This window comes from Cyprinodon tularosa, unplaced genomic scaffold (genome assembly GCF_016077235.1).
Source record: "Cyprinodon tularosa strain WSP-4 unplaced genomic scaffold, ASM1607723v1 ctg591, whole genome shotgun sequence".
NCBI lineage: Eukaryota > Metazoa > Chordata > Actinopteri > Cyprinodontiformes > Cyprinodontidae > Cyprinodon > Cyprinodon tularosa.
In genome coordinates this window covers 253,753-325,530 of record NW_024039331.1, presented here as the reverse complement: position 1 = coordinate 325,530, position 71,778 = coordinate 253,753, and the positions used below count along the sequence as shown (strand labels likewise).

At 39.4% G+C, this 71,778-nt stretch overlaps 4 protein-coding genes and 1 long non-coding RNA gene across 6 annotated transcripts in view; 4 read left to right on the top strand and 1 right to left on the bottom strand.

The window, feature by feature from the left end:
- Positions 1 to 21,450, bottom strand: part of enah (ENAH actin regulator) — a 145,363-nt gene extending 123,913 nt beyond the window's left edge. The window contains exon 1 of the mRNA XM_038306795.1: positions 21,051 to 21,450. Coding sequence (XP_038162723.1) covers positions 21,051 to 21,055 — 5 coding nt within the window. The 5' untranslated portion in view covers positions 21,056 to 21,450. The remainder of the gene's footprint in view (positions 1 to 21,050) is intronic.
- A 14,832-nt stretch (positions 21,451 to 36,282) lies between these two features.
- Positions 36,283 to 41,668, top strand: srp9 (signal recognition particle 9). Its single transcript, XM_038306786.1, has 3 exons — positions 36,283 to 36,467; positions 36,602 to 36,670; positions 41,042 to 41,668. Exons 1-3 carry the CDS (start codon positions 36,396 to 36,398, stop codon positions 41,159 to 41,161), a joined length of 261 nt encoding a protein of 86 aa, XP_038162714.1. The 5' UTR covers positions 36,283 to 36,395; the 3' UTR covers positions 41,162 to 41,668.
- Positions 41,669 to 43,104: 1,436 nt separating this feature from the next.
- ephx1 (epoxide hydrolase 1, microsomal (xenobiotic)) lies at positions 43,105 to 55,117 on the top strand. 2 transcript variants are annotated; one of them, XM_038306788.1, is made up of 9 exons: positions 43,105 to 43,264; positions 47,140 to 47,329; positions 47,411 to 47,591; positions 47,670 to 47,888; positions 51,532 to 51,661; positions 51,749 to 51,963; positions 52,109 to 52,217; positions 54,129 to 54,251; positions 54,348 to 54,567. In XM_038306788.1, exons 2-9 carry the CDS (start codon positions 47,147 to 47,149, stop codon positions 54,565 to 54,567), a joined length of 1,380 nt encoding a protein of 459 aa, XP_038162716.1. In that variant the 5' UTR covers positions 43,105 to 43,264; positions 47,140 to 47,146. The 2 variants fall into 2 exon arrangements, with proteins under 2 accessions (XP_038162716.1, XP_038162717.1); XM_038306789.1 differs by lacking the exon at positions 43,105 to 43,264 and having other exon boundaries at positions 47,147 to 47,329; positions 54,348 to 55,117.
- A 1,218-nt stretch (positions 55,118 to 56,335) lies between these two features.
- Positions 56,336 to 58,168, top strand: LOC119797637. The gene is made up of 2 exons (XR_005282607.1): positions 56,336 to 57,828; positions 57,901 to 58,168. It is a non-coding gene; the product is annotated as an uncharacterized LOC119797637 (long non-coding RNA).
- Positions 58,169 to 61,498: 3,330 nt separating this feature from the next.
- LOC119797643 (transcription factor 24-like) lies at positions 61,499 to 68,014 on the top strand. The gene is made up of 4 exons (XM_038306802.1): positions 61,499 to 62,273; positions 64,061 to 64,201; positions 64,274 to 64,438; positions 67,314 to 68,014. The coding sequence occupies exons 1-4, from the start codon at positions 62,019 to 62,021 to the stop codon at positions 67,428 to 67,430; spliced, it is 678 nt and encodes a 225-aa protein (XP_038162730.1). The 5' UTR covers positions 61,499 to 62,018; the 3' UTR covers positions 67,431 to 68,014.
- Positions 68,015 to 71,778: the final 3,764 nt, after the last annotated feature.

Here is a 71,778-nt window from a genome sequence, read left to right as displayed (position 1 = left end):
GCATTTATTCAGAGAATCCCTTAGTGTCATCCTGCAGGCTCTTCAAATGCATTTAGTGCTTTCAATAAATGTAGTTGTTCACCATCCTCAGCATAACTATGTTGATGATTGACCCAATAACACTCTTCAGGGTAATAATACTTAAAGGTTTCCTACTACAGGTGCTGGTCATAAAATTAGAATATCATGAAAAAGTAGATTGATTTCAGTAATTCCATTTAAAAAGTGAAACTTGTATATTATATTCATACATTACATACAAACTCATATATTTCAGATGTTTATTTTGTTTAATTTTGATGATTACAAATGACAACAAATGAAAATCTCAAATTCATCATATCAGAAAATTAGAATATTGTGAAAAGGTTCAAAATTGATGGCCCCTGGTGCCACACTCTAATCAGCTAATTAACTCAAACCACCTGCAAAAGCCTTTAAATGGTCTTTCAGTCTAGTTCTATAGGCTACACAATCATGGGGAAGACTGCTGACTTGACAGTTGTCCAAAAGACGACCATCGACACCTTGCACAAGGAGGGCAAGACACAAAAGGTCATCGCTAAAGAGGCTGGCTGTTCACAGAGCTCAGTGTCCAAGCACATTAATAGAGAGGCGAAGGGAAGGAAAAGATGTGGTGGAAAAAAGTGTACAAGCAAGAGAGATAACCGCACCCTGGAGAGGATTGTGAAACAAAACCCATTCAAAAATGTGGGGGAGATTCACAAAGAGTGGACTGCAGCTGGAGTGAGTGCTTCAAGAACCACCACACACAGACGTATGAAAGACATGGGTTTCTGCTGTCGCATTCCTTGTGTCAAGCCACTCTTGAACCACAGACAGCGTCAGAAGCGTCTTGCCTGGGCTAAAGAGAAACAGGACTGGACTGCTGGTGAGTGGTCCAAAGTCATGTTCTCTGATGAAAGTAAATTTTGCATTTCCTTTGGAAATCAAGGTCCCAGAGTCTGGAGGAAAAGAAGAGAGGCACTTCATCCACGTTGCTTGAAGTCCAGTGTAAAGTTTCCACAGTCAGTGATGGTTTGGGGTGCCATGTCATCTGCTGGTGTTGGTCCATTGTGTTTTCTGAGGTCCAGGGTCAACGCAGCCACATACCAGGAAGTTTTAGAGCACTTCATGCTTCCTGCAGCTGACCAACTTTTTGGAGATGCAGATTTCATTTTCCAACAGGACTTGGCACCTGCACACAGTGCCAAAGCTACCAGTACCTGGTTGAAGGACCATGGTATCCCTGTTCTTAATTGGCCAGCAAACTCTCCTGACCTTAACCCCATAGAAAATCTATGGGGTATTGTGAAGAAGAAGATGCAATACACCAGACCCAACAATTCAGAAGAGCTAAAAGCCACTATTAGAGCAACCTGGGCTATCATAACACCTGAGCAGTGCCACAGACTGATCGACTCCATGCCACGCCGCATTGCTGCAGTAATACAGGCCAAAGGAGGCCCAACTAAATACTGAGTGCTGTACATGCTCATACTTTTCATGTTCATACTTTTCAGTTGGCCAACATTTCTATAAATCCTTTGTTTTTATTGGTCTTCAGTAATATTCTAATTTTCTGATATGATGAATTTGAGATTTTCATTTGTTGTCATTTGTAATCATCAAAATTAAACAAAATAAACATCTGAAATATATGAGTTTGTATGTAATGTATGAATATAATATACAAGTTTCACTTTTTAAATGGAATTACTGAAATCAATCTACTTTTTCATGATATTCTAATTTTATGACCAGCACCTGTAGAGCTGCAGAACATATTGGAAATGTATCATTCTCTCTATATCGTTAGGCAATATGCATTTCACAAAGACCTTCCAGGACTGTAGTAAACGCTAGCTCTTTACTAAATGTTAGCCAATAACCACACATCTATGCTCTTTACCCCCATATCTATCCTATGGACCTTGCCTCATGCATTACAAAAACTTTTAGAAGGTCAGGAATAAAATCAGTAAACTAACTTCTGTCTTTTTGCTTAATTCGTTAGTAAATAAAGTCTCTCTGTGTATATTTCTAGTAACACAGCAAGATTGTTGACGAAGGTTTAAAGAGACATTAGGTAAGTTTTTACCTAAATTAGATCTTTATAATGGCCTTTTTATTTGACTCTTTACGACTAAAACATTGATGAGCAGACTGACACCTCACTATTTAAGCACCGATGTAACTATAAGCCTGTTGCATGTGGACCTAGCAAACAAAGCATTATAACTAGGGATGCTCGATGTTACCTTTTTTGCCGATATTCGATATGCCAATATTCCAAATGCTGAATTTTAGATTCCGATATAAGCCGATACCCATATAAACTAGTTTCACATCATGCCACATGTCACAAAATTTAAGCACAACCTACATTTACTGTGATGCCCCACTACACACTGTATATTCCACAAATAATTACAATTGTAGAGGATAAAAACAGCATTTCAACTTCAGGAAAATACAAAATTTGACATTTTCAACACTGTCTCAAACAACATTTTGGAATATGCTCTTCCTGAGATTAACCTGACAATGAATATTCAAACAATTGATAAATCTCTTTTCTTCACAAATAGAAAAAAAAGTTTACCTCATCAATACAGCTGTATTGCACAGAATTGAATGTAAATATAAATTAAGTCCTGTGTAGGATCGCTGTTGAAGGATCGCTGTTGAAGTCTTGGTTCCCCCACGCATGACAAGGACCTCACATTCGTCGCAAATCGCAAACTTCAAGTCATCATTTGAAACTTTAAAAAACTTCCACACTGCAGACATTTTTCGTTACAAACAGTTTAGCTTCACTGCTGCTACAAAGTTTGCCTTCTGGCGCGGTTTAATGACGTCATCGGGAGCATCGCGTGTTGGCAAGAGCGCTCGCTTCAACATATTTCACAAAATCTAGGCATTATATTATCGGCTTTTAATTATCGGAGGCAAACCCGATAGGGATATGGACAGATATCACATAATTATGCTAATATCGGCCGATAATATCAGCCGGTTGATATTATCGGACTTAGTTATAACTAGGGTGGATACTTGGAAGCGAGCGGCAACCAGCTTAACTCTGACCACAATGGGAACTCCAGGTAATGTGACAAATAGTAAAGAAAAGAAACAAACTTCTCAAGTACAAGCGAGTAAGCTATGAGAACAAGCAGAAGAGTCCTGCAGTTAGATGCTTTGGCCTCAGGTGGCAGTATCAATAGAAAACTATGTGATGCCTCTAACATTGCAGAGGAACATAATTATTAAGTCAAAACAAAGAAGGCTAACCAATCAGGAACTCCAAGAGTTCACTTACACATTCATCAACTTGGCATAAACATCTGAAAGGCTCCTGCTTCAGTGAACACCAACATTCATACTGTATTTCCTGAGCTGTTTCAGTCTTATGGCTCTTGGAATAAAATATTGTTTTGCATTTTTTCACACGGGATCTTGGACTTCTTTATTTCCACACATTGCAAAGTGATCTTAACAGGCTTGGCCTTAATAGGCTAATTCCTTGTTTAATATTTGCACACAAGCGCAGCAAACCAAGCAAAAACAGCATAAAAACAAATATACGCCAGTAGGAAATGGCAATATTTCAGAAAAAACTTTGTACATAACCATCAAGAGCTTCTGGCATTTAAATTAAAAATGACCTAACTATGCACCTTTAAGTATCTGCGTAAATTGGCGCCATCTGGCTTTCTGGTAGTTCTATAGTACTGCCAGCAGATGGCGTCGCATCCGTTTATGTCAACTCGATGCATACTGTGGTGGAATTCTATTTAGGCTAAAAAAAGGGACTAAACTCTACAAGGACAGAGGGCTGGTGTTTCTAACCTTATTTTATCAGGATTTTTTTTTTTTTGCAGTCATATAATGCAGCTATGCACCTTTAAGGAATAAAAGAATGATCTTGATGGAGCGAGAGGTGGTCCTTCAATGGTAGTATCAACTTATTTTGAATTCTCAATTGGTGCATGATTGATGAGATTATAAAGGCAGCAACCAGAAGCAAAGTAACAGCAATGCAGTAGGTTAAAACTGGGATCCAATTAAAAACTAGGTTATGTAAGGGGTGGGTAAAGAGGCAGGGTGTAGCAGACCTCCCAACATGTCTGTAAAGCTGTTCTGTATCAACATTAACGGACTAAAGGTGAACCTAAGGAGGCTGCTTTGTGTTCCATGTTTTGAGTACATAATGAGACATGCGGGTTTGTGGGGCTGTTTATAGGAAAATAAAACCGTTTCAGTGAAGCAACTGTAAAGTAACTCTACAACTCTCTCCTTCACTGTAAATAGATAAATTACTAGCACTTGAATTCTTGTAAAGAGTAACATGTTTCCCTGTAATTATTGCCATTTGTTGGTCTAAATAATTATACTAACTGCATTAAAATTACAACTTCATATGTTTGGAGTGTAAGCAATGATTCAGATAATTATATAATCTATATTTACTATAGTGTAGGGAGAAAATCCTACCCTTACAGCTGGAATTATAGTTCACTTAGTTCCCTAAAGTTGTTTAATTGCAATCATTTAAAAAAAAAGAAATTCCTGCATATAGTCAGAGTAAAATCAAAAACTTCCCATCTTAGAGAGGCAGCTGTATGGGAAAGGAGTGTAGGTGTACAAGCAGATGTAGAGCGGTAACCTCAACATCTTTGCACCAAACCAATTTTTTTTTTAGCTGATGTAGCCCCACCTCATGCTAGCATGTATACAGCTAGGAGTACCAGAACGAGAAGAAAAGGCATGCTTCATTTATATATTTCTTAACCATAGTGGTGGGCTAACGGTTGGGTGGATGAGGAGACACGCATATCTAAAACAAAACTATAATTAATTCAATGTTAATGAAATGTCACAGAGATGCAACATAAGTAAACCTTTCTTTATAAAATGTATGAATTTTTAGAAATTGCATGAATCCATACAGCATACATTTGAAAAAAAACAGTCATCCAGGTATTTATTTACCTGGGAATTATTTTAAAGAAACAGTTTCAGAGAATTCAAAACTATATTTATATCCTGCTTTGTAGTCCAGGGCCGAATCATCGGCAGCTTTGCATGTTATACAATAGCTGTGCAGATAAAATGATGCACTTCAGATTCTATGAAAGGTTGTTGACTGACTGATGCTTGTCTGCTGTTTGTGCAAACGGATGTACCCAATTTAAACGCCTTGATCAAAATAGTGTACAAATTTATAACACTTCATGAGGACTAAAAAAAAAAAAAAAATTGTTGTTTTAATTATGCTTCGAAAGAGCCGCTTCAGATACACCTCTTGTTACTGGAATCATTGGAAAATGTAGCGACATGGATTACAGTATTTAGAGATCCTTTTTTCAAACAGGTTTTTTTATGGTCTGGTTTTATACGGACCAAACAAAGGGCCAACTGTAATTCATCATTTGACCCTCTCCAGCGGCTCTCAATAGTGGCTAAAATGTATATAAAGAGCTAAATAATGTACTATGATAAATACCAGTATTAACAGCTTAAGTGTTTTTTATAAGAAGGAAAAAAATTAGATAAAAAGAACTAGAAATATGTCTTATGGGACATTTTTCTTTGTATTAGCTTGGAAATTATGTGTTTTAATAATTTTTTTAAAAGCTAAACAAATACATGAATTGTTGATTGTTTAAGACGGCAACTAATTTCCTATAAATTTCCTATATATGCTCTTTGGATGTGAAAAAGTTGCAGACCGCTGATATATGCAGTAAGCTTTATATTGTCTTAACAGTTTATTTATTCTGGGGGCTTTCGTTTTGCTGCAGCATTGAAGCAACATCAACTACACGTGAAAGATTCAGACAGATGGTTCTAATCATGAATGAGTTTTTAATAAATGGAAATAATACGTGTTCCAAACATCCTACTTTAAAACATCCCTCAAAATGATGTACATTACAGTGTCATTTTGCATACACTTTAATACTGTGAAATCCTTTCTGTAACTAGCTGAAATGTGAAAAGTTCAAAGGTTAGGAATTCGTTTTATGCCTGCCGTTTATCATCATCTGAATCTGAGTTGCCACAGATTCCTCCAGATCGAGCAGCAGAGCTCCAACCTCTCCAACAGCCCAGAGGAAACTTTAAACAACTGTGTCTGTATCGTCATGACAGCACAAATCCTTCTCTCAGCAGAAAAACGAATCCGCTTCGGCCATGTGACCTACAGCTGTGAACGCTGCGCTGTGGATGTGTCCGATGACCTAACAGGAGGTTCAGGGAGTCAGTAGCCTAAAGAGAGCCACTGTAATCCCTTTAAACCATCCAGTCATATTCTACAGCTAACTTCTTGTCAGAGAGAATACTAAACCATGACTGGAGACGGACATTTCATCTCTTTTCAGCTGGATTGTCCGATGAGAAAAAGGACATCCGTCACTGCTTCAGGATTGTTATTGATTTTTGACGTCTCAGACACGTTTCCAGCTATTTTTCTCAGTCAGAGGAGAGGCTCTCAGTCATCTTTGATTAGTTTAACAGCCTCGTTACTGAGGCCCTGAGGTGATGTCGTTCTAAACCTAACCCGATTTAAGCTGGTCAGTATTTTGTCCTCCCACATCGAAGGCTGTTTGGATACAGATAGCCGTGAAAGTCTGTTTCCCAGCAGAAGCTGGAAATCAACCGTTCAGTTGATCTGCTGTCACTGACGGCTGCTGTTCAAGCGAATGAAAGGAGAATGTTGCAGTAACCTGACCCAGGTGTCTTCACAGAGTCCTATAGTTTTTCTAGAGGCCTGTCTCACAGCAGCTCTGAAGAACCCTCTGACTGAAGATGCACTGCAGCTGTAATACAGTTTCCTGCAGTGGATGCTCAGTGTTGTCCTTTAGGTTTTTCATTCTATGAGCCTTCTTTGCACAATCCTCCCCAAACCAGCCATCACTTATCAGATTATTAAGCTTTATTTGGACTAAAGATAACTTTGGAAAAGCCATTTTATGCTCGGTTTTGACCTGAACACCTGCAGAAGTTTTGAGAGCAGACATATGTGAGCAATGAAAAGCTCTTTAGTCCCACAGGACTGTGAGGTATGACTAACCCTTTCTACCAGTTCATCTGTAACAACAGAGAGAGGAGAGCTGAAACACCTCACCGTCCCATTTGCTTCCCTCCTCCAACCTCATATCTGTCGCTCATCGGTTCTCACTGACCAGCACAGCTGAAACTGCGTAAACAAAACCTCAGCGGAGGGCGAATGGGAGCGAGGGGGTTAGCAGGACACAGCACAAAAATGCACATTCATGAGCCGTCGCTGCTGATCAGGGCAGCTTGGCTTCCTGCTGGCAGATCTCACAGCTGAGCGCACTGTGGGCATGCAGCTGGTCAGAGCACACAGACACACACAGACTCAAAGGGTCCCAATCACTCAGGTGTCCAGCAGGGACACGCATTCTGTGGCAGGATGTGACGCCCTCATGTAGAGCTGAACACACACAGCAGTCAAAACAGAGGAATTGTTTACGCTCGTTTCTTTCTCTTTGGAAAGCTGTTCATTAGGACACCACTGGGAACAAGTGTCTGCATGGGGCGAGTGGCGAGCAAATGTCTCTGGAAAACCCGGTGTGAGATCTAAGTGTGATGTCAGAGCAAAGCAGACAGAGGCGGCCTGCAGTAGCTGCGACCGTGTTAGACCAAAGGAGAGGAAACAACTGGATCTTTCAGAGACACAACTAAAGCAAGCTAGATAAAAGATTCTATAACCAAAGAGAACTGCTTAGTTTATCATTTAAACCTGAAGAAATTAGAAATGTAAAGAAATAAACAATCACAATTGTTCATTAAGGTCTATTACATCCAGATTTTTTGCCAATGAGAATGGAGCCAAATACGGATTATTAGCTGAAGGAGAGGATGGGATGATAGGAAAGTGGAGGATATAAGGAAAAAATTAGTAATAAGATAGAAGACATAGAAGCAGCTAGGAAAGTAGATCTAGAAGTATTTAGTGAGTTAATGACTTTCATGAAGTTTAACTTGTTCTAACAGCACAGTCTCACCCAGAACTGATTGTTGAGTAACTATACAAATAGAAAGCTATCGCATAGCTAGCAATCACTTCATTAAAAAAATAAGTGGCGAACAGTCTGACAGTATGGTCGTTTCTCAATATGTGCACTTGTGCATTCCCATGTGCTTGTGTAATCGTGAATTGGAACAATACTAGGGCTGAGGCTGATGACGTTTCACAAGAACAAGAAGACAGAACGGGCAAAGTCCCCGGATGTTGTTCTGGCCCCTTCATGCATGCATCAGAGCAGACTTGTCCGTTCATGAGATTGACAGCTGTCCCAGCATGCACTGCGGCAGCAGCAGCTTTCAGGGTAGCGCTCACAGAGTTCAGAGTATGAAGTTAAAAGTTCTCCTTTCTGTTGCTGCTGTTCAATAAAAGTACGTTTTAAGATCATTTGAGGAGAAAACATTATACTTTAAAGCGTCACCATGTGGAACATTTACTGATCAAGTGCATAATTTAAAAAAAAGTTTGGACGTTGAGAGGACCGTGGCAACCAGCGCTCAGAGGCCAACATCAGCCAGGGCTAACGTTAGCCCGTCTGCAGCAGCCCTCTCTCAGCATAGCAAAGGGCTATGAAGGGCCGCTGGCTCTGATGGCGATTTTTCTGTTTTATTTGGCAAAATGTTCAATTGATTTGTATTTATTAGACTGTGCTCATTATTATTCCCCCAATAAATGAAAAAAGTCAGAATTTATTAATATCTAGAGACCATTAATAACAGGAGGTAAAATGCAGCTCCAGACGAGCAGAGCGTGTGGTGATATCATCAGTACGCTTCTGTTCCAATTGACCCATATTTATGCTGTGTGCTCCCATTCTCCCAGAGTCCATGCTGTCCTGTGTTCTTCTCTAGAACATAGTTGGTGAGGACACGAGTCGGTACTCCCGCTCTTGTGAATTGAGAAACGGCCTATGTCAGAGTGACATACCCAGTCTTACCAACATTTAAACTAGCATAAGTAGGCAAATCTAATTCATTACACCCAAAACACACAACACACAAAAATCCCACAGAGATCTGCAAATGGCCCTGGCACTGCACTTGGGCACCACTAGTCTAAACATTGAGGTTCAGTTAATATCGCTGTGATTAAAAGAGTGCAAAGGCACATATGGGCAGAGCAAAGCATAAATATATCCACACACACCTTAATGCTTTGAATGTATGGAGGTTTAACTCAAAGCTGTCATTTCCTGATAGTGTCCAATAGACAGGACTTAATGGGCATTGCCACCACTCTGGTTGTGGTTTCACATAATTCCCAGTCTGTGCTGAGCAGCTGACGTCAGTGGCAGCAGTTTACCAAACCCACAGAGTGGCGAGCACAGCGCCCTCAGGTTAAACACACAACTGGCCTGTCAATCCAACAGGCTGCTGAAAATATTCAACACTCTGCTCTCAACTGTAACAAGGATTGCTGAAGGATCCCAAAGAACAAGAACGATATATAGCAGCATGGAGCAATGCTGGGCGGATAATGAAACAAACATTAAGTAAAATTACTGTTGGCAAATCATGGGGAAAAACAAAAAACATATGATTGGGTTGGTCGGTGTCTAAAGTTGTTAAATGCTTATAAAATTCACAGATCATACAATCAGTGTTTATTGCCTGCAGTCCAAAAAAAGCTAAGAAACAGGATTTCGAAGCAGCATTTATCTAAAGCCTGTATTCTCACAGAAAAAAGGGATATTTTCCTCGGCTGAGAGTTTCCTTTGGAAACTAATTGTTTATATTTTCAAATGTTCACCTGGTGTGAAATGTTCAACTTTCAGTGCAACTGCTTTTGATCAGTGATTGATGGGCTTTGTTGCTCAACAAGAGCATAAATGGAGAAATGTGACAGTCTTTTAGGCGTCATATGGAATGAGTCTAGAACAGAGGTGTCCTCCAGCCGTTTGATTCAGGTTTGTTAGATCAGAGAAATATCTAAAAGTTGGAGAAAAAAGAATCTCGAGGACTTGAGGTCAACACCTCAGGTCTAAAATGTCTATTTAGGCATCATCTAAAGTTGGATGGGCTGCCTGTTTCTGTGATTCTATGAGCAATCAGCCCATGTTCTGCTTTTATACTCTGACTCACAGGTTTCACGCCGAGTCTGATGAAAAAGAACACAGTGGTTTTTGATCCAGCTCTGATCCATTTACATTACTTTGGCCTTAAAGGCAAAAAGTTTCTCTGAACTCAAAACAACGAAAACCTTTCTATCCTGTTGCACCAGCATAAGGTAGCAGACCACACTGGAAATCTGCATCTAGAATGGTTTACAGAAACCACAAGAGTGTTGACCCTCTTCTTTACACCTCCGTCTTGCTGACAATGAGAGTTGCCTCAAACAACCAAGTTCATCAGATTCATCAGGTTGTTGCCAGGTAGAACAGCACAGCTGGTCTAAAGATAAGCTTCTCTCAGGCAAAACAGGATAGATCTCTTCTGGTAAAATTGTCATTTATCATGAATCATTTCAGGTGTGGCACTCAAGACGATCAAAGCAGGTTCATATACCAGCATGTGTGCATTCTCTGTGCCCCCTTAATCACTGTCATATTGTAGACATTGTGAAATGTTGTAACTTTGAGGGTGGAACGCACCAACAAAAGGAAATTTGTGATTGGTTACTTTTCAGAAAATCTCATGTCTTTAGACTGTGCTTGTGGTTAGCATCCTCTGGCAAATTGCTGTTTTCTTTAAGAGCGGTATTCTGACTTGCTATGCGTCAGCCGTCTCTATATGTGCGTCCATTAACATTTGTGTTTGTGCATTTTAAAGTAGGGCATTTTTAGAGCTTGATGGAAACACTGACATTTGAAGCAACTTGCTGAAATTCTCAAAAAGTTTTTCAATTGCCTGAGGTGGCTTTTAACTCTTTAAAAAAGGCGTTAATAAGCAATAACACACTTTCAAATCAGTTCTAAGGTAGCAAATATTCACCTCACATGATTGATCAGCCATTTCTGCTGCCTTCGTCCTGAACGCAGCATTATGCCCCACTTACACTACCCCACTGATACGTGTTAATATCGGTCCGAGCTTGGTTCTTCCAACCATTTACACATCACACTAGTACAGTTCCTCGCCTCCTATTAGCGATCCACAATACTACACCTCTCAAGGCGGGAATTACGCAAACAAAACTGGTGGCACCCATGACATTCACAACTTATGTGCCTGGATAGCATCCTTTGCCCAAATTCGCTCTTTTGAAGCTATTTGTTGTTAATGGCCTGAGAAGAAGTTTGTGTTGTGAACAGGGACAGTGATTGTAAATTGCAAAGCCAACTGTAAAAAGGAGATGAGTTGGTCTGCTCATGCGCTCTTTTTTTATCTGAGAACCGACCCTCAGCTAAACCATGCCGAACCCTACTGATGAGCAAGTACCAGTTTAGCGCGGTTCGGTTGTGTCTGGCGCGGTCCAGTTCACTTGTGCTCCATTTACACCCAGTTACCTCGGTGACCATGCTCGGACCAATCTTGGGACGGTTTCAAAAGGCTAGTATAAACGGGGCTTTAGAATCAAATTTGTCTCTCAACTTCTCTGGAGGCATGAACAATCACCAATACTTGCTGACATGATAGAGTCAGTACAACTTGCCTCAATACAACACATTCATTAAAACCTAATTTATCAAAGATCTGTGGTCCATGCTAGCTTGCCAACTTTTCTTACTGTTTGCTATAGCTAAGCATAACATCAATGTATGACAACACTACGCTTTGCATGGCCTCTTAATTTTTACGATGTGCACCTTTGATGTACAAGAAGCCAAGTACAGTACAAGTACAGCTTTGTGGCACGGTGTGGAAACAATAATCTGATCATGAATGGAAACAAAACAATGAGATGATTGTAGATTTCAGAAGAAACAGGAACTAGTTGAATCCTGTTAATATCATAGAAGAGGTGGAGGTGGTTGAGAAGTATAAATACCTTGATGTTCACCTGGACAACAAATTAGACTGGAGACAACTGGGAAACCGTCTACAAGAAGGAACAGAGCAGATTGTACTTCCTAAGGAAGCTTATGTCCTTCAGTGTTTGCAGCAAGAAGCTACATATCTTCTATCAGTCTGTTGTGGAGAGGGTGATTTCTTCTTCCATCCTCTGCTGGGGTAACACTATTAGAGCTTATAACTTTACTTATAAAGTGAAGAAAATCAACAACAGTGAGCACAGTAATGATTTTAATGACCTGTGGAAACCCTGGTCAGAGAGTTATTTAAGTGAATTAACTAAAATGAGTGTTAAATAAGGCTGATTAATCTTTAATTATTGAAAAAATTATCACTAATTTAGTAATCAATGGGAGTAGACAGAATAATACATGGCATTAGCTGAAAAGGCAACCTACTCAGAGATGCCAAAAGGAGAAAAAAAGAGCAAACATTTGCATTTAGGTGGAAAACTATTTTTATCCATGAATAAACTCTGCCCAGAAACCCTTACATGTCATAATTAGCTTTAACTGGTTTAAATTCTGTATGAAATCCTCTTTTGCTGTGAGATTATTAACAGATAACCCCCCCCCCCCCCCCAAAAAAATTGAATACAAATAATTTGATTAAATAATTAGGAAAAAAACATTAATTAACGCCTTAGTGTTTAATTACGCATATTTCTGACTTCATTCGGAAAAATATATATATATATGTCACCAGTTAAGGGGTTTACCAACTTTAACCTGTCAGACCATTTAATATAGGTAAAACCCTTTATATCTCTGCTCTTCAGAATGGCCAATAACAAATGATCAAAAATTATTTTTTATTGTTTATTCAAGATTTTGTCTCTGGGGAAAATGCTGCTCCATTTTATCCCTTTTTTTTTTTTTTTTTTTGCAAATATAAAAATAATGATTTTGAGCGGCAGGAAAGAAACAAAGTGTGTTTTTTCATGTGGGTGTAAGCTTGTGTGTGAAAAGCTGAAGCAAAGTGTCATGAGGAACATCCCTGCTAACCCATCAGACTCAAAGATTTATTACGCAATAAATGGAAACCTTCACTAAATATTTAACCGCTAAGCAAACAGGGTTTTTTTCCCAGACAGAAGAGGTAGAAGTCAAAGGAAATTGGTGCAACAAATGCTCACTGATAAAGATCCCAAAAGTCAGCCAACTAATGCTCCCCATTTGATGTGATTACAGAGCGGCTCCATCATGTAATTTGTATTCTGTATAGCGAGGAAGGTTAAGGAGCTGTGACTCAGTTCGCTAATGCTGACAAATGGATGCTGGAAAGAGGAGGAAGGGTAATTAGAGGGAAAGAGAGAAGAGATAACGAAATGACTTTCTTTGGACAAGGAAAAGTGAGCGGCAATTTGTTGGTCAAATGAGGGACAAGAAACAAGACTGGTGGGTGAAGAACTAAAATAATACAAGAAGCTCAGAACAGATGATGATTATGATGATGATGATGGCTGGCAATAAGCCCACCCCTTTTTTATTTAAAGTTTTATAAAAATCTGATTAATATGATTTAGTATCCAACAGGAACAAAAGTCCATTGGAGGAAGATGAAGTAAAATTTCACTGTTGGAAATTACAAGATGTTTTGTAAGATTCAGTCAACTAACATCTTAAAACATTTTCTTTGGAAATAAAATGAACAGAACTGTCAGCTCAGACCTTAAAGACGATATATGGCCAAGGTAAAGCTTCAAAGGTAGATCCATTAGCAATGGTGTGCAGCAGATACATCAACCATTAGTCTTGAACTGGCTGAAAAGCTGCAGTTTTGGTTTCATTTTAAAGCTCATAGCTGCTAACATGCTTACATCTCCTCTGCTTGAGGGTTTAGACCTGAATTCTGCTACCTCACAACTCAGGGCTGGTTCTGCCCTATGTTATGAAATTGATATTTTAACAGGGGTTATACCAGAATGAGTAACTAATGCTTTTTTAATGCTCTTAGGAATAAGTTTAACAGCATCAAAAAGTACTATATATATATATATATATATCTATGTATATGTATATATATATCGTTTTGCAGCTAATTTTGTTGAAATTAGCATTTTCTTATTCATGCGATTTGTCTCCGCCTCAAGCTTCTTTTCCGAACATACAGCTTTAAGATCAACCAGAAGCAGTTCCATGCAAATAAATTTTATAAACGTATTTTTAAAATTTAAATATTTAGTTAAATATTTAAATGCCACGATAATCACATTTAAAGAATTTTAATGCCAATTAAGGTCTTAATTTAAAAAGATTATTTAATTACTTTTAATGATTTTTAATGACCCACAGAAACCCTGTTTAATAAAGTCTATGATCTCTGCCTGACATAATCGGGTTTAAGCAGTTTTATGTGTATTTCGTCCAATATTACTAAAATATCATTTCAAAGGAGTTTTGTAAACATGGAAAAGTAACCGTCATAAGTTTGAACATCTGTTGTGGGCATTGTTGTAAGTCTTTATTAATGCTTTTATTTTGTTTAAATTGATATCAAAATTCCATCAATCACTGGAAATTAGAAGATATATCAAAATATTTGCCTTCATCCATATCATCCAGCCCTACATTCATGTGTTCACCTTAAATATCATCAGCAGTTGTTCTGGAAGCTGTTCTACAGCAGAAGCAACAGATTTCCTCAGAATAAAATAAAAACTACGAGTTATCCATAATGCTGAAAGTTTTTTTATGAGTGTCAGCTTCTGGTGTACTTAAATATTTAGAATAACCATTTAAGGAGATGAACCCCTAACTGATGGGTTCTAGAAGAGCAGAGTACTACTGCAGACCAAAACCATCCAGCAACCGGAGCTGGTTAGCACCTCAATCGTTATCCATATATCTTGGAAAATTAGAAAAATCCCAACAGACCAGAGTTTGCATCCATCAATAGAAGCAGTGATTTTCTGGTTAGAAGGCCTCATCTAAAAGCTCTACTAAACAGAACTGAGGCATAGGACAAAATACAGCATTTTTAGAGGAAAATGGCCTCTTGAAATGTAAAAAAAAAGCTTGCTGGTTGAAAGATGGCAGAAGTAGGCTTCTAATGGAGTTAACTGGTGGGGGGAAAACAATAGGTACAGATGAAAAGAAGGAGAACATGATGAGTCATTAAAAGGCAGAACAAAAGAAAAAAGGAGATCAGAACTTCATGTTTTAGACTCTATTCAGTAACAGAAACAACCTGGAGGAAATCACAGTGACCAATAAACAAAGACTTTGTCTGCTGACAACTTCCAACATTGAATGGAAACTAGGACCAGTTTTTCTATTTTATCTATAAAGCACTCTTCATATTAAGCAGCTTAAAGCTTTGCACAGAATCAAATCAAACAGACTGCCCCCCCTGAAAAAAACTGCTGGTGAAATAAAAGTGAAAAAACAGGTCAGGAAACAACTAAAAACATTAATATAGAAATATTTACTGTGTTGCAGTACTTTGGGGAAGTTTTTGTAGCAGCACATGATGAGGGAACAATATTCCAGATCTGCTCCCCTGTAAACTGCAGGTTTGCTTTCTTACATAAAGAATTGTAATAATGACAAGTTTAACAGAGGAAAAGGCTGCTAATAAAGCTGAGCTAAACATGTACTTAACATTGTTACCGAAACTTTATATGACCACATAAATGCTGATTAACCTACATCAATCAATACTTATGAAAACACTTTAAAATGTGAACAAATATAATTCAGAGGGAAACAGATACATCAGCCGGACTCGTTCGATGCAGCAACTGAGATTTTTTTCTGTTTCTTTCGTTATGGAAAGTAAAAAGGAAAAAAAAAAGGTTGGTTTTGCCTCCGAGTGCTCACACTTCAGGGGAAGCTCATACCGCGCTCACAGAAAGGCCCATCCACTGAAGCTTACGTCATACCCGCAAATGAAAACACAACACAAAGGCAAGGAGGCGGTATTCAGACTGATGGAGGAAAAGAGCTAAATGAGAGGATTCATACAAGCGTTCAGATTTTATCTCCCCAACCATGTGATCCTAAAAACCATCAGCAACAGAACATGTAACCCTCTTATTCCTACTGAATACTCATCCAATATCTGAGCAATAACACGGCTGTCCTCAGATAACAGAATGTCCCATGAACCAATAGTTATACCATGAAATTTTTAGTTATTTAATATGCAATTAAAACATTAAACATATCACTAAACTGTTAAATTAACCACTAATAAAAATAAATGTCAAATATAAATACATTTCTTTTTTATAGGGGTCACCAGTGTGTTGAATTATGTTTTATGCAAAATCTCAGAGAAACCAATCAAACTGCCTCGTTATTTACACTACAAAGAAAAAATGACTTTGTATTCCAAACTACAGAGTTACAATAAAAGGTTTTAATGTCCTAGATACTACATAAAGTCTAATATGAAATTAGCCTCAGACTGACATTGCTAACATATTATGGAGTGATCTGTACTTCAGACAGAAATGGCAGAGAAGGCACGGTGGGAAGGAGGGGTCCACTCCACATGGAGTGCAGGATAAAACATGGCAGCCTCCCCTCCCATCATTCATTCATCCATGGCATGAACCTGAAGTGTCTGAGAGGCACGAGGCCTTTCAGCAATTGTCAAGACGTGTTACCTTGACACAGAGCAGCCCTGTCGCTGACGGTGCTGCTTATCTAGCAGCCTGAGATAAGCTGGCACAACCTGATACAAAGCAGGGCCACAAAGTGACAGAGTCGAGCCTAACCTATCAGTCATGTGCTGCCCAGTAGACCCAGCTGTGGTTTTCAGGTACTTCAGTCTTTGTTCAGTTTTTACCCACCATGATCAGGAGTACGTACCCAACTACATATCCACACAAAAACACTGAACGCCAACTGTAATGTTCAGGGATAACGGCTAAAAGACACTTAAAACTTGTTTGGTAATACTTAGCTATTAGTTCGGCGTAGTTATATACTATATCCATTTAGCTTGTACTATGTCCTTAGTAGCCGTTTTCTCTGACATCTCAACAGATTACATTTTTTAAATTCAAATTATCAGAAGGACAAAATATGCCTGGAGGTTCTTTGATAAATTCAACGACATTAGATGTCAGTTAAAACTTTTTGATCTGTTTAATGAGGTTTACTTTAACATTTATTCTCTCAGGTTATGGTTGTTTTTGTTTATTATTTCTTGGTACACAGACATACTAAAAATGTGCGTTCACACCACATTTAGAAAGCCACCATGTGCTGCTTCACATTGGGCCCCCCGTTCCCGACAGCAGGGTGTAAATCCGCCGAGGTCGCTTCACTGCGTTTTAGGAGGAGCATCTACCTGCTTACTGGTGTTACAGCATATTTGGTTCCCCATGGGTCCCATAAGAAGATGGGCAAAGAATATGGTGTAAAATGGCTTCTTCTTCGTTTTCCCTTTTTCAGATTCAAGCACAAAATAAAAATAAAATCAAAATGAAAAAAGAACCAAAAAGACTCACTGGTGCCCTTAAGGAAGTCCACTTGTAGCTGTCAGCTTTAATCTTTACCAACAGAAGGCTGAGAGCAGAAGTCTACGATCTAAGGTCTTTTATTGTATACATTTACAGCTAACATGCTGTACATAATCAAAGACTGGGAGGATTTGAAATAATAAAAGAATAAAAACAAGAACAGAGATTACTTTAGACTTAGACTTTTAGATAAATTTAGACTTTCACCAATAAACAGCTGAGAGGATTAAAATTTGCTACCTGCTTACTGAGATAATTTCTTGCTACAATTTCCAGCCATGGGATCATCTTCTTACCCTGACAGAGGAAGTGTTAGCGGCTAAGCTATACAGAACAGCCTCAAAGACCAAACACTGATAACTGCAGAGCGTTCCTACCTTATATGGGTTGATTAACCCTAAGGATTAAACCTGGTTTTATAGAGAAATGCATATTTCTGTGATAAGCTATGCATAACATCAAAGTCTTTTCAGCTAATAAAGGGTTAGAACATCTGTATAGTGTGAGTTTGGGTCCATTATTGCTGCAAGCAAAGTACATGTTTTATAAATGGAAATTAAAAAGACAAATAAATCCAAAAATGAAACTTAATGACTTAATGAAAAAAAAGCTTTACTTTGCTATTCTCAGAGAAGTTGTTTTTTTTCCAAAAAAATTTTAAACTTTAGTTTTACTTTAAAAAAGTGTAAATATCATATTTTCCAATTTTAGCTTTTTAAATTTCTTCTTTTCAAAAACAATTTTACAAACTGCATAATTTTCTAATTGTGTTTAAGAGATCACACTTCAAGCCCAAAACAAACCTCCTTGGCCAATAAAGATATTACTACATGCAGACAATGTGTCACTCTAGAGGAAAGCCCGCCCCCAAAAAACTATTTGAAAGAATGTAAATCAAACAACTAATCTGAAACACAGAGATTTGAAAAACTGAGGCAAAAAAGCAAAGTTAGAAGTTTTTTAAGGTTTAATTCTGGATTGCAATTTTTTTTATATCCATTTTTAAAATGTCTTCTTTTTTGCAAGAATAATGGATCAGAATTCCCTCCATACCCTGAGGGTCAGTTGTTCTTAGTCAGGTGAAACAGATGCCCTGAATGCCCGCGGCAGTCCTAACCATTTGGTGCACACTCACTGGTGTGTCCTGGGTGAATCAGCTCTGAGCAGCTGGAGCTGCCACTCGCTCTCACACACCTGTTACTCACTGCTGACACACATATACAGCAGGGACAACTAAATGCATTTTAAAACCCCCGCCAACACTCCAACTGCTCTGCTTTTGAGCAGAGATGTGATCCAAGGAGCACAGGAGGCCAAGAGGAGCTAATGAAAGACTTGAGGGAGAAGAGAGGAAAGGAAAAAAAGATGAAAAGTTGGTGGTTTCCAGTCCAGGACATGGACACCACATCCAGCTCTCTAAAGAAAAAAGAAAAAAACCCATAGCTATTGTTTACCGCAGTTTGGCCTACCAACAGATTCCAACATCTGGATTCAATTAAAGGCTTTTGTAAAGGGGGCCAGCCACATCCACACTGCATGTCTCACTTCTTAGCACACACACAGCGCAGCGGACAAAGCCGCATACTTCTGCTGAAGCCATTTTGCCCTTGAAGCTGAAGTCAGTAACATTAGCACAGTTACATGCAAATATTTGGCAAAAAGAAAACTCCTCCACAGTAGAAAACCAAGGCTACGTTCCTGAGGGGAGGGCAGCTGTTCATAAGCCCATCTCCACTCAGACCTTCTGCCTGATCCTGATGAAGCAGGATCAAAAATGGATTTATAGAGGCAAACTAACAACTGAGGGGAACTAAGGACCCCTGTATAAAGCCCTAAGGCCAACAGAAAGCAAGCTCCATAGCTTTAAAAACTGTCTGGCTTTGGAGAACCATCCATCTTATTTCCAGGTTACAGCTGCTTTTTCAACAACACATCTAATCAGAGCTCAAGACTGAGGGAGTTAAGATAGACCCAGACTCCTGGGTCAGGATGATAAGAGATGGGCTCCGTTCACCTTCCAGGATAAATGAAAGACGGTGAACAAAGCTTTTTAAAGTTTGTCAGAAAAATCTTCCTTACAGGACTAGTCTACTTCTTGATGTCCATATCAGTTTTAACCTTTTTATAATAGCATCTCCTGCAGAAAGAGCTTTTGTCCTAAACTCCATCAAGTGTTATGATACCGATAGTATTAAAACACAAAGTTGTATGAACTTAAATAATTTAGTTGTTTTACACCTGAAATGTTGCAGCTGGTTAAAACGTCTCTTATGTAAATGTTATTGTACAAAATGCAGTGTTTTAACATTTTTTTAAAAGCTTTTTCTAATGCTTTTCTAATAAGGAACTACAGGAGCATCTGAAAATCATTTTTACTTATAGAGCTCTTTTCAGAACTAGATTTTGTTATATGGGGTAAAGAGAAATGTAAGTCATCTAGGAGTCTTTAGTTAATCATCTATAAATTACTATTTTAATAAAAACTTAGTAAATAAACTATTTTTGGAGATAATAGTACTAGTAAATATACATTTTATGCAGCATGATTATTGATAAAAGTAGGTAAGCAATGACAATGGAAAAGATGTTCACCCCAGAACTCAAGCCTGAAACTTTATCCACTATAACTTAGGAAGCAAGGTTGTTCAAATATATGTGTCTATTTGTTAGCAAAGGTTGGAGCAAAGTATAGTTAGTCTTTATTTGGAAAATATGGATGTTGTGCTTGTTCTGGTTCTGGTGCCTATCTGCTTTCGCAGAAGTAAAAATTCTGAGATTACAGTCCAATTCTGGGATTAAAGTCAGAAATTCTGAGATTACAGTCAATATTCTGAGATTACAGTCCAATTCTGAAATTACAATCCAATTCTGAGTTTACAGTCCAATTCTGAGATTAAAGTCAGAAATTCTGAGATTAAAGTCGGGATTCTGAGATTACAGTCAGGAATTCTGAGATTACAGTCAGGAATTCTGATTTTAAAGTCAGGATTCTAAGAATAAAGTCAGATTTTTTTCCCCATATAAAACTGAAATAAACTTTAAAAATCATGTAACTCTTCCGTAAAATTATCCTTAACTCCAGAAGGAAAACAGGACATATTTAAATTGTACAGAGTGTGTTTTCAGCACAGGAAAGAGAGTCTGTGTTTTTTGCTGCTAGGAGTCAAAGCTTTAGACATAGACGGTCATAAAGTGGCATCAAATAACCCTGAGCCCATCAAACATAATCCCTCTTTATGCAGAAGCACGGAGCGCGCACCAGTCCATGCGCGTGCACAGACGCAGCCTCACGTTGAGCAGCGCGAGCTCGGCGGTTGGGAGAAAAAAAACTGCCGACACTCAGCCTGTAATAAAGCTGACGGAGCATGGCGTTTGTTGGGCTCCGGACAGCTGCTGCCCATTACGGGCACCAGCCAAATATTAGCTAACACTGAACATCAGCTGGAGGTTTTTAATTTCCTCCCCACGCGCTCTCACCCAGCTGGTCCGCGAGGCGTCTCATCCCAAAAAGCCTCCCATCCCCTAACAGCGACACTTCACCGACAAAATACTTCAATTAAAACGCACTAACCTCATGGTGGAGGGTCGGTAGCTCCAATTTGTTACGGCGTCCTGTGGCTCAGCGGCGGGGAGGAGTTCCTCTGGAGTTTTCAAGAAAGAAATTATAATTAACTAAACTTGGCGGCTTGGTTCACTTCAAAGGACACCAAATGAATGAGAGTCCGGAGGCGTGAGACTGACACTTTATACACAGTCCGGCAAAAGTGTAGAAAAAATATATATACATAAAAAAAAACAAAATTCGAATAAAAACTGGAGCGGTCTATTCCTACATGTTCTAGACTCCGCCGGTGCAGTAGAGTCAGATGGGAATGAGTGAGAATCCCTGGCGACTCCACGGAACTGAGCCGGAGAGATGTGGAGCTGCGCCGCTCTGATAGCGGACTGTTGCTGCCGCGTTCACGGCCCGCTCTGATAGCGGACTGCTGCTGCTGCGTTCACGGCCCGCTCTGATAGCGGACTGTTGCTGCTGCGTTCATGGCCCGCTGTGATAACGGACTGTTGCTGCTGCGTTCACGGACTGCTCTGATAGCGGACTGTTGCTGCTGCGTTCATGGCCCGCTGTGATAACGGACTGCTGCTGCTACTGGCTACAACATGTGCTGCGTTCAGGGCCCGCTCTGGTAGCGGACAGCTGCTACTGGCACCAATATATGCTGCGTTCAGAGCCCGCTGTGATAGCGGACTGCTGCTGCTGCTGTAAGTACATCCCGCTGCAACACGTGATGCGTCCATGCCCGCTCTGATAGCGGACTGCTGCTGCTGTTACTGACTGCAACACATGCTGCGTTCACGGCCCGCTCTAATAACGGTATGCTGCTACTGGCTGCAACACGTGCTGCGTTCAGGGCCCCATTTAACATCCCGTTAATGCACACAACCTAAGCCTCCTGTGGCTTCTAAAGAACAGATTACCCTAATAAATAAGCATGTATGAAATAACAGGATTTAACGAAGTGACATGTTTTGGAAGGAAGATAAATATATACATTTTGGTTTTTAAATGAATTATTGGTGAAAACGAAAACCTTTGGTGTCACTAATGCTTTGTTTTAGTGTAACAAAAAGTTCATAATATATTCGGAACACGTTTGAAAATATTTAAGCTCTGTCTGTTAAGCTGAACCTCGCGTCCGCTGCCTACGTATTGTAATTTCCTATGGACCATGAATGCACCATTTGACACTGCTTGACTGAAGTAGCCCGTGTCAGATATCAATGTGCTGAGTCTAAATTTAATAACCGCTAAATCCAGTTTAGCAAACTGTATCTATTTACCTTCTAATTTATAAATGTAGTTAATTTTGGTGTAGGATTTCGAAAATTTGATATTGCTTATCAACATTAATGAAAGAGAAATATCTATGCCTTGAAATAAATTCCATACAGTTTATTTCTATGGCGCCAATTCACAACACATGTCATCTCAAGGCACTTTACAGTTCACCAGATCATCCAGTCAGATTGATTCAAAGTTTTCTATCCAAGGAAAACCAGCTGATTGCATCGACTCATTGACTCCAATGCAATCCCTCACACTAAGCATGCTTGGAGCAACAGTGGAGAGGAAAAACTCCCTTTAACAGGAAGGAACCTCCAGGCTCAGTGTGAGCGGCCATCTGCTGAGGCTGACTGGGGTTCAAGGAGACAGAACTCCTGCGAGCTTTAAAAGATGCACTCAAGATTACCATTCACATTTTCAATGTAGTTTCTATTGTAATATTTCTACAAAGGAAAATTATCAGAATGTGAAAAAGTTAAATATAACTTTAAACTTTACATTTGCATCCTATTGAAAAAAATAACAGCTTATTTAAAACAAAACAAAAAACAGCTGTATCTATGTAAACGTGAATAGAAAATAAGTTTACCTATTAGGTTTCAGTATAACTTTTTTTGCTGGTCCTTCTGCCTGGTCTGGTTGCTAAATGTAAACTCTCAGCCCTGTGTGCTTTCTAGGTTAGCTGTTTGACTTCTGTTTTATTTACAGACACACAGTAGGCTCAATAAAATCTGGATCAACCCTGCTTTAATTCTTCTGGAAAAATGCAAAAGAAGCAGAACATAATAATAATAAAAAATTTACAATCATGTTCTGTTTCAGCCAGCACCCAGCTGGCATTAAAGTAGTATCCAGCAGATTGCTACCTTATTTTACTCAACAGGTTAATAATCTATCGTTAATTTGAACTATTCAGTTAACAAACCTTTCTTTAAAAACTCAGTCACTGTATTGAACGCCTTCTCCCTCTCTCCTCTTTCTCCTTTCCTTCTCTTCCTCTTTGAAAACCAGACTTTGGGGTGCTGCATTTTTCAGCACTGCTGCTTATTTATACATTTTCTTCTACATTTTTAAAATGTTCTATCATAACGTCAAATGATGCACAGATGGCGTTTAAGCCCCGGTACAAGTGAACTGCTGGTGAGAGACGGGGAGACCTGATGCCACATGCAGGACCTAAGGACCAAACATTTCATAAAGATAATTTTTTTTTTTTTTTTTTTACAGTGTCCTGTCTGGCAAGGTGGCAATAAGAATAATTGTCTTGATGCCAAAAGGAGCCCAACAGATTTTATTTTCACAAGTGTAGTGGTATGGCAATTGCCATACTGCTCCACTTGTTTCATGCATATAAATTGCTTAATTATAATTATGCAGGGAGTTTTACAGTTTATATGGACACTGCAATGTAAGTAGAGCAGAAAAACAGAAGAAGAAGAAGGAAAAAGAAAAAGAAAAAAAAAGGACAAAAGATGAAAGAAAGAGGAGATAGGAAGGAGACAATGACAAAACATTTTCAGTCTGCTTCATCACCTGTAACGAGATGAAAAAAGAACAGCACCACCAAAAGACATGGTACGAGATATACAATAAAGCAACACCTTGAAACTATCGCTAACGTAATATTATTAAGTCTGACATGTACTCTGTGTTACCTGACGATATGAATGTGGGGTTTCTGTTTGGAAGTGAATCTCTAAGTACCTGAAGCCTAGCACCTGTAGTTGTTTGTGAGGGTGAACTTGTGCATGTAAAGTTTTAACCATAGAAAAAAATGCTCAATAGTGGTTGTGGAGAGCCGGAGAGGCACACCCCCCAGAGCACTGAGTCCAGCGCCGGGAGACCCAAAGCCCCAGGCACCCAAAGGGACCCCAGAAGCGAAGGCACCAAGGCGGGGCCAGCCCCGGAAACCAGACCCCACCAAGGCAGGAGGAGAGACAGCCACGAGGAAGCCCCCCAGCCACCGCCATGCCTGCGCCCCGGGGAGCCGCGGGGACGAGTCATAAAGATAATTACAAGGATAATTTATTTTACTGCTGAATTTTCTTTTTATATTTGAAAAATAAGGTGGGACCAATCTTTTCTTCTTTTGGGGCCCTTCTCAGTCAAGGGCCCTTAGAATCTTCCTAACCTTTGCCCGCCATACAGCGCCCCTTTTTATAAACACTGAGTTTTTAGAAAAAAAATATAAATAAATAAATATCAATGTAAAAAGGGGAAAAAAATTATTTTGTTTATTTATTGCCTCTTAGTTTTTTTTTATATATTTTCACCCAAAAAGCAGCAAAGTATTTGGAAAGTAGCTACTAGAGTTTTTTTGTGAAGGCATCAGAGACAAACAGCATCATAAAGACAAAGAGAAACAGCAAAGAGGTTAAAGGGAAAATATGGAAGAATTTGAAAGTAGGTTTAGGTTCTTAAAGTGTGTCTAAAGCTGAGACGTCTCCAAGAGATGATGGATTCAATCCATCATCGGAAAATTGAAAAAAAGGAAAGACCAAGAATTAACAAAACAAAAAAAAGCAGATGATAGACCTTTATTAACCCTGGAGGAGCTGCAGGAATTTCACAGAAAACAAGAGGAAAACATTTTTTTAAATAAAGAAACATTTTAATAATTTCCCTTTTGGGGTTTGTCTTTTTTGGGGGGGTTGTGTTTTTCTACTTATTACTCTGTGCAAAATGTTAAAATTATCCATAACAGCCCATCCAAACGAGAGACATGGCGGTGGCAGCATGATGCTGCTGAGATACTCCTCTGCAGCATGAACAGGGATTCTAGCAGACATGATGTAAGGATGGATAAAGCTAAATAAACACAGGACAATCCTGTTAGAAGCTGAAAACTTGAGACTGCAGCAAAGGTTCCCCTTCCAGCAGAACGACAGCCCTAAACAATCAACCAAAGCTAAGATGGGCTACTTTAAACTTCAGACCAAAGCTTCAGAAGTTGGTGTGCTTAAACAGTCCATCTTATGTGCAGAGATAAACATAGGAAGTGCTTTAACTAAATTATATTCATCAGAATGGTGCAAATTAATTAATACCACAAATTACGGAAGTGGAATTATGCATGAATGAGCAGAACAACTAAATACATTTTATAATTTTCCCTGTTAAACGACAGGGGCAGAGCTAGTGGGTGTCCAAGGGTGGCCAGGGCCGCCCCTACGAGGCGATATTTTCTTACCATGTTGATGTAATTCATGATGTAATTTGGTTCATCTAAACCAAAGGGTGGCAGCAGTGATTCTGTGAAGTGGATTTTTTCTTGGTGGTATTTAGGATATAATGACAAAAAAATGTATTTAATTATTCATATAATTATAGGAATGTTTTAAAGATGACTGATGCAGATTTCATGACTTTTCAGAAATAGTTTTTATGTAGGAAAATATGAAGTTGAGTGTCGCTGCAGGCCATCTTGGAGTCTTTCTATTAAAGATAAAGAATAGCAGAGCAACTCATTTAATGTGTATATTTTTACAGAAATCTGTGAACAACACCTCATTGTAGAGATAAGGTTGCTGTGGAGGCTGCTGCTCCTCAGACTGGAAAAACATGAAAAGAGTGGTGCGAACAGCAGAGAGGATGATCGGGGCTCCTCTTCCCTCCATTAAAGAAATTTCATCCAAGAACCCGTAACATCATCAATGCCTTTTTGCACCATTACTTTAAACTGGTTTCTTTGATCCTACACTATTTACCATCTGATCGCTGCACTTTATAAAAGGGAATGTTCATTTCACTGCTGTAAGCTGTATGCAGCAGAAATTTTTTTTGTATACACTCTGTGCAAACAAAATGAGAATAAAGTTTGCCTAATCCTAAGTATAAGAAATGAATAAACTACTCAGCACAGATGGATAAATAAAGGCGTATATTTATCAGCAAACAGTTTATGAATTTCTTGTCTTTGTTCAGGGATTTATTTGGAAAACACGGATTTTATGCTCGTTCATGTTCCTGTTGGTACAGTAAGATTACAGTTTATTGACTGAGAACATTTTCTGCTCCAGCCTCTGTTTGGATGAGTAAACCCAAAAAACAAAACACCTCACTGTACAATTTTCATGACAGATCACAGCACGCATGGCACGAAAAAAAAAAGCATAAGAAATGTTTACACAAGAACTAAGAAGCATAAATAAAAGGCAACATAACTGGTTTACTTTCAAACTTTGGTTTGTTTTATTTCCTATGAAATCCAAACCAGAATCATTGCATTTGTGGTACTAATATGGCAATATTTTAACATAATAAGGGTGTGAAAGACCTTTCAGTTGACAGCTAAAGAATTTATTTCTCTTAGGTCTTTAAACTCTCAAAACCCAGTAGGCCGCCATCGACCCATTTTAAAGCGTTTACAAATGTAACTCAGAATGCATGAAAATTCCTCCGCTAAAATGTTTACCAATATAGAAATGTTAGACATTTTTGCAAGGCTTAGATTCTCCACAATTCAACCACCAAGATCATTTTTATGGACATAGTGAGCACCAAAGCACAATTAACACAGATATAGCAGCATGTCAACATGTAAACAAACAAAGCAGCAACAACAAGCATGCATGTCTTTATTATTGCTGTTCAAAACAGACCTATTATTTTCAAGAATAAAAAATCAACAACTTTGAGTCATGTTTGAACTGATGCAGCTTGGGCTGTGGTTTACTCTCTTAAGTTTCATGTATATGTTCAGAAACTAGATGGTTTTGGCTTTGAAATAATGTATCACACATGTAATGTGGGCTTACAGGCAGGGGCGTATCCAGAAAATTCCAATAGGGGTGGCCAGGCAATAACCAATGTACATTGAGGGGAGGCCGAAAGGCACCAGAACCTCAAGGTCAATCTACACTGTTTTAACAGGAACCAGCACAACATCAATATTTCCTAAAAAAAACAAATGATCCTTTCCTGCAGCCTTTGCTAACAAATAGATGCATATATTAAAAGATCTTTGCTGTGTAAATAAAAGGTATAGTGGACACAATTCTTTCAGATTTGAGTTCTGGGGAGAACATATTTTACATTGTCATTTCCTACTTTTATCAATAATCATTCTGCAAAAAAAAATATATATTAATCTACTTATATCCACATTTAACTAATTTTTTTAAGTTATTATTAAAGTAGTTATTTATCTATGATTTCACTGAAGACTCCTAGATGACTTGCAGAGGCACATAATTTTATCTTTACCCAAATAATTCAAAAAGTTCTGAAAAGAGCACAAATTTTGTATCTATCATCTTTAATGTCAGCATATTGGTGTGCATAATTAACCACAGTTTCGGTTGTCAAGTAGCTGTTAATATATATGAAACATTTAAATTTTTAATAGGTTTAAACATTCCCCTTCAGAGTATTTCTGCTCCCACGTCTGTATTAGAGGGAAAAAATGGTAGGGGTGGCCACAGGTGTGGCCAATGATTGGCTGAGGGTAGCCATGGCCACCCCCAGCCACCCATCTAGCTCCGCCCCTGCTTACAGCAGAGATGGGGGATCTGGAGTCATCAAGTCATCTCTTTGTCATGTATTTGTTTTACCCTGCCACTGAACTAGGTGAGTCCAATCTGGTTTAACCTGTGCAGATTGGACTCACTTTGTCAGAACAAATACATGACATAGAGATGACTTGATGACTCCAGATCCCCCATTCAACAATATTTGAAGAAAATTCCCTCAACAGACTGGGGCTTTATTGTCTGCAGTTTTAGCCCTTATTCTTTTCCGTCCAAAATGACTTAGACAGATTTATTCATTTTGTGTACACGAATGTAAACAAAAAGAAATCTCGTAAAGAACAGCTCTCCAGACAATTTCATTTTTTGAAAGTGCAGCCTTGAAAACAGTAAAAAATACGTTAAAACAGCAATATCATACCGTTTAGCTTTAGATTATTTCCCACATTTTGCATCTGAGACTTTAAGTTAGAGCTCAGAAAAGTAGCAAATAGTGAAGCTGTTTAAGCGACCGATCAAAAATCACCTTGATATGAGATTTATAGATTAAACTGTTGCTGGATACTTCTTAGACCAGCTGCAGATGCAGATATGCCCCGGCTAGAGGAAAGAATGGAGCAGAAGAGGAAGAATACAGATTATTGGATGTAGTGAAGGAGGGAACGCCAAAGGTCAGGGCTGGCAGGGCAAAGCGGGGGCAGACGATCCATTTAGAGCTAAATCCGCTGGGAGTAGTAATCAGAAATTAAAAGCTAATTAATTCCTTGTAATTTGACTGAGCTGCAAAGGTCTTCTAATTGAATGGCTTTATTTAGCAATAGGCAGGCATCTAATACCAGAAACCTTACCTAAACACATGTCGTGCATCATTTCAGGGCTTATATGTACAGTATATGTCCATGTTATAACATTACAATTATTCAATCAGCAGCGCAGCAAGTAAGGCAGCAATATAAGGCTCTGATCCTCTCAGGAACCCTGTGGTCAGAGAAATCAATTCACTATCACATCTCCTCCTGTTGTTTATGAGTTTTGATTTTTATTCACTTACTTTTAAAAGTATTTGTTCTAGCAGAGCACCTCCTATACAAGGCTTAATGTGGGTCTTATCCTGCTGATGTCTCAGAAGCTGTTTTCCAGTTTTAGATGTTTTGGAAAGAGTCTAGAATCCTGGAGGCTAAATGTTATTTCAAAATGCTTCTGTTTGTTGAAACTGATGAGAATCTCTCTTTTAAGTAGTCAGTGAAAACCTGTTTGACCAGAACAGGCTTGAATAATGGCAACACTCTGTCTGTTCTCCCTTGCCAGGTAAAATAAAGAGCTGCTTGAATGAAAAACACTGGATTTCAAATTTGTGTTAAATGAGACTTCTAGTTTTCCATCTACAGAGCCTTACTGGAGCACAAAAAAAACAATGCAGGTTTTTTTTTGCATCTGCTTAAGCATATTTAGTTACTTTAACACAAATGTTTCACGCCCTACCCTGCTAACATGAAACTATTGTGTTAAAGTAACTAAACATGTTTCAATAGATGCAAAAATAGAATGTATTATGTTGAATGACAACAGGGAGGGAAAAAAAACGAGGACAAAATCACAAACACTGAAGTATATTCAAGTTTGTTATTTGTGATATAACAAAAAAAAAAAGGATATTATGATGAGAGACTGTAAAAAAAAAGAAACGTTTGGTTTCAAAAACCTAAAACTATGAACTGCATGATCAACATGCAAAGCTCTGGAAACAGTGAAACAAGGTGGTGGCTGCATCATGCTGTGTTTATTGCAGGAAATGGGGAAAACGAGAGTGGAAATTTTATTAGAAGCTGCAAAAATGTGATTAAGAGGAGCCAGATATTAATGCAAGCAGAAAATTCTGGGGAATTTCTATGAAAGATTTGATTCCACTTAACAACAAAAGACTATTTTATGATGTTATTCCACATAAAAACCCTACAACTTACAGGATACCGCAGATTCGTAACTGAAAAGAATTTGAAAAAGGTCAGGATATAAATGATTTAAACAAAATTTCTGTAGATTAGATTTATTATTTTAACTATGTGAGATGCTGTAACATTTTGATAAACAGATTTAGAAATAATAAGTGCAATTTTGTAATTTCTGGTCTGTAAGTTTGAGTTAATGTTAAAAACGAGTTTGTCCAAGACAACACACTGCTTTTTTGTTTTTATTTAGATGAATTGTAGTCTGTTTGGCTAAATGTGCTTACTCTAACTCACACAAGAGGACTCTAAAATCTAAAATCTATGCAATCGATGTGAGCTTTGGGTGACTAAGCTAATGAGCCAGCAGAACCCCACCCGCTCCACACCAGCTCTCATCCAAAGCCATTAGCCAGGCGGTTAAATGTCAGTGGAGGTGAAGGAGGTATGGCTTCTGTTACTGCCTGCTGCTGAGGTGGAGTGACTCACCCCACTCTCCCAGGTTTTCCAACATAATCTCATGAACCTGATCTGATGCATATATTGAAAGATGTGCAAATCTGGGCTGTTCTAAGGCAGAATATCAGCACCTTATCCTGGAAGTTTATAGGTTTTTGCACCTTGAGAAAAAACAAAAACAAAACTTACACTGATAAGGTTAACATTATTGAATGGGATGATTTAACACTAGAACTCCTACGGAGGGGTCAATTGTCCTTTTTACCTAAAAGCCCTACAAGAGGGTCATTTGTCCCTTTGGACCTCCTGCGGACACTCCTTTTGTTGTGGAAATGTGGCTGTTAGCAGCTCATAGCTGTCACTTGAGTCACAGAGTCGCTTGAGCCTGTGTGGGGAGGCTACACAGGCTCAACTTGGCCAAGGCAAGCTTTTAGTATAGATTTAGTGGATTTTTACGCAGTGAATCATCAAGATCAACGAGAATTTGGGATCAAAACTCTAAAAATTTATTGTTAAAAAAATACAAAACAAAACATATTTACAATGAATGCAAAAGCAACTGTTTTCCCAGTTTTCGTGTGGAAGGTTGTGGCATAAGTAACTTATTTTTGTGTGCCAAAAATAGAAGAAAAAGGAATTACAAAGAAAAAAAGCATATTTACAAAGAATGCAAATGAGTGAAATACATTTGAGCAGTCACTAACAATTCTGGCACTGCCATTGCTCCTTTCAGCATTTCCCACATGTGTATTTGTAACACTTTTCACAGCGCACTTTTGCACGATTGTCCTTGCATTTGATTTTAGCCTGACACTTGGCTCTTTGTCCGAGTTGTGGTGTGGAGGGTTGTTGCCGAAGCAATTGCTCCTTTTGGGCCTTTTTCATACCCATGTGGGAGTGAGCCAACTCTCTTGCCAGTTCAAACAGGAAATCCACCCGTCTTTCCTTTCTCCCGGTGCATAATTGATAGAGCACGTGGGCATTCAGTGCTGCAATGTCTATCATGTTGTAGAACACTGCTACTGGCCAGCGCCTTGTTGCTGCACGGACAGTGTATTCCTGCACCATCTGGTCCATGACATCGACGCCGCACTTTGTTGTGTTGTAGAGTGTGATGGTGTTTGGCTTCTTTTTGGTGGTTTTCTGTGTCTCAATCGTGCTGTGCATGCTGCTGAGAACATACACAGTCTTCTTCCGCTTGGGCGCATACACAGTCAGTGTGGCACCAGTGGATGAAAATACCTGGGTGGTAAATTCATTGCGGTGCATCTGTCGAGTTGACGGTGGGATTTCTTGGCGAATCCTGTTGACTGTGCCGAGGATGGTTGTGTTCCGGCTGAATAGGCGTTTTGCAAGTGACAGTGATGTAAAGAAATTGTCTGTGGTAACATTTCTGCCCTTGTCCAAGAATGGTTCCATCAACCTCATAACTACACTCTCAGACACTCTCTCCCCACGAGGCCGAGTGGGGTCCTTGCCAAGATATGGGAGGATGTTGCAGACGTATTTGGTTTTCAAGTCACATGCCACCCAAAACTTGATACCAAACTTGTCTGGTTTAGTTGCAATGTACTGTAGGAAACAGCAGCGAGTCTTGCACGGGAAAAGTTGTTCGTCAATAGTGATGTCTTGACCAGGAATGTAGGATGTGATGCAGTTGGTGACAAACAATCCCCATATGTTTGAAATTGCAGCAAACCTATCAGTCTGTACTCGCTCGCTGCGGGTGTCTCTGTCATCAAAACGCAGGTGATGCATGATGTTTTGGAAACGGCCTCGGGTCATGGTTTCGATGATGTGTGGGCTTCCCAGGTTTTTCAACCAACAGTCAGGCAGTGATGGCACCTTGAAGATTCCCCTCATGATGGTGATGGAAATAAATGCCATTAGTTCAGGTATGCCCATGAACCAATGCACATGCTCAGTTTGCTTCGCATGTTGAATTGTACAGTCTCGAATGATGCCAAGCATGTCCAGAGTGATGAAACAAAGGAAGCTCTGAAGGCGACTTGTGATTGACCTCCTGGCTTTAGCTGTTGGCTCTCCATCTGCGCTGTATGGCGATGGTGGGGTGAAATGTGGACCCGTTCCCACCTGTTCTTCATGCCATACTGTGCCATCTTTTGCAGTCTCTGTCACATCAGTCGCCAGCCGAGCTCTCTTCGTTGGTTGGGGAGCACTCTCCTCATCTGTAGCGTGAAAAAAATTTTAATTATGAGCAATGGGAAATTCAAATGCTATCACAAATGCAAGTATAGAAGCTAATCACAGCAAACATTGTTTATTTTTCTAGTTTCAAGTAATGTAGTAAAAATCACCTTGGAACTAGTATTTTTCAACTAGAAATAAAAACCTCAAATTAGACTATTTTTACTTGTTTTAAGAAATTTGCCGATGGGGCAAGCTTTTTTTTTTTTACTAGGTTAGCAATATTTCCTAGCCAAATTTGCTTGGCAAAATTTGCTAGGCAAACAACATTTGCTTGAAATGAGTAAATCAAGCTAGTAAAAAATCTTAGCTAGCAAAGAAGCTTGCCCCATTGGCAAATGTCTTAAAACATGTCAAAATAGTCTAGTTTTTAGGTTCTTATTTCTAGTTAAAAAAAATACTAGTTCTGAGGTGATTTACTCCCTCACTGAAATGAAATGTAAAATGGGAAATAATATGAAAAGAAATATTACCTGAAGACAACTGAGACAGCTCGGAGTCTGAATCCACCTGGAGATTGATGTCTTCTCCATCCGATTCGCAAGGGTCAGCTCCATTCAGGATCATCTCCAATGCCTGTTGAGTGCTGTATCTCTGCATCTTCGTTCCTTGGAGAGGAGCTTCTTTCACCACAAAATTCTTGAGGGAAATGAAGCAGTAGTCCACATGCACTGGTATTTATCCATCTAACAATTGCCAGGTTGCATTCACATGAGTCGTTATGGTTACATGGCGTGGGAGATTCACACGTTAATTCAACCATTATCTGGTTGCAGTCATATGACTCGTCATGTTCACATGGGAGATTCAAACGTCCAAAATGGAGAGAGTGATGTGGACATAGAGTTTGAAGACACTTATGAGAGTGATGAGGAGTCAGATAACAATGCCTGTGTGGACAAAGAAAACCAGGAACCCACTGACTGCACAGCCAGGACATTGGACATTGAGCCCCAATCAAATTAACACATCAAGCCCCGTGACAGATATCGCTGGCAAAAAAAGGATTTCATCAGTCCCAATACTGATTTTTCTGCTCCAGCTCTCACAGATGATGCAACTGTCCTCCACACACCGCTGCAGTACTTTGAAAAGTTTGTCTCAGAAGACATGATTCAAGCTCTGGCAACCCATACAAATGAGTACAGCGTTCAAAGTAATGGAAGATCTGTGAACGCCACAATCAAGGAAATACAGAAAATGTTGGGCATGTACCTGAGGTTGGGCTTGGTCCAAATGGCTGGAACCCGTATGTATTGGGAGGCAGATACGCGGAACTCCCCAGTTGCTGATGTGATGCCCCACAACAGATTCCAATCACTTTTGACAATATTACATTTTATGAACAATTCAACAGTGTCAGAGACTGAAAAGAGGGACAAGAGGGACTCTGGAAAAATTCAGACAATGGCTTGAGCTTTCAATCACTGCACTATGGAACTATTGATTACACTATGGAAATACTGACTTGAATTATGTCTCATTTCTTTTACTTCTATATCTCTATATTATATCATAAATGTATCTGTCAACACTCTTTCCTGGTCATGTTAATCTTGTCTGCCTCAACTGACCTAGGATGTTTTTTTGCACATTTTTTTGCAACTCATAGAATGTTCTTTGCACAATTATCTTTATTACTCTTACTTGTACATAACCATTTGCAAGGATGTACTAAATGATTGAGACATATACAAAAGCATTTGAAATTTGATGAAAGTTATGATAAATGCCATTCTGTTGTGAGGAACTGCAAATTAGTTTTGGGATTTGTCCATGTTTTGAGAATGACATCTCAATTTCAAGAAATGAGCCAAACCAAGGGAGAAAAACTGTACTGTAACACACTGGGGAGAAGCTGTCTGTCCCTGTTTGTCTTGGCTGTTACCACTGTGAGGTGTGACCCCCTCACCCCTCACCCCACACACGGCCCATAACAGCCTCATTACCATGACAAAATGAGTGATTAGTGTATTCGGGAAAAGCCGCCGGGACAATTGACCCCTCCCTGGAAGTTCTAGGTAGGCGGAAAAATCCTGGTATTTCTAGTGTTAAACCTAAAGAACTCCCCTCCGAAAGACTGAGTCTGCCATCTAGTGGACAAGTTGAGAACGTTAGTTAAAATTAAAGAAAGCATTTCCAACTAGTGTTGCGCCGATGCCATTTTTTGGCCCTGATACCGATACCTGTGCATTATTGGCCAATACCGATACCATCTGTTTGAAATTGATGTGTGTGTATATATGAAGAACTGCATACTACTTGGATGTAAAATAATTGCCATCATGGCCTTGTCAAGCTGCTGCCTACCTTTGTGAAGCAGGAAAAAGACTAAAACAAAGTGAATCCAGTAGCACTTTTTATTGCCTACCTGGAATGGCTCTCAAAATGGTTTCGGTGCCCTATTTGTTGGCACTCGCTGATACCGATACCACTATTTTAGTGCTGGATCGGCGCCCCACCTGATACTGGTATCGGTGCAACACTAATTCCAACCCAGGAAAAAACAGAACCGTGTTTTATTTATTAGGCTTGTTTAGAAGATTAAGAAAGTCTGTTAAAAAATCAGAAACATGTCATAAGTTTTAAAGTATAATGATTTTGGTAAACACAGCGATAATTTGAGGATTTATTATTTATAATTCTGATAATTATTCTATTTGTGGCTTTAATAAATAGAAATAAACGTCTGGAATAAATCCCACTTGATGGTAACTTGATGTTTAATGTTGCATTGACACTTCCACTTCATTGGCTATTTTTTCTTGGAAAACAGAGCTTCAACATGCAATAAATTCACAAATCATTACTAAAACTGCAAACTGCAATTTATATATATATATTTATATATATATATATATATATATATATATATATATATATATATATATATATATATATATATATATATATATATATATATATATATATATATATATATATATATATATATATATATATATATATATACACTACTGTTCAAAAATTTGGGGTCACATTGTAATGTCCTCATTTTTGAAGGAAAATCACTGTACATTTTCAATGAAGATAACTTAGAAATACACTCTATACATTGCTAATTTGGTAAATGACTATTCTAGCTGCAAATGTCTGGTTTTTGGTGCAATATCTCTATAGGCGCATAGACTCTATTTTCTATTAATTTCACAACATATGGTGGTGAATAAGTGTTACGTTTCAGCAAAACACAAAATTGTTTGGGTGACCCCAAACTTTTGAACGGTAGAGTATATATATATATATATATATATATATATATATATATATATATATATATATATATATATATATATATATATATATATATATATATATATATATATATATATACGGTACATTTATAAGCAAGCGTCACTAACCCAAGCAATAGAAATACTGTTATAATACTGAACAAATGTTTATAAATTGTTGTTGCAAGGTGTTTTAGCAAGTTTCTAGGGAATATTAATCTTATGAGAATCGGTAGGTAAATAAATCCTTTTATGTGAATAAATATAAAATGTTAAGAACGACGAATAAGATAAGGCTACGTGTTTGTCTTAATTTCAGCCACTAGAGAGCGAAATATTCAAGCCACACTAGCGGTTTAAAAATCGCTTCCGGGTTCTTAGTTTTGTATTTCCTTCAAAACAAAAGCATGTGGATTACTACATTTGAACGTAAAAGCCAGATTGTCTAGATTCATCCAGCACATTTATCTCAGATTATGATTATTAAGCAGTGTGGATTATTTTTTAGCTTTTTGAAACTGTCTCAGTATCATTTGAATGATAATTTTTTTTATTAATCTTTATTCAAAGAGTTTTATTTTGAAGGTTCCCGGCGGCAGGGTTTATGCTTCCGTTTTTCTTTGCTGTGATTGGCTGTTCCCATGCTGCTGCTGATGTGTTGTTCTGAATTTAGCGAGTCTTTTCCAGGTGATTCATAGAGATTATTTGGGTGCTGTAGGAGTCTGAACAGGTATAAAAACTATGCCTTACTACCAGACATGGGAGGAGTTCGCCCGGGCAGCAGAAAAGCTCTACCTGGCGGATCCAATGAAGGTGAAATGACTGAAAAGTTTCCTTTAATCTAACAGGACGGGTTAGCCTGCTACTTAGCTAGCGACGTGTTCGAGCAGCTTGCTGACTATTTCCCTTAAAAAACGCTGAATGTATGTTTTGTTTTGTATTTGAAGGTCAGAGTGGTGCTGAAGTACAGACATTGTGACGGTAACCTCTGCATTAAAGTCACAGATAACGCCGTGGTGAGTAGAAACCAGAACCTAAACCAGAACAGACCAGCTGCCATCAGCCTCTGCTCTCACACTGGAGAAAACATCCAGAAATAAGTAAAAATGCCTTAAATTAAGTGTTTTTACCCTTAATGTGAGTAGATAAATGAGATAGTTTGCCAAAGGAATTAGTATTTTTACCCTTAAAATAAGATATTTAGATAAAATGCATTTGAAATAAGACAATGCAATTATGTTTTCTTATTTTAAATGTAAATTGTCTTTTTCCATTGCCAAAGTGTTTCTTTTATCTCCTCAATCCAAGAACAAATGAACTTATTTTAAGAAGAAATTACTTATCTAGATTTAGATTTTTTTCAGTGCAGGGACATTTCAGACCCAAACAGGCTGCATTTAAAGCAAGGCTAACAGGTATCATCTTTTTTTCAGAATATTTAGTATCATAAAGGTGATCTGTCTGACATTGAACTGTGTTACTCCCCCCGAGTTAATCAAGGATCAACGTCATTCTATTGGTTTTAACAGCCATTTATTGTGGTAACGCCCCCCCCCCCCCCCCCCCCCCCCCCCCCCCCCCCCCCAAAATGCTGAAAGAACAAAGAAGGGAAACAGAAACTCAAATTAGCTCAAACAAGTATAAAGGTTTATACCAGGTGTAACAATAAAAAATCAGCAGGGTTTGAATAAAGAAATTTATCAACCAGTAAAGGTCTGGAGACATTTTTGATTAAAATCTGTTACGTTAAACAGAATTTAACACTGAAATAAAATGAGGTGTTTATCCATCCATGTTATATGTTGGATTAAATAAAAAAATAATTAGATTTTAAAATCTAAATTTTTTTTTTGAAGTTGGAACAATCATTCAGTTTGGTATATAGACAAGTTCCTGATTGACATATTTTATAAAACACCTGAACTGACCGTTTTCTGTCTTAAAGGAATAGTACACCCAAAACATGATTAGCCTTCATTTTCTACTCACCCCCATGCTGAACAACACTCTGGAGTACTTTTTTGATATCTCAAATGCATCTGGAGATCTGGGAGGCTTCTTGCTGTCTGCTGACATTCAAATAATGGAGGTCCATGGCGCCCGAGACAGAAAGGTCCATAAAAGTCCACAAAAACGTGTCAATATTCCTCCATACTGCTCGTCCAATGTATTCCAAGTGTCCTGAGTGGGTAGCATCCAGAATTTACTCGAAACGAAGTCATTTAGAATGTTTTTAGAGCATACACAGTAGTGTATAGGATTTCCTGAAAGCGCACGCCTGCAAGTTCACGAGCCTACGGAAGCCGGCAGACCAAACCAGCGCATTCAGCTCGGGAAAGAACTCATGCTCTTCCTCAACACTGAAGTCCTCAGACATTTTTCTTTCGTTGTTTCTTTCTTTGCACAGGTAAACAGCACATTTCTTCTTCTACGCTTGCATTATTGGCAGAGCAGACGCTGAATGCGCACTTTCATCTGGTTTGGTCTGCCGGCTTCCGTAGCATCGTGAGCGCGCAGGTGCGCGCTTTCAGGAAATACTATACACTACTGTTTATGCTCTAAAAACATTCTAAATGACTTCGTTTCGAGTAAATTCTGGATGCTAGCCAGCAGGTCCACTAATCCGTTACCTTTGGTTTACACAAATAAAGCCAAGTAAAACAAAGTCGTACCTCATTGGCTGCATAAATTCCAGAGGAATGAAGATTATTATATTTGAACATTATCTGGTGAATGTTCTTGGGGAAACAGTCCCGGTGATGCCAATAACTGTCAATCAATCTTTCCCATGTTCAACAGCATGACATACATACGTTTTAATGTGCTTTTTAACCCAACTACATAAACATGATCAACATGAATTTACTGAAAGTTATTTACTTATGATTGAACTGTCATTTTAATACTAGTATGTATGAACTGTTGTTTTTAACCTAATATTAAAGTTAAAATGAGTTGACCCAGATGGCCTTTATTATATGGACTTTATTTATCCATATGAACTTAAAGTTGAATTGATTTATAGCTTGAATATGTTTGTTGGGTCTGACCGCAGAATATGCAGGATATATATATCTAGACAGTGATTCTACTTTACGTTACACAGGTTCTCCTCCTGGATCGATTTGAATCAATCTATTTGACTCTGGATTTGATTTTCTATGTTAACAGTTTTACTGACTTTAGCATCTTAAGTTATTAGAATTCTAAGATGGTATATAAGGATTTAATGGGAATACCATACGCTGCTATGAGATTGTCAGGAATCGCCAACAGTTCACATTCCTGTAGGTTTAAAGCTAAAGCTGATGTGGGCGTGGTTTGGTGGAGCAGTGGTTAGAGCACATGACCCATCTACGGAGGCCTTAGTCCTCGACGTGGCCGACCCGGGTTCGAATTTGACCTCTGGTCACTTGCCGCATGTCTCTCCCTCTCTCATACCCCCTTTCCTGTCACCCTACTGTCTGAAAAATGAGACGATAGTGCTGTAAAAACTAAAAAAAAACAACTAAATCTGATGCTTTGGAAACATGAAATGATTAATTCAAGAACTTGAGTTTGGTCCAGGCTCTTCAAAAAGCATGTGGTGTCGTCCGCTAGTTGGCTGATTATGAATCAGACATAAAAAATGTTCGGTTTTGGTTTATTTGAGCTTTTTTTTATGAAGATAGCCATCACTGCAACAGCTAGGATAAAGACAAAGGGAGAAATATTGCAGCTCTGCTTTACTCCCCTATTAATGGTAAATCATAGAGAGGTACCATGAGGAAAGGCAAACCAGCTTATAGTGCCGTTTCTACAATTCTACAAAAATTTGTCCCAAAACCAAAGGAGTGTAAGAAAAGAAAAGAAACTGATGCTCCAACATATAAAAGGCTTTATAACAGTCGAACAGGATGAAGCCTTTATCCTCCATCAGATCACTGTACTCTACTAAATCCTGGACGAGTCTGATGTTGTTGTGTATTTATCTTTTTTTATATAAAACCTGCTTGAGTTTCAAAGATAACATTCTAGAGACCAGCTATTCGTCTATTTCTGTATTTAAATGTCGGTATCTAAAAAAAAAAAACAAACAAAAAAAACAATCCGCTGGACTTTGTTTCCAAGTTTGAAGGTGTTTCGCTTCCCATCTAAGAAGCTTTTTTAATTCAAAATGTCAGGAATAGCGTTGAGTTCGAGTCTTTATACAGTAGCGAAACAAAGCCTTGTTTTAGTTTAAAAAAGATGCAAATTAAAACTTAAGAGGTTTGGTATCGACTTTCCCTCCGTGCTTAGGGTTCCCGCGGGTCTTTAAAAAGTCTTAAAAGGCATTGAATTCTTCAAAATAAAACTAAGGCCTTAATTGGTATTAAAATGTCTTAAATCAGTCTTTCGTAGGTCATAGTTTTTAAAACATCATAAATAGGATTATTTTTATTATGATTTATTTTTGTAATCTAAATAAAACATTAAAATTGATCTTTTTTTTTATTTAAAAAAATAATGGCTCACCATTATTGGTTCCGTCCCGATAGCGGAACCAATAAAAGCGTTGTTGCGGCCGGGACATTTAACGGGACCATTAACTTTTTGTCTGGAAAATATGAGCAAGTGTAAATGTAACCAAAATTGTCTCCAGCCAAGAGTTTTCTCCATGGCTAAAACCAGGGAACATACATGAGGCTCAGTGGATTTTGTGCAAGAAGCGATTCAAGCTCAGAACGATGGGAATTAAGGCGGTGGAGTCACACATGCGAAGCACGAAACACAAAGCGTCAAAATGGAGTTACAGAGAAACAGCCGGTATTTCTCAGTTTAGTTCCACCCTTGTCTCTGCAACGCCTCCACTTATCACCAAATCAAACATACTAAGAAAACCATACAAAGAAAAATAGCTGCAAAAAAGACTTAGCACTGGTTATGTTGTGGCTTTAAAACTGATTAGTTTTGTTCCCTGCTAAAACAAAGTTTGTGAATTCAGTTAAATAATTGTTAAAATATATCTGTCATTTGTGTGTTTTTAGCTTTCTTCCTGTATGGGAAGCTTTTCAAAATTAGAAACATTAGTGCAGTGATTTATGTTCAAATAAACCTTTGGGTTAAGTTGTCGCAAGCAGGTTTTTCTTGTGTTTCTTGTGAATTTGGTCTTAAATTTTTATTTCAAGTGGCATTAAAGAGTCTTAAAAAGTCTTGAATTTAACTTGCCTTATGCTGTAGGAACCCTGGTGTTACTTTGCTAGCAAATCACCCCCGATCATGTGACCCGTCAAAATCGCGACCTTTGCGGTCAGAAAGTCTCGTTTTACCCTGTCGCGATCTTATTGCAAATGCAATTAATGGTTCAGCCCTACAGAGTAATATCAAACCTGCCAACCTGAAGGCTGTCTGTCTGTCTGTCCTTACAGTGTCTACAGTACAAGACGGACCAGGCTCAGGATGTGAAGAAGATTGAGAAGCTCCATGGGAAACTGATGAGACTCATGGTGTCCAAGGAAACCCACAGCGGCGCCATGGAGACGGACTAACGCGCCCTGGAAGCACTTTGCTTTGGAGGACTGAGCTCAGAGGACTTGGCCGGTGTTTAGAGCACAAAACCATCAGTGAGGGGATCTGATTGGCTGCCCTGATGGAGCTCTGTCAGAGCAGCTGGATCGATTATTTACTGTATATATCATATTATTTGGAGTATTTTGGTTATATCCCATCTCAGTCCACTAAATACACTAGATTCTAGATGTTGGTTCAGTCCAGTGTGGACTGAGATGGTAAAGGAGCTGTAAAGATGGAGAACATCTATATAGTTTAGAGGAGGATGGATTTATTTTTTTGTTTTCAGGTGGGGAGGGACAGGGGGGAGACCTTTTATCTTACTCTGTCATTGCATTTCATTTAGCTTTTTCTTAACGGACCTGTGCCAACTAAAGGAAGCAGGACCGTCTGATTGTGGAGCAATCCAGATTTTACAGCAACCTCCTCATCTCCAAAAGCCAGAAGGATTTCAATAAATGATTATTTTCTCTGGTAAAACCAAAGTTTCTCTTGTAATTTTTCCTGAATGTGATGATTGTTCCTTCTGGAAGCAACAATCTCTTCCTTACTTAGTTATTGGTCTGAGATCAACACAAAACTCAGCATCTAGTGAACAGCGATTTTATCGCTAGAATCTGTTTAGAGTTTGTTCATCAATGGAGCAAGACCGATTCACCATGGCAACGGCAGGGCAGAAGCCTGTAATGACTCAATTAGTGGCCACACCCCCAGAACACAGGGAAGGAGAGGGGCTGATGGGCGGAGTCTTTAAAGGATGCCATCTTTTCTCATTGGTTCCTCTGCCCTGTGGGTGTGGCCACTAAACATTTAAGTCTGAGATTTAGATTTAAAAGATTCTTGTTAAATGTTAGAATTAGATTTGGACTTAAATCTATGCTTTTGCAGATAGTACATAGAGCAGTATTTATTCTGATCAAGAACAGTAGAGGGAAGAAAATGCAGTTACTCATAATAATTAAAAATGTGGCATCAAAATGTAAAAAATACCAGTTTGTGGTTTCATGGTGTTTATACAAAAGATTAAACTAAAATAAAGAACATTGCTTGATTATCAAACTGTTATCTAACCTGTTTGATTGGGAAGTGTGTGGCCTGGTGGTTAGGGCATTGCTCTTTGAGTTCGAGTCCCACGGACTGACACTCTGGTCCCCTGAGCAAGACCATTAACCCCACACTGCTCCCAATGGCAGCCCACTGCTCCCCAAGGGGATCAGTTAAATGGAGAAAATTCATTTTGTTGCTCATTCATTTTGTGAACCGTTCCACCCCTAGTGTGTATATAAGAAGAACTGCATACTACTTGGATGTAAAATAATTGGCATCATGGCTTTGTCAAGCTGCTGCCTTCCTTTGTGAAGCAGGAAAAAGACTAATACAAAGTGAATCCAGTAGAACTTTTTATTGCCTACCTGGAATGGGTGACAATAGTTGAATAAACTGTTGGCTCTAAAATGGTATCGCTGCCCTATTTGTTGGTACTCGCTGATACCAATACCACCATTTTAGTGCTGGATCTGGGCCCTGCCTGATACTGGTATCGGTGCAACACTGGTTAAAATTGATATATTACGCTTTGAATGACCCAAAATTAACTTTTAAATCTAAAACTCCAATATCTGCTGTAAAGGACTCAGCCTGAGCTTTACGTAAATTGCCTGACTTTGCATGTTTATTCTTAAAAAAGTTAATTAATCCACTGGAATTTGTTTCAATGGATGAAGACATTTCACTTCCCATCAAGGAAACCTTTTCAAATAAAAAAAAAAATGTTTTTTTTTTTTTTAAGTATTTTTTGGAATGACTATGACCTGGATGACAGAATCGTCACCAGCATTCGGCATCACAGGACCACCAGGTGGCGCTTATGCCACAGTTTGGCCACCATGACATAGCACTACATTTCCCATCATCCTCTGCTCCAGGTAGAAAAACAGTTCAGCTGTTTTCTTCTTGTCTGCGTGCTGCTCCAGCCTGCAGACCTCTTTCTGTGAGGAGTTTGGACGAAAGGAAACAAACGCAACCAGAAGAGACAGGATCCGGGTCCACTCTGTCCTGTTCGTGGATTTTTCTCCAGTGGGGTCTGTACAAAAAAAAAAAACAGTCAAAATATCCTTCTAAAACTTTACTAACTTATCAATTGTCGTCTTATTGTTAGACAGGACATTAAATTAGGATGTAGAGGCAGTGTTGCGTTCACTGCACCTCCTCAGTCATAGCTGGATTCCTTCAGAACTTGCAGGATGCTGCGTTTACGGTCCGGTGTCTGGTTTTAATCAGAGGCCTGCAGATGGAGCAGGCTTTTCTGTCTGAATAGAGGCATGCACTTTTATCAGGGATGCAGAAAAGCCTGGTCAGCTGCTCACAGACACAACAATGCTGTTTGTTTCAGTGCAGCCAGATTCCACTTTTTATTTTGGAGCCAGTAGAGGATTGTGGCCCAGCTTTAGGTCACACCGCAGACTAATGAGCTTAAACTCAGTCCAGCTCAGCCACAAGGATCAGAATCAAAGGGGTCCAAAGTGGGCCACACTTGGATAATTAAAGTTGATGCACATACACATGAAAAACACTAAGATGTATTTTTGTCCCCCCCTCCCTAAACTTTACAGACAACTGCCCTATGGATTCCAAAGAAATGAGAGGATTTATTTAAGTTAGCAAAATTAAGACTAAGCCATCAAATCTGCTAGGACACAAAAAAGCTAGAAAAGATAAAATATGCTGGTGAAGGTTCTCAGTCATCCAAGTCATAGTCATTCCAAAAAAAAAATTTAAAACAATTTTTGAATTGAAAGCCCAAGTCCAGTGGATTGTTTTCAATTCATTAATTTATATATATATATATATATATAAAGATAAAATAGTTAAAAATATGAATACTTTCTTGTTTTTCTTTTCATTCAGGCAAAACTGCAAGCATGATATAGTTTAAATTTATGATGATTAGCTCCTCACTTTTCTGCAGAAATTGGTTTGCAATGGCTTTTTATTTAAATATTTTTAGTTTATTATAGAGCAAAAATATAACAAAGAAACATTTTTATTTTTATTTTGGAATTGACCAACCAAAATGCTTAACTTGACACCTCGGCTGTAGTTTAAAGCAAAGTTAGACTTGGTCATTTAAAAATCAGCCTTGTGGATACGGATATTTTAGATTTTATTCTAACTACAGATTAGTTGCAGCAGTAGCTAAACTGTAAAAGCATTGGAATATAAACAAGTTAGTTCCTCTTAAAATAAATGTTTTTTCCCTTAATTTGAGCAAGTAAGTAAAACAATTTGCCAGGAAAATAAGATGAATTATGCTTAAAATATGACAAAACAACTCCATTATTTATTTCACCTGCATAATGTATGATTATCTTTTTAAAAATACTGATTCCAATGGCAGATCATCTTATTTACCTGCTTAAATTAAAGGGAAATTCACCTATTTGGAGAAATCTTATCTTGTTCTAGATGTGAACAGTTCATCTTTATATATGAAAATGTATGAGACTAATTAGAAAGGAAAGAACAGAAACATCTAGTATTCAACTCTGTCATTCTTTTTTTAAGTAAATCAAAAACATTTTCAGGTATTTCCTTTTAAGGGAACAACAAATTTGTAACATTTACTCGGCAAAAGGCCAATTGTTTGGTTCTCATCCTGTAATCTGATATTATAAACATTCATATAAGGGAACAAAAGGACATTTGAACTCTCTCCTTGGTGACGTCAAATGCATATTGAGGATCTTGCTCAGTGAGACCAAAACAAAGCATTACTGCTATTGAGGAACGGAGTTCACCTCCCTCTCACTAGATCAATCCCTCTACATTAAAACATAGTGGTGGCAACATCATGCTCTGGGAAGCCAATGTTATATCTAAAGGGATGATAGATGGCACAAAAGGAAAGGACATGTTTGTTAGTTGTCCACATGCATCCACAGTGTAAAATAAAATCTGCAGATGTTAAAAGGACAGTTTTGCTACTGGATCCATTAGAGGAGCTGGAAAATTGACTAAAATAAGCCAGAAACGCCTGCTACGACTCTTATACTGTTCAATATGGATTTAAATGAATGGATTTTAAAGGGAAAACTAAAAAAACAAAGTTCGGTGTTTGAACTGTTGCACAAACTGGAGATCATCCTATCAGTTGCCAATACTGGTATCAGGTTAAAAACACTTTACAACCCAGTCCAGTCTGTCCATGATGGGATCAGGGGTGTAAAGTCCAAGACTGATAGGAATAAGGTTTGCTCCTTCACACACATTGCTTACCTGCTGTGGTGATATGAAGCCTCTAGCAGATCCGGGCTCAGGTTTGCTGACAGAAGCAGACATACAAACATAGAACCACTGATCTATAAATACTTTCTATGGTAGAAAATGTAAGAGTAAACGAGCTCCCCAGGTGGCGCTGTCTAGGAAAGAAACAGTTAAACAGATAAGCGCTGAACTAGTTTTATGTCAAAGGGATGAAAGAGAGCACACCCAGTTAGTCACAGTAAAATCAGAGCCCATAGCTGAGAGAAACAGGACAAATAACTGAAAAAAACAGACCAAACTCTATCATCAGATATCGATATCTGTCTCTAGGATGGAGTCACAGCCAAACCAGACTATATTAATCTACTATGATGTGAAAAATCAGAGAGATGATCATTTTAGATGTTAAAATAACGGGATTCGACCCTGGTCCTAAGGATCCACTGCCCTACATGTTTTAAATTGGTCTGTGCTTCTTCACCATTTATCATGCATTATTTAAGTCAGGTGTGTGGAGACAGAAGACCTAAAACATGCTGGACCATGGGAACCAAAGGACCAGAGTTGAAGACCTCAGAACTAGAAAATACTGCAGAATTGGAGAATACTGTAGAGGTAGAATGAGGGAAAAATGGTCCCTATGTCCTCCAGCAGTCTAAGCCTATAGCAGCATAACTATAGAGATAGATCAGGATAACCTGAGCCACTCTAACTATAAGCTTTATCAAAAGGAAAGTTTTAAGCCTAGTCTAAAAAGTAGACAGGGTGTCTGCCTCACGGACTAAAACTGGTAGTTGGTTCCACAGGAGAGGAGCCTGATAACTAAAAGATCTGCCTCCCATTCTACTTTTAGAAATTCTAGGAACCACTAGTAAACCTGCAGATTGAGGGCGAAGTGCTCTGTTAGGAACATAAGGAACTAGAAAAGCACTCGGATAGTGCAGACCTCTGCCATGCAGCAAATCTTGCCCCATAATGGCAAGAAACTTCCACCTGTAGCTCGAACTCGCACATGACCTGGATCATTACCAAATTTAAATGGTTTGGTCTTTGCCATGAGGCAAGCAGCTCTGGTAAAAGTGAAATGTCTTCAGTGAAATACCTAGGGACTAAAGTCCGATGCTGAGGCTGTCAATAGTCACTGCTGCCACCCTCTGGTTTAGTGGGGAACTGCCAGAAATCCTTATCACACAATGTTTGAGAATGTTTAAAAAAAAATTCCTGTGTACAGATTATGATCTGGGTCATCACCAACATTTCATGGATTGTTCCTTGGCCGGAGGGGCAACCCTGATAAAACAACCATTAAAATCTATTCTGGATTTAAGTGGAAGCCAACAGAGTGAAGCTAGGATATATATGATCTCTCTTTTTCATTTTCATCAGAACTCTGGCTGCAGCATTTTGGATCAGCTGAAGGCTTTTAACTGCAGTTTGTGGACTTCCTGATAGTAAAGAATTACAATCTGTCCAGCCTTAAAGTAACAAATGCATGGACTAGTTTCTCAGTGTTGGTGGTATTTCCTGAATGAAAATAGCATCTAGGTATTTCATTTTATAGTTGTAGACCAATGGCCTCTATGCACAACTCCATTTTTGTCTTTTTTTTTTTTTCTCTCAATAAATGATTATCCAAAAAGTTTTAGCAGGATTATGCATCGGATCATGTTTATATATTTTTCTCTCTACACAGAAGCATCATGTTTACAGCAGTGCTGGTTGCCTTGGCGATTGGAGGATTGATTATCTTCCTGGTTCAGAGAAGCAGGAACCATGTTTTAAAGTCAGAGAATGGCTGGTGGGGAGCCGGAGCGCCCCCTGATGCTGAGGAAGACGTCACCATCCGCCCCTTTAAAGTGACCACCAGCGATGAGGAGCTGGAGGTTAGCCCATCAGACGGACCCCAGACTCCACGGTGTCTTCATCCTCTCACCATCCTCTGTCTTTTCTCTGTTCTCTGTCAGGACCTCTACAGGAGGATGGACCAGACCCGTCCCGTCCCCTCGCTGGAGGACAGCCAGTTTAACTACGGCTTCAACTCCCACTACCTAGAGAAGGTGGTGTCCTACTGGAGGAAGGACTTCGACTGGAGGAGACAGGTGGACAGACTTAACCAGTATCCACATTTTAAAACCAGTATTGAAGGTAAGCCTGCACCACTGACGATGTAGAAACTACAGAGGCGCTCTTTGACTTATCTGAACCTTCTGAACTTCTATCCAGGCATCAATGTTCATTTTGTTCATGTGAAACCCAAGAATTTGCCTGAAGGGACACGTGCTATTCCCCTCATAATGGTCCATGGCTGGCCCGGCTCATTCTACGAGTTCTATGGGTTGATCCCCCTGTTAACGGAGCCTACAAATCCAGGGGATCTAGTGTTTGAGGTGGTGTGTCCCTCCATCCCAGGATACGGCTTCTCTGAAGCACCACAGAAGAAAGGTGAGTTTGTACAGACCAGAGCATGTGAGTCGGGAGGATGTTCGCTCAAAGTTTGCTCCAGGGCGCTCCTCTCAAAATCCGCTCCAAGATCACCTTCATTTTCCTCCGGCGACATCGCTCCACGCTCGCTCAGATTTTCAGGAGAAGGCATTTTCTGACATTTTCCCTTCATGTGATGATGCCAGGGCCCTGGGACACACAGTGTTTGATTAAATGATGTCATCGATACATGTGTATTGTCTTATTTTAACTGGCTGTTAAATTAACAAACTGTTTCCCAGCTGTGAACGTAACACCTCGCTACATTTAATCATTTAATTATTGATTGTTGAAAAATCACACTAAAATCAAATGTTATTTTCCAAATTTTATTATCCAACATTTTTTATTGACGTTGTGAGCGCATTTACTCGAACTGGAGCGAAGCGAAAGTCTTGCTCCGGCCTTTGAATTGAAAACCGCTCTGCGCTCCACCATATTTCTTCCGCTCCGCTCCACGGTTCGCTCCACGCTCCGCTCACATGCTCTGGTACAGACAGATGTCAGTGTTGGTTTAGGGCAGAGACGTGAATATACTGAGCCTAAAACGCCGTGACCACAGCCTGATCATGTGGAAATCAGTTAAAAATAATGTCAGGTGGGCGTGCAGGTGGCGTCGTGATTAGTGCGCACAACCCATGTACGGAGGCCTTAGTCCTCAACGTGGCCGACCTGGGTTAGAATCCAGCCTGTGGTCCTTTGACGCATGTCTCTCCCTCTCTCTCATACCCCCTTTCCTGTCTGCCTACTGTCAGAAAAACAAGTAACTAGTGCCATAAAACTAAAAAAATAAATAAATGAATAAATAATAATAATAATATCTGGCATTACATTGTAGCCCTGTTGATAGATACCATGTCCTGGAGATAAACAGTATATTTTCTCATTTTATTGATTGATAAAGAGAAAAAAACCCCAAAAAAACTGACTTTCCATTTCTGATGGAGCCTGTTTAAGTTAGCATTACGAAAATGTTTTACTGCTAAGGGGGCTATAAGTATTAAACTAAAATAGAACTTATGCGCACTACCTAAATGCTCTTATAGTTGTATATTTTAGATTTGATTGATTTAAGGTTTTGCTGTTAAACTTCCATCAGAAAACTCTGACATCTTTAGATAATATTTTACATATATTTAAAAGGAACATTTGGAAATTCTCCATAAATACATATATATTTATAAGTACAAGAATGCTCACTGTGAGGGATTCCCTTCGAGTCAATGACTTGATGCCATCAACTGGTTCCCCTTAGAAAACTTTTAATCAATCAGACTGGATGATCTGGTGAACTGTAAAAAAAAAAAAAACACTGTAACTTTTAACCACTAGGGGAGCTAGACTTTGGGATTCCTGGTTTAGCTCAATTAGTTGCACAGTGGCTAAATTAAACAGCCTCTCTTTTTGTTTGAGAGCAGACCACTTTTGACCAGAAGAGGCATGTTATTAGCTTCTAATTGAAAGAAAGATCTAACTCTGAAATATCTAACCCAGACTTACACCGAGCTCTGGGGTGTTTGATCCAGAGTACTCTAAAGTAGCTACACTGAAGCATCTTACTCTGAAGTATCTAACTCACCTTTGATCTAACTCTGAAGTATCAAGAGTTAAATCTAACTCTAAACTATTGTATCCAACTCTGATGTATCTAACTCCGGATTAGACCTAATTCTAAAGTAGCTTTCTCTAAATAATCTTACTCTGAAGTGGCTAATACTACCGTACGTTCACACCTAAAGCAGCAGAGGCAGCAGAAGCAGCTGGTTTACATGCAAAGTCAACGGTTGATGCGCATCATGGCGCAGCAAAAGGTCTCACAGGGCGTTTTAAGCAGCAGGAGCAGCGACTAACAAGCCTCTGAGCATCTGAGGCTCGGGACACGCTGCAAAGGCAGCAGGTGCTGGAGTTGGAAAAATTTAACTTTTGCTGCTGGACGCGCCACATCAACCAATCAGGGGAGCTTATCTGGAAGCTGGCAGGGAGACAGACACAGCACTGCTGATGCAGAGCGCTATGATCACTCCTCTGAAACAATTTATTAACTCCTAGCATTTAACATTTATTAAAGTACCTGCCGGTAAAATATGTTAGATTTCATTATCCTGGTGCCTGCAGTTTGGATTACGTAGGTGAAAAACGCCTTCCAGCCGCCGTGAACAGCAGCAAAAAACCGTGAATAGGCGACCAGGACAGAGGCTGCTGTTGAACTGGGTTCCTAGTGACAGCGTACCGCTGGTGTACAGGAGTCTGAGTGGCTCAGATACCAAAACAATATTTGAAGGCAGGATGGTAATCTGGATGAACTGACTGCACAGATGAAGTTTTCAGGTGTTACCATGGCGGCGCTCCAAGGCAGCTGCCAAGAGTAGCTCCTCTCCACAATTTATCAAAATATGCCACTTAAAACCATACAAACTAGACATCAAACCCGCATCTATCGCAAACGCCTGCTGGAGCTATGGTCACAAAATGTTTTAAATACTGACAGTTTTAACCATTTAAAAAGCTGCAGACAGATGTCAACAAACAACAGCTGAAAATAACGGACAGAGGAAGAGACGCGCAAGATGTAAAATGCAAGGCTGCAGAGGTGGGCTAACTGCAAAGCTAAAGAGAAATCCCCACAGACCACCGCTTCCATTAATCCTGCTCTCCAACATCCATTGGGAAAACAAAATGGATCGTCTCCGACTGGAACCGTCTTCAGAAACGGAGCTATGTAACGGCTGCGCCATCATTCTGACGGGTCTTGGCTGCATCCAGCAGTACCGGACGGTGCTTTTGGCCTGGGGGGGCTGATGCTCTACTGCGCCGATAGAAACACAGAGCTCTGCTTGAATGGAGGCTCCTCTGAGACTGTTCTCAAGCAATCTTCAGCATCTCGATGGGAAGCACTGCCCTCTGCAGGTGAAAATGAGGACAGCACCATAAATGCTTCCCTGCCAAATGCTGAAACATCGCCAGCCGGCTCCTCCCATACCCCTCCGGCTTCCACACCTTCTCCAGCATCATCTGTCGCTGCTAAACCTGCTGATGCCACCTCTGCTGCTTCAACCACGTCTACTTCTTCAGCCCAGGAGGCTACCATCTCACAGCATCGTCATCATCGTCCTCTTCCTTCCCTGAGCCAGGAGAAGCGAGTGCTTCAGGAGCTGGAGGCAGTAGCAGCAGCTCAACAACAGCTGCTGATTAACTTATCAAGGCTGCACTATAGAGAGCTGCTCTAAAGGAAATTCATTTTTCTTTACACTTGTGTATACAAAATGACAAAATAAATCTAAGTCTAAGGTGGACTTTTTAATTTAAAAACATATTAAAACTACTTTTTACCCACTGATCACAGCAAATATAGCTGCCATTGTTGCAGGCAAAGAAAGGATAGAGTAGCTCCGCCCAACACGGATCAGACCCACCGTTCCACCGTGCAGCTACAGCAGCTAAGATGCTTCAGCCGCGCATCAAAACTAAACTTGCGCTTTTTTGCTGCTCTTGCTGCTTGCAGTGTGAACATATCATAACTCAGAGTTGGATCTAACTCTGAAGTAGTTCACCCTGAATTGGTTAACTTGGATTTAGATTGAACTATGTTGTATCTAACCCCCAGGTTTCGATTCAGTCTGTGCTGCACGCATCTTCCACAAGCTGATGAAACGTCTGGGCTTCCAGCAGTTCTATGCCCATGGAGGAGACTGGGGTTGGCTGGTCACCACTAACATGGCTCAACTGGAGCCCAAGTAGGAGCCAACATCCCCCTTTGATGTTCCTTAAAGCAGATCCATTTTCTTTTCTGATCCAGACTCAACTTCTTATCTCCCCCTTAGAATTGTGAAAGGTTTGCACCTGAACTTTGCCCCACCCCCCAAGCCGGGGCTGCTCGTGGTTCTGTCCATCATTCTTGGCCGCCACTTCCCAAAACTTTTTGGATTCACTGACATGGATGTTGAGCGACTCTTTCCTTGCATGAAGAAACTGGTGGTGGAATCCATCAAAGAGTCCGGCTACATGCACATCCAGGCCACCAAACCAGACACAGTGGGTAAGAACTGACAGGAAATCCTTCTTATTTCATGGATCTTTAGCTTCTTCTAAAATGTTCCTGTTTTTAATGAAACCTACCTTAGATCTGTGCTTTTAAATAACTTTAAAGTGGCAGTAATTGTTATATTTTTGCCTCCTGCCAGGCCGGGCACTGAACGATTCTCCTGTCGGTCTGGCTGCTTACATCCTGGAGAAGTTTTCCACATGGACGGATCATGACTTCAGGAACCTGGAAGATGGAGGACTCACCAGGTTAGGCGGGAGATGTTTTTTCCTGAGGGTGCATGACATGTTTTCATCCAATACCTCTCACTACTAAACAAACACAGCCTTGTTTTATACTTGAGCATGTGCAGAAAGTTTTGGTGATGCAATGCAGCATCCTGTAGCCACAGTGATAATAGAAAGGTGGACCGAACAAGAAATGCATGCATCAGTAATTACATAAATAATGTAATTGCCGCATTGAAAGTACTTTTTATGCTTACATCATCAAATAATACTAAACTATATTTTATACAAAATATTTAACATCTTTTCCTAGAGGATTCTATGTGTTTTACATTCTGTCTTGTTTGTCTAACGTCATCATCGGACATGATCAGAGCAGTCCGGCAAAACATGATTACACCCTGTTTATCTGCATTTTATTTGACTTTCCTTAGATTATGTAATATAAATCCCTTTATTGTCCCACAATGGAGAAATTCACTCTCTGCAGTTTAACCCATCCCCTTGGGGAGCAGTGGGCTGCCATTGTGTGGCACCAGGGAGCAGTGTGGGGTTAAGGGTCTTGCTCAGGGACCCAGAGTGCAGGCTGCAGGGATCAACCGAGTACTTGCTCAAATTCCCCAAAAAAAAAAAAAAACCCCACAATCCCTTTAATTTGTTTCCAAGTTTGAAGACCTTTTGCTTCCTATCCAGGAAGTTTTTGCAATTCAAAAATATCAGAATTAGCTTTGAGTTTGAAGATTTATATAACAGCCCAAAAACTTATTTTGGCTTAGAAAACATGCAAATTGAACCAGAGGACGGTTCCACCCTTTGGGAATGGGGAGTTGTTTTTGGTTCTTTGTTAGCCTGCAATACCCGATACTGGTCTATGCCTCTGAAAGGGGGGACGTTAGGAGGAATTGCGGCTGGAAGTAGGGTAGGATCCTATTCTGGGATAGATCGGGCACATATGAGTAATAAAACAGAATGTAAATCCATTTATTCTCTGATAAAATAAATTATTAAACTTTCAGACATTGTAGTTTAGTATCCATCCATCCATTTTCCGTCACGCTTTATCCCAGCGGGGGTCGCGAGGGGTGCTGGTGCCTATCTCCAACTGTCTACGGACGAGAGGCGGGGTTCAACCTGGACAGGTCGCCAGTCCATCGCAGAGCAACACAGAGACACACAACCATTCACACACACTCACACCTAAGGAGAATTTACAGAAGCCAATAAACCTAACAGTCATGTTTTTGGACTGTGGGAGGAAGCTGGAGTACCCAGAGAGAACTCACGCATGCTCAGGGAGAACATGCAAACTGCTAACAGCTAAACATGCTAACTGCGAACAGCCCTAGGTCACACTCCATTGTACTTTATATAAAAGAGTAAAATAACTTTTTTTCTTTGCCTATTTATAAGAGTACTAAACTACACAATGGAACAGTGGGTAGCAATGCTGCCTTGCAGCAAGAAAGTTCCTGGTTTGATTCCCAGCCCGGGGTCTTTCTGCACGTTCTGTTTGCATGTTCTCCCTGAGCATGCTTGGGTTCTCTCCGGGTACTCTGGCTTCCTCCCACAGTCCAAAAACATGACTGTTAGGTTAATTGGCTTCTCTAAATTCTCCATAGGTGTGAGTGTGTGTGTGTGAATGGTTGTTTTTCCTGTTTGTCTCTGTGTTGCCCTGTTTGTCTCTGTTGTTTCTCCAGCTGCCCCGTAGACAGCTGGAGAAACAAACAGTATAGAACTAGAGCTGGTGAGTCAGTACGTCACTTACTAGGCAGGAGGAGGTAAACTTGTATTAATATCCTCATGAAACATCATGAAATCTAAAGAACTTCCGAAATAGAAAAAGATTCCTAGCTCACTGCTAACTAAAGAAAAGGAAAAGCTAACATAAAAGACAGCGATGGTTGACTTTCTACCCCAATCAATGGCTTACAGGAAGTTCTCTCTGGACGACCTGCTCACCAACATTATGATCTACTGGACTTCAGGCTGCATCATTTCCTCAATGAGGTTCTACAAGGAAAACTTTAGCAGAGGTCTGGATGCGCCCCATGCTAAGTGAGTGCTAACCCATCATGGAAAGCTAATGCGTTAAAGCTTTCAATGCTTCTTTCGCATTGCTTAACAGATGATGTTGTTTGTTTGTCTTCCCAGGATACCGGTCTACGTCCCCACTGGCTTCGCCTGCTTCCCCAACGAGCTGATGCACACGCCCAAGCTGTGGGTCCAACAGAAATACCACAACCTCATCAGCTTTTCTCCTATGCAGCGCGGCGGCCATTTTGCCGCCATGGAAGAGCCCCAGCTGATGGCTGAGGACATCCAGAAGTTCACGAAAACAGTAGAGAAGCAACAGCCTGAGAAGAAGCAGTAGAAAGTTGAATGATCAGCCTTGCTTGGTGTGGAATTATTCTCTTAGTGGCTTAGAACAATATATGGTGTAGTCACTGTACGACTGAGTATCAGGGACACGCAAGAGATTCTACTATTTCGAAACTAAAGTCGTAACATAACGAGAATAAAGTCGTAAAATTGCGAGAATAAAGTTGTGAAATTATGAGAATAAAGTGGTAATATTAAGAGAATAAAGTCCTAAAATTACGAGAAACAAGTTGTGTTTTATGACAATTCTTACAAGAAGCACGGTCTTCCCTAAAACTTTATTCTCGTAATATTATGACTTTAATCTCGTAATGTTACGACTTAGTTCTCGTAATATTACAACTTTATTCTCGGAATGTTACGACTTTATTCTTGAAATTGAAGCAAAAAAAATCTCTAGCCTGGCCCTAATACTCTGGTCATCTCTGGTATAGTGGATTCCCACAGACGGCTGAGATGTATGGTCAGCCTGTGCCTTCAAAAGCTCCAGGTGTTGCATAAATCATTGATTTTTGATTAAACTAATTTGTGATTTCCGTCAAGCTGCATGGCTATGAATCAAGCCTTTTGCTCAGTGCAATCCTTGGTGTTAAAAAGAGTTCAATAAGCAGCTGCAGATGGGGGGGCAGAGAGTGTTATTGTGTTGACAGCTCAGACGAGGTGCCAAGCATTCCTCTGACTGATAGCATGAGGCCTCTGCACCCAGGCCACAGCCGTAATAACACCCACCAACCCAAACCTTCAGATTAGGCTTAATACCTTCTTTTGCTTCAATTTAGACACATTTCAATTTTCTTGAAACCAGTTTGTAATTATTTAGCAGACAAAAGTCCCACGTATTGTTTTATTGTTTTACTGTTTTTACATCTTCTAGAATATTCTCATCAGGATGAGTGACAAATATAAATCTCACCTAGAAGCTGTTATATTGCTAGTGGGAAGCGGCTGTCGGTTTGGTTCCCCTCGCACTCTAATGATGGTTGTTCTGGAAAAATTCTTAAGTCTTTGAAATCCATCAGACCAAAGTACATTAACCTAAAATATAGGTTTGGTTATTTTAAAGTGATGGCTTCTTCATCTCCGAGTGGCCATTCAGTCCATACTAATAGTAATCCTCATATTTCTCTTGCTGCAGTCTTGGCTGAAATCTTTATTTTTTTCCGATCATGTCACTTTTCCCATTGATGGAAGCATTTTTCTAGGCGTTGCATTCAAATAAATTCACAGGTGTGTTTCCATTTAACCCAAGGTCATCTCAAAAAGCAGAACCTTTCCATCCAACCTTTCCCATCCATATTCACCTAGAGCAAAGGTAACCAATTAAAAATCAGTAGGGTCCGAATAAAGAAAATCATCAACCAGTAAAGGTCCAGAGACATTTTTAATTATAATCTGTTACTTTAAACACAATTTAACACTGAAATAAGATGCAGGTGTTTATGCATCCATGTTATACATTGACTTTTTAAATAAAAAAAAATGAAAACGTCAGACAACATGGGGTAATTTATAAATGTTTCAAATCAGGTTTGGTCTGGATTAACCAGCCAGTTGGTCTGGATCCAGACCACAGTCTGCTAATCTGTGACCTCTGATCTAGAGTGTGGAAATGTCTGAATTAGTTTCTTAAAAAAAGAGAAAAAAAAACATTCACATATATTCTTGCTTTCTGAGCTGACCTAAAACAGAAAAACTCATCCTGATGACCATCGAACCAGGTCAGGATGTTTATCCATCCCGAGATAAATCACAGAGCAAAATGATAAACTGTAACAGCTTAAAATCAGTGGACACAGATTTATCCAACTAAATCACCCACAATAATTTGGACATGGCAAGAAAGAATCTGCAACAATAATTAAAAAAGAAAAAACTAAAGGAAAAAGAACTCCCATTTTGGATAAAGTTTTTTTTTTTAAAGCTTTATCCGAAAGCTAAACTAGCATAAAAAAAAGAAACAACCAGAAAGCTCTGAAGCAAACAGACTGAAGAGCGGTCTGTTGCTCCTTATAAAGTCTTTATGGGGGGGGTAAACTGTTGTATCACCTTGAAGTTAATATGCAGAGGTTCTGTTACCTCTATGTTGTCCTCAGTACTCGAGCTGAGGGGGGATAGCATCCCCCTTCTTAAAAAAAAAAAAAAAATCTTCTTAGATAACCATCCCCCCATACTATCCCCTGTATCATTTAATTATTGAATGTTTAAAATTTCTACTATATATTAACAGTAACGGCAATAATATTGCCATTTGAACATTTGGGCTGTGGGCTTTAAAGAAGTGTTCTACCATGACTATGAAGCTGATCCCGGTGGGAAATGAGTCCCTAACTGTAGGAGCAGTGATAGCCATGCCAGTCCAGGGACTGACTGCAGTTCTACTGTAAGGTGCCTTGGTCACGGTCAATGACCGGTGTACCTGACATGTAACAACCATAGCATGCATAGTGCTTTAGGTTAGTAGAATATATTAATTAGGTTATATATGCTTCCAAAAAAAAAAAAATCCACCATACCCACCATTTTTTTTAAACTAGACTACTGGTTGTTCCCATGCAGTCACTAAAGAGCTCATAGTTTTTAGAAGGTGATGATGATCTGCACCATCGGATACCATGGAAAGAATGTTTTCCAAAGCAGCATAAGTACAGAGGGCCAAAAAGGTCCGTAGTCTAGATCAATGTTCCCTCTGACGTTTCATGCGTCTGGGTCACTGTGACATCATCAGAGCTACTCGCTTTGAACACACACCAATATTACACCCAATTTAAAACCAGATTCATAGCAAGTTACATGGTTTGTTTAAAAAAGTCAGAGTCCTGCTTTGGCCAGGCTGATGGTCCTGCTCTGGAAGAAATGAGACACTTTGATATAACTGTTTGTTTATATTAACATATTTACAATAACATTTTTGCTTTAGCTTGTGATACAGTATTAATTCATCTAACTCTTTGTACAATATTTAACTACATGGTTTTAGAGGTTCTACTAACATAAATAATTTAATAGTAAAGCATTTCATGATGATAATATTCATTAATAATAAATCTGATTTAAATGTTACTCTTTCTTTTTTCACATCTTGGTTGTCCACTTGTCCTCGTTGTCGGCTCAGTCTGCTTACTGTTTCCTTGAAATTTGAATAACAAACAGTTGCTTCTTTTATCTTCATTGTTTTAAGTTGAAAAACAAATCATTGAATGATACAAGGATTGAAAATAATGCATAAAAAATGTTACCAGTCTCTTTTATTTATGTGCTGCATAGATATTCTTGGGCGCTGAGAATGTGTGAGCAGTGCGTGACTGCACTAGCACGCAGCTAAGAGGGAACATTAGTCATGATACTTCCACCCCCGTGCTTCTTCTCTCCATCCTTCTTACCTGGTGTAGATTCACTCTCCCAGCCTGGTTCAGGTCTACAGTTTGCATCCTGCTGTCCTTCAGCAGACCTTTGGTGTTTTGGCCTTTGTTGGGTTTGGAGTCAGACTGTTTGAGGCTGTGGACAGGTGTCATTTAGACAATGAGTTCCAACAGGAGCCATTAAAACAAGTAATGAGTGGAGGACAGAGGAGAATAAGTTAGAGGTCTCTAAGGGACTCACACTTGTTTGTTATTAACCACATCTTTATTTTTCTCCATAGTTTACAAATGATCTCTTTGAATAGTGATTTCCTGTTTTTTTCTCATTCCGTCTCTCATAGTTGAAGTGTAGCTATGGTATAAACAGACCTCATATTTCTATGTGGTAGAAATGAAACAGTCTGGCTGAATTACTACTTTCTTTATTTCCCGTTGCATATGTTGGTAGACCCCACCCCGGTGAAGGTTGGTGTTTGATGAAGTGGTTTAACTTTAGGAACTTGCATAAAATCATAGTCACCTGTTTTACTGACACTGAACGGGATTAAGATGCCTAATCTGGTTAGAATGATTAACCTAATCTGGATGAAGGATTGGATTTGTTTGTTTTTACAATAAAAAATACATGTAAAATATTTCATACATGTGAATTGCATTTTTTTTGTAGTTTTTAGTCTTATCCACATTGATCACAGGGAATCCTTTTGAGGAAAACCTGCTCTGATTTGAAGAGACTGCATCCATCCCACTTAGGATGGTAAGACCCCTCTTTTTAGGAATCTGGCCAAATGTATAAGTCCTCCACAATCAGACAGTCCAGGGAGCATACTATGAAGAAGAGTCGTAGTTTACCAAACCTCTCTGCAGCTTCTCTACTGTTACCCACTCATTACCCCATCCAGACAGTGTATTGCCTACGACCAAAATCAAATAAATTAGAGCAGAATTCTACAGGAGTAAATCATGATAATCTAATTAAAATTAAATGCCTACAGGAACCTACCTAGTCTGGAAAAATAGTTTACTGCTGCATAAGATGACCCTTCGTTAAGCAAGAGCAGAATATACCAAAATATACCAAAAATACCGTTGCAAAACTCACCCAGAGTCGTAGCTCTGTTGCACCTTCCTTCCCACCTGCAGTAATGATTTTATGGGATTCTTTATAAATAAGAATCATTCTGTTAAAAATAAGTTCATTGGGGCCCCTATAAATGTTTATCTCCAGAAGGTGAGATAGCTTTGTTTTGATCCAGTTTAACTTTCAGAGTTAGCAAAACTATTTTCTTCATCTAAGCCTTCAACTTGTATGTTAGATCCAGTATCCTGAGCTACCAGTTATGCTGCTATAGGCTTAGACTGCTGGAGGACATAAGGACTCCTTTTCCTCATTGTGCTTCATTCTATCTCTATCTCCCCATTCTTCAGTGTTTGTTTGTTCCACCTCTAACTTTATGCTCTCTCTGCTTAATGTTGCCATAGTAGCTTCATCGGGTCTGTTTCTGCTTGACTGTGACTGAGCCTGCTTCTGCTGGAGGTTTCTTCCTGTGAAAAGGAAGTTTTCCTCTCCACTGTCACTAGAAGCAAGTCTGGTGTGAGGGGTTGCTGTGGAGACAATGAGTCGATGCAATCAACTTGTTTTCCTTGTGACTGTATCATCTGGTGAACTGTAAAGTGCCTTGAGATGACGTGTTGTGAATTGGCATTATAGAAATAAACTGAATTAAATAACTAGATTGAATATTTTCTTGTATCCCAACAACAGAGATTTTCTTTTACAACTGCTTTGTTTGTGGTTTCTTTTATAAGAAACCATTTCATCCATCTGTCCATTTTCCGTCAATCTTTATCCCTGCTGGGGTCATGAGGGGTGCTGGTGCCTATCTCCAGCTGTCTATGCGACGGGGTCCACCCTGGACAGGTCGCCAGTCCATCACAGGGCAACTCAAACAGGACAAACAACCATTCACACCAAGGAGAATTTAGAGAAGCAAATTAACCTTATAGTCATGCTTTTGGACTGTGGGAGGAAGCTGGAGTACCCGGAGAGAACCCACACATGCTCGGGGAGAACATGCAAACTCCATGCAGAAAGATCCCCGGCCGGGAATCAAACCCAGAACCTTCTTGCTGCAAGTAATTCCGGTCTTTTAGATAAAGTTCAGCTGATAAGTTTTCCTTTATTGGTTCTAAGTTCTGCATACTTTACAGTTCAAAGAGTTGCTCTTTCCTCAGCTTAGCTTAATAAAACTTACTTAGAGCCACAGATGTTGTGAGTTTCTGGATAAAACACATGCTTTTTGATAAACATCTCTGTAAGATAACCTGTTTTATCTTTATTTTAGGTTTAAAAAACAGGATGGTTATATCTTTTATAAGATGGTGATATTTGTGGAAAACAGTGAAGCCATTACTTTTTCCAACCTAATATCAGTAGAAATAGATCATAAAGAAAAATACGTTCCTCTAGCGATCAGGTGAACGATCAATTGTCCTTAATTTCCTTAATTTGTGGGAGATTAGTAATCTGATGTGTTCCCAGATGTGAAACCTGCAGAGGCCGCTGTCAATGTTCCAAAACTATTCATTTTTAATTTAATGTTACTTTGTGTAGTTTAAACAAATAATTTTTTCATGTGTTTTTTTTTTCTTTCTTTTTTTTTAAGATTTAGGAAAAAAAAGAGTTAAAAATTGCTGCTGTATTGGTATTGATATAAATTAAATCAATCCAAATCCAAATCCATATATCAGTATTTTATAAATCATTGATCAGCCCCCCCAAAAAAATATTACTGCTACCTTTAGGATCCTTCTCATTCAAATATTTAAAACAAATAAAAATACTTAAAACCTTCTATATGAACTGGTTCTATAGTTGTTGAGCCACAGGCTGCAGAGCACTGCTCCTAGACTCCCAGTAAATCTCCAGGTGGTTCTGGTTGCACAGTTTTAGAACCGAGGCCTGAATGTTCTGGAAGCTCTGCTACCTGGAAGAACAGCTCCATATTGTAAAGTGATCCAAGCACTGGGAAAAAAATGCATTTTTCTTAAAATAAGTGCATTTTTCCTTGATTTGAGGAGGTAAGTGAGACACTTTGCCAATGGAAAAAGACAATTTACATGTAAAATAAGAAAATAACTGTTTAATTGTCTAATTTCAAGTGGATATTATCTAATTGTCTTATTTTAAGAGTAAAAATCCTCATTCCATTGGCAAATCATTCTATTAACCTACTCAAATTGAGGGTAAAAACACTTAATTTAAGACCTTTGGACTTATTTCTAAATTGTTTTTGCAGTGAAGATAATGACTCCAGTTGTGAAGGGATTCTTCAGTCTGATGGTTAGAGGAGTGTTTTAACCAGAACATACATTAAGACATAACAGAACCTCTTTAACCTTTTCCACCTGCAGCTTTGACCAGGAGGCATCCCTTCTGGGAAGATGTTCTACGTCGGGATAAATTCATCTAAAATATCTGTTGGAGTTAACGATTCAAAGTCAGTTTTACCAAACTCCTGTCCGTCTTTGGCAGGGTTCAATGTCGCGCTGCCCTGCAGCTTGGATCCCACCCCTGTCCAGCTGTTAGCAGAGCTCTGAGTTTCCCAAGGCCCCCCCGGTGCCCTGGCCCCCTCCCAGTCCCCCACTCCCCCAGGCCCTGACTGCTCGCCCGTCTGCTCTTCTTGGCAACCGAACAGCCAGGGGAGGATCAGGATGACCGGGCGGCTGAGATAAGGACCACATGAAGTTTCCCGCATTACCTCACCCCCGATTAGGAAACAAGCCCAGAGACACGCAGAGCAGAGGGGGGAGGAACCCTCTGGATGGACAGGGATGAGGCTACGAGAGGCGGCCGCCGTGTCTGCAGTCTTCACCAGCTGCCTGATGGTTGAGGGTGGGCCGGGGGTCCTACAGAGGATCAGGAGCGTTGGGGTAGCAGACCAGAACCAGAAGGATGCGATGAGTATTTAAAGCTGCTTCAGTCAGTAGCTTCTTCTGAGATCTGGATCAGGCTCTAAAGATGAGAAGATGACCTCAGGTCATCAGCTTTGTTGTGTTTTCACTGAATTACCTACCAGACAGAATGAACTCTCCTCACTGCTGCCTGCTGCGCTCTGAAGCAGACCTCCATCCGGCCAATCAAAACACATCCAGCAGAGGGGGGGGGACTTCTCCGCACCTAAATGGCGTTTGCTGCTGCTCTCCGGCCGGATCCATGGCGGTCAGTCCTCTGGAGGGTCTCATGTCAGTGACAGTGAAGCAGCAGCTGGGATCCAGCAGCGCTGCAGCCGACCGCCCAGCATCCCTGCAGGGACCCAGAGACAAATCCAGGAAGTGGGTGAGTCTGGACTCAGTTCGCTCTGATGAAACCTGGTTTAACGCAGAGCAGCAGAACTCATTCAAAGGAGTAGGTGAAACATGCAGACTGTTTTTAGATCGCTCGCGTTTAATTCAGGAGCGTTAATCTAGATTAAACTGGTTGCTTAATGATAAAGGAGCAATAATCTAATACTTTAACAATAAATCTGCATATTTACATTTGTTCCACAACACCTATTACTGACTAAAATACATCAAAACTCATAAATCACTTTATTCATCTTCTTTAAAATCAATATGATTAACTGTAGATATAAATCCACTAAAAGAGCAATGCCTGGTCCACAAGGTCTGCACCTATTTATTGGTTTAGTTCATTTAAACAGAGAAATTAAATTGAATTAACCCTTTAAACGCGTGTTTGAGATTAAAAAGCGAACTTTTATGCATTTTGAATCATGTAGGATCAGGACAGAAACCTGAAGGCAGTCAGGCTTGAATGAGACGAAGCTGGAAGAGAGTTCCTACATTTCAGGACGTCCTCAGGTCTCAAGGAAAAGGTCAAAAACTGTCAGTAATCCGGTATTAGGTATCGGCTTATGAGGAAAACGATTTTTAAAATTAAGTTAAATTTTGACCAACAGAGCAAATATTTTAGTTTAACAAAGCTACATTCTCACCTATAGACATGTTACGTTTATTTTTTTGGTTTTATGGACCAATATCCTCACCGAGCTTAGAAAAACAATGTCCTAATTCTCAACGCTTTCCAATTCCTCCTCCTGAAACTCCATCAAATGTGGCGGATAAATGTGTCCTTCTATCCAGAGTGTCCTTCACCGCATTTTTCCCATAATTCATCTGGGGTCAAAGCGGATTGGTCGAGCTCACACAGCAATGCTGTATGACGGTCAAAAAATTAGGATTAAATATTGATATGTTACGCTTTCTATGACCTATAATAAACTTTTCAGAGGCAAAGAATGTTGCTTTGTTAAACTAAATATCAGATCAGTTGGTCAAGATTTTACCAAATATATAAAAAAGTTTTTTTTGAGACGTGAGGATGTCCTAAAAATCTAAACCATATTCCTGCAGCAGGATGTTTGAGTGTTGGTATCAGGCTTTTAGACAATATGATCTGTAACACCTGATTGAAAAGAATGAATTTCATAAAACTGAATCTGAAAAATGTTTATAAATTAAATTAGAAAATACTAAATTAGTAGATAAAAATATAAATAAAAAAACATTTGAAAAAAAAAATTAATCTCTGGTATGATTTTTTTTTTAAAGGATCATGCGTTCCCTCCTCTACTGTACTTTGGAGCAACGATGGAGCAAAATCCATAAACAAATAAATATAACCTCTTCTACAATAAATACAGACCAGTTTAGTAACATTATCTATAAACAGTCTGGATGTAAATCTGATTGCAGATGGAAATAAAAAGCAAACGATCTGCAGAAAGAGCTGAAAAAAGAGGAATAATGTTCCTTCTTATTGATGCTGGAAGGCCTCAGATAATTAATACAAAAACCTGTTAATGCTGTTTAATGTTCAGTATTTATTTCCTCTTGGTTAATGTTTCTATATATATATATTTAAATAAAATCTGACAAGGAAACAATGTTGTTCATTTTTTTGTGAGATTTTATTTTAGCTTTATGATAATCATCTGTGATGAATGCAGAGACAGAGTCCTACTTCCTGTTGTTGTTCTGAGGTGTAGTTGGATCAGAACAATGGCTGCTGATCAACAGGGAATCCTCAGCTCCTAACTGAACGGCTGAAATGTGTTTTAGGAGCAGGCTGTGTGTGGGTCCAGGTCCCACTCTGGCCCCGTGCTCCACAGCAGGCCCCTGAGGACTCAGCACTCCCCAGAAAATGCAGCCAGAGAGAGGAGCAGAGTGCGTAACCTGCGGCAGGCCTTCCACAGCCTACAGGTATGTTTAACTGCTTTTCCTCACCGCCTCCTTTAAGCGGCCGTCTAACCTCAGAGGTTAATTTGTCTCCAGGCAGCTCTGCCTTCAGTCCCACCTGACACCAAGCTCTCCAAGCTGGATGTTCTGGTTCTGGCTACAAACTACATAGCACACCTGACAGAGACGTTGGACCAGGACGGGGGGGTGATGGAGCACTCTGTGCCGCCCCGGCCGGGCGGGTACCTGCATCCTGTTAAGGTAAGGAACCAATAGAAGTTCATCCTTTTCTCTCCCTTCCTTGTTATTTTTTTTATGAACTGTTCTTTTTATTGCCAGAGGAAAATATCCTCCTTATAGAGTGAATCTGAACGACCAGAATCACCAAACTGTTTGATAAAAGCAGTAGAGGACACAAAAAAATACATTTGAAGTAACTATGAGCTTATCATGCCGTGCATATTATTTCGCACTTTAAAGAAGCGGAGCGAATCGATTCCCTAATCTGAGAAAATACAACATTTCAGTTGTTTTTTTTATCTGCTTGAGATGTTTTTTTTTCCAGCATAAAGAAGAAAGCAATCTTTTTTAAAGTCATAGAGAAATCATATTTAAATGTTAAATATTTCTGGCTTAAACATGCATATAAATGTACTCTTTATCAGATAATACTGGTATAATATGTCCCAAAATTTAGAAAATTTCTATTTAAATAAAAATCCTGTCTTAAAATCTGTGTTTTTTTTCCGTTATCTTATTCAGGCCAGTTAGTTATATGTCAGCTTGTACACCTAAATTCAGCCAATCATATATCAACGGTCATCTGTCAATCAAATGTTTTTGGTCATAGCATCTTGATTCAAATGTCGCAGCTAATATAGGCAACGGTTGAAATCAGAATCCTTTCCTTCTCCATTGAGTTCCGTCCCAGTGTTCACGGGGATGGACGTCTGTGTCTTCAGCAGGCGTAGAGCTAACAGAACTGGCACCGTTGTGAGGCAAGGGCTCAAACATGTACGGCTGGAAGCCTTCTACACCAAACCAAGCTTCTGCCGCCCTGGCGTCCTCTTCCACAACATCTTCGTCCTCGCTTTCCTCCTCTAAATCTGCCAAAACAAAAACATCCTTGATAATCGACCAATCACATTCACTTTATTCACTCGTGTGAAGTTTTTGGCCATTTTTTGGCCCCTATACCGATACCCGATACCATCTGTTTGAAATTGATGTGTGTGTGTGTGTATATATGAAGAACTGCATACTATTCGGATGTAAAATAATAAGGTTGAGAACTACTGCTCTGTTCTACTAATTGGAGAAATTTGTATCTTTTTAACAAATCGAATGTTATTAGCTTCCAGATAATTCAACCAAATAGCTTCCAGTGAATCCACTTCTGTCTTCCTCTGTTGGATTATTGGGTCTGAGTTGATGTTTTCCAATTATCTGCTCACACAGCTTCTGATCAGGTCAACTTTCCTGAATTAATCTACATTCACTCACTGAAAAAAAGCTTAGCTTAAGCATCCAGGATGAAAACAGAGGCTTCAGAGGTAATCCAGTGCATATGTAGATCAGTAGACATCTAGAGAAGGCGCTAGGTGGCATGAGCTGTTTTACAGACAGATACAGAGTGGGTAAAATTCTCCAGGGAGAAAAGGAAAGCAATCAGCAGCACCTGGAGGCTCATAGAGATCACATGGTGGGCTTGGATGAGTCCAGAGGGTCGTTTTATACTGGATGAAACCTGAAGAAGATGCTGGATGGTTTCTACAGAGAGGAACTGCCAATATTTGACAGGGCATGAAGAGTTTGGGAAAGAGGTTTCGACGTTTAGTCCTTCTGTGGCCAGATCTGAACGTGACAATTAACTTTAACCTAACCGCTACCAGTTCATACCTAATCTTAACCTAAACTCAGTCCTAAACCTTTGGGTGAAGACCAGCAGATGTCCTCATTTTGGTACAAACAGTCCTCAGTATAGAATAGAATAGAATAGAATAAAAAAAAAATCAATTTATGTCCCACGATGGGGAAATTGTGGTGCTACAGCAGCAAAAGGTTATAGCAGAAGTGGTCACACAATGTCCGTAGTGTGATAGAAATGATCAAAACTGGTCCTCACTATGATGCCAAAACAGGAGGACACACACAGAAACACACTGCATCTATCAGGCAAACTACAGTTAAACCCCAAACCACTCACACCTCGCTCAGGTTTACCTTTAAAGTCACATTTCTCTCTACTGAGCTCTTTGTTTTACTGTAAATAAAATAAACCATTTTAGAGCAGCGCCTCATTGAGAATCTATAGAGCAAAAGATTAGGGTGATGGCAATGAGCCCTTCAGTAAAGATAAACCACGAAAGAAAAAAATCAAGCAACAATCTGCTGAGCAAGAGTAGTGAACTTTTGGACTAAGAGTGAGAGTCAGGTATATATATATAATCAAAATCTAGATAAGTCATTTTTTCTTAAAATAGGGGCATTTGTTCTTGGATTAAGGAGTAAAAGAGACATTTTGCTAATGGAACAAGACAATTTACATTTAAAATAAGAAATGCATTTTCTTTTTTCAAGTGCATTTTATCTAATTATCTTATTTTAAGAGTAAAAACTACAAGCACATAATGAAATTAAAGGTAAATATGCTTAATTTAAAAAATCTTTACTTATTTCTAGATAATTTTTTGCAGTTTATATATATATATATATATATATATATATATATATATATAGATCTAGAGATATTTAGATCTATATTTAGATCTATATATATGAAAAAAATCTATTTTTCTTGTTCTAAAATGTTCTGATGTGAAAAATGTTTTTTTTTTTTTTACAGAAACAAAATTAACAAATTTTTCCCCAAGAAATCTTTATACTAAGAAAGTTCTTGAACAAAAACAATTTGTAAATCTAAATCTAGCAGCACATGCATCATTCCAGGGGTAAAAGTATCTGTTTGGAGACCTTTACTTCCTGTTTGAACCATTAAAATCTTCACCAAACTGGTGTCCAGTCTAGCTGCTCTAGCTCTAACACTGCTGACCCATCACTCAGGTAATCCTTAAAGCGAGTGTAAAACTTGTGCAGTGTACATATGACCATCAGCACTGTGCCTCTCTATCCTCAGAAGTGGCCCATGCGTTCCCTCCTCTACTGTGGCTCTGTGGGAGACCTGCTGTCAGCCAATCAGAGACCTCAGCACGGCCATGACGCCACGCGCCCTCTGACACCAGACGAGCAGTGAAGACCCACCATCCCTAGATCGATCCCGTCGACCATCTTCAGCTGCCATGAAGGCAGCTGGGGAACCGAAAGACAAAAACTGCTTTTTATCATTTTGTTTATTAATATACTTTCACCACTTTGCACAGAGACTGAACAGAACCTGAAGTTCCATTTTTCACATTTCAAACAAATGATAATGTATTTTATGAAAATATTATGTGATTTAACTTTTACTCTCAACCTATTTGTAAAGTGATTGATTTTTTCTTTCATTTTTTAAGCCTACCGTATAGAATTTAAACTAATTACAGCAAAGTTTGTGCTTCAATGTCACAGAGTGTGGAAGAATAAAACCCTTACACATGCACCACAAGATTTAAATTTACACTTGTTTGAAAGTTTTCTTCTCCTGAAGGAACGAGCAGCAGACTGTCAGGAAGGGGGTTGATAAGAGGAAATAAAAAGTCTGAATCACTTGACTAATTATCCCACAAATCAGCACATGAAGGAACAGCGTGTTACTGATTACCCTGATTTAGAGTCTTTTTTTCTCTCGCAGCATGTAAGCATGTTTTTTTTTTATAAAATAAAATGTATGTTTGCCAAGGTTTGAGTTTTTCTGGGGGGTGTTTTTGGGCTCTGTGTGGGAGTGGCAGGATGGACGGACAGGCGGGCAGCCAGGGAGGGGTTGTTGTGGGAACGCAGCAGCTGTCTGACCACTTAGTTCTCATTACAGCTCCGCCACAGAATGTAACCTCTCAGCTCCGTGAAAACATCACAATCATTACAAGGAGAAGGCAGATCATCCTCTAAACGTTTCATTAGATGAGAGAGGAAGCTTTAGGAAGGCGGCTTTGTTATCTTTAAAAGACTTTTGAAGGTTTGTGCTGCACCAGGAGTTAAAGCTTAATAATTAACCTATAATAAAAAGTATTCCCAACCCATTTATCACTTTAGAACCATAAACATCAATGATTTCATTGGGATTTTATTTGATAAAAGATTTCAGCCGGTGACCCCAAAAATCCCAGAGAAACCGACTGTTTTGACCCATTAAAAAAAAAAAATCTAATTTTAAATATAGAACAATTATGCTCCTTTTTTTTTATAAACAACTTTATTTCTTATTTAGCATTTATTTGTTGACTGTATAATTTAAATTGTGCGTTTTATTGAATATTTAATATTTAAATCATATATTAGATGAATAAATCAATGTTACATCTATTTATTTAAAGCTACGGCTGTTTATTTCAGGGTAAATTCATGTTTAGCTCCCAGTAGCAGGAGAAGAATAATCTGTAGGAGTAGAAACATCTAAAAAAGAATAAGTGATTCCCATGAAAGCCAGTGTTTTATAATACTTAGTGGCCAGAGTTTAAACATCCCTTCTACAGTTAGATAACTAAATGTCACAGTTATTTAAGAAGGTTGCCAATAACCTCATTTTAGATATTAGTTTAACAGTTATTTCTGATAGGACTTTTGTAAATAGCACACATTTCATAAAGTGTTATTTTTTATGCATCTAACATATATATTTTTTAAAGTTCACCAAAGCTGCTTTATTACTATTCCTTTGTATGATCAATATGATCAACTTTAATTGATACATTTTTGGAAATTCTTTACTTTAACTGAGCATTTCTGCCTGTGTTAAAAACTGAATCAGTTCAATTCATTTCAGTTTATTTCTATAGCTCCAATTCACAACACATGTCATCTTAAGGCAATTTACAGTTCACCAGATCATCCAGTCAGATTGATTCAAAGTAGATTGCATCGACTCACTGACTCTTCAGCAATCCCTCACACTAAGCATGCTTGTAGCGACAGTGGAGAGGAAAAACTCCCTTTTAACAGGAAGAAACCTCCAGCAGAACCAGGCTCAGTGTGAGCGGCCATCTGCTGAGGCCCACTGGGGTTCAAGGAGACAGAAGCAGAAATACAAAAGGCAGCTATTAAGGGTGACTCCAGCCAGGAAACACGCAGCCAGGAAGACGAGCATCAGTGCAGGTAATTGTTGGAAGGATATGTTTAAGTATATTACCTGAAGCTGCTGCGGGGGTACAGACGAATCCTGGCTTCATCTCTCTAATCCCAGTTCTTGTCTGCCTACTTTAAAAAATAATGGCCACTAGAACCCAAATATGACCTTTGAAAAACATTAATTATTTAATTTGCAAAAGTTTGACTTAAAAAAATGTCAAAATAGCATTAAAGCTGAAGTCTGTAAGTTTTTAAAAATCACTTTTTTGTCATATTGGCTAAAACTGTCCCTATGCCCAGACAGCAGTACATGTGATATGTAACCTGTGAAAAAAACTGCTTCAATTGGTCCCGCATACTGCCTGTATTGCAATCTGGAAAGAATAATTCGGGACGAGTCAAAACAACCAATCACAGCCAGAGGAGCGTCTGATGGAGTGTCAATCACAGCTCACCCCCCCTCACCGCTTCAACCTGCCGCAGTCAGGAGGACGCGCGTGGAAGTCATGGCGGAGCGACAGCCACCAGCGAAAGAGAAACTGCCCTTACTGCCCCTGCCGACAACTGCTTACACGGCAAACTTCGGTATAACCAGCATCTTATATCTAGCTGCTTGGAGGTGAGTGTTATCGCTCTTACCGGTTCACACTCCATGCCGCGTACGCTGCTTGGACGCTTCTGGTCGCATGCGGTAGCCGCGCAGATGCTGTGAGAGGGGTGGAGCTTGGAGGTGGGGCATGAGTGAAGCAGAGAGGGTGGGGGAGTGGCGTGAAACCTGTTTTTCTTCAAATTTTCAGTCGAAGTCTGCTCTCTTCTCAATGTTACATACTGCAGCTTTAAAACCATAATTTGTGTGAAATTTCAAAGAAACTTGATACTGAAGTAATGTCAAAATGACATCATTATTTGACATTCATCATCATTTGATGTCAAAGAATTGATGTCAGGTTGATTTCATTTTATTTTTGGACCAAATCATGATGACGATTTGATGTCAGTATTGGATTTTCCAGTGATGTTGAACTGACGTCTTTTCCCCACTGGGAGTGATCCTCAGAGGAGCTGCTGCTTCATAACAAACCAGCTGTGATGGTTCGGTCATCCGGGATGGAGACCTTTGCCTCAGAGTTCCTCCCATGTGAGCGGAAGGAGGCCATATTGATGTTTAACACTGGAGCATCCTCCATGAAAGCAAAGCTTCTGCATCCCACTTTTTGTGGGCTTATTGACGGCAACAAATGAACTCTGTGGTGTAATTTATGTGCATATATAAAGTGAAGTAAAGAACAGTCCAGTTAGTCATGCTGACGTGTTTACTGGACGTTTAGGGGAAGACTACTGCTGCAGAGAAAGCAGACTCCCTGCAGGATTCATCTCTCTCCTTGAACCGAATGGGCTCAGCTCCACCAGCAGCAGCGCAGCGTTCAAGGCTACCTCTATAAATCTGCTCTGTTTGGGTAGGGGGGGCCCTCTGGTTCCCATGTGTAGCCATGATGACTAATTTGGAGTTGCTACAGTAAAAGCAGAGGTTACAGAAGGACAATTTATAAAAGAAACATCTAGTTTGGGATGTGAGGAGCTTAGAGGAGGTTTGAATTTACAAATATTTTAAATACCTCCTTTAGGTTCGGTTGGATGATGTAAGCATTAAGGTTTCAGGCCTGTTTACTCCTAAAATATAATAAAACTTCTTTTTTTTCTTTTTTTTTCTAGGTTTTACAGCTTAAGTGGCTTGTTTTTTCTGACAGTAGGCTGACAGGAAAGAGGGGGTGAGACATGCAGCAGAGGACCACAGGTTGGATTATGAACCTGGATCGGCCACGCTGAGGGCTAAGGCATCTGTATATGGGTCCTGCCACCAACCACTGCGCCACCTGCACACCCCCAATACAAAAACTGATAACCTATAAAAAAGACCCAAGTTGTTTAATAAACCAGAAATCCTCCTTGATGGTCCTCTGGGTCGGATCGGCTGAGATCACCATCCAGGTGAGCTTTCAGTGAAAGCAGATGGGAATGTGGTACCAAAGGGGGCGTGGCTTACAGGTAGAGGCTGTTTCAACTGTATGTGATGCTTTAAAGGGGTCATAGAATGCAAAACCGAGTTTCCATTGTCATAGATGAATAACGACAGTCCACTGGGTGAAATTGACGTACAGAGAAGTTCAAACTCCATCCACACCTCCTTTCTCTGCAAATCTCACAATTCTAAACTTCCACCATAAAACAGGCAAATTCAAATGCAGCAACAAATTGACGTAAACTCGGGGATGTTGCCTTATTTGGTCCTGGCCCGTACTTTTGTCACGCTGTGAAATTGACATACATACCAGCCCACTGGTTAAAAGCCCAAGAACATGAATACAGGTCGCTCCGTC

What these genes read in the sequence shown, in the direction of transcription:
- LOC119797643 (XM_038306802.1), top strand. Translation starts at nt 62,019, where the DNA reads ATGAACTCTCCTCACTGCTGCCTGCTGCGCTCTGAAGCAGACCTCCAT. An exon ending in GAGACAAATCCAGGAAGTGG is followed by an intron (nt 62,274 to 64,060) that starts GTGAGTCTGGAC and finishes AATGTGTTTTAG; the next exon opens with GAGCAGGCTGTGTGTGGGTC. An exon ending in GGTACCTGCATCCTGTTAAG is followed by an intron (nt 64,439 to 67,313) that starts GTAAGGAACCAA and finishes CTCTATCCTCAG; the next exon opens with AAGTGGCCCATGCGTTCCCT.
- ephx1 (XM_038306789.1), top strand. Translation starts at nt 47,147, where the DNA reads ATGTTTACAGCAGTGCTGGTTGCCTTGGCGATTGGAGGATTGATTATC. An exon ending in TGAAGCACCACAGAAGAAAG is followed by an intron (nt 47,889 to 51,531) that starts GTGAGTTTGTAC and finishes TCTAACCCCCAG; the next exon opens with GTTTCGATTCAGTCTGTGCT. An exon ending in GAAGATGGAGGACTCACCAG is followed by an intron (nt 52,218 to 54,128) that starts GTTAGGCGGGAG and finishes AATGGCTTACAG; the next exon opens with GAAGTTCTCTCTGGACGACC.
- srp9 (XM_038306786.1), top strand. Translation starts at nt 36,396, where the DNA reads ATGCCTTACTACCAGACATGGGAGGAGTTCGCCCGGGCAGCAGAAAAG. An exon ending in ACCTGGCGGATCCAATGAAG is followed by an intron (nt 36,468 to 36,601) that starts GTGAAATGACTG and finishes TTGTATTTGAAG; the next exon opens with GTCAGAGTGGTGCTGAAGTA. An exon ending in AAGTCACAGATAACGCCGTG is followed by an intron (nt 36,671 to 41,041) that starts GTGAGTAGAAAC and finishes CTGTCCTTACAG; the next exon opens with TGTCTACAGTACAAGACGGA.